Source organism: Phoca vitulina, unplaced genomic scaffold, assembly GCF_004348235.1.
Source record: "Phoca vitulina isolate PV1807 unplaced genomic scaffold, GSC_HSeal_1.0 scaffold76, whole genome shotgun sequence".
Taxonomy (NCBI): domain Eukaryota; kingdom Metazoa; phylum Chordata; class Mammalia; order Carnivora; family Phocidae; genus Phoca; species Phoca vitulina.
Window position 1 is genome coordinate 6248634 of NW_022589779.1, and position 58687 is coordinate 6307320.

General features: G+C 36.7%; 1 protein-coding gene across 6 annotated transcripts; it reads left to right on the top strand.

Moving 5' to 3' along the window:
• The first annotated feature begins 15177 nt into the window (after positions 1–15177).
• On the top strand, positions 15178–49933 carry NAP1L1 (nucleosome assembly protein 1 like 1). Of its 6 annotated transcripts, none has more exons than XM_032393703.1 (16): positions 15178–15329; positions 25673–25709; positions 30193–30278; positions 31754–31856; positions 37971–38112; positions 38377–38457; positions 39188–39316; positions 40271–40342; positions 41148–41287; positions 41921–42066; positions 42161–42180; positions 43770–43892; positions 44625–44654; positions 45164–45214; positions 46703–46746; positions 47499–49933. In XM_032393703.1, exons 2-15 carry the CDS (start codon positions 25693–25695, stop codon positions 46736–46738), a joined length of 1176 nt encoding a protein of 391 aa, XP_032249594.1. In that variant the 5' UTR covers positions 15178–15329; positions 25673–25692; the 3' UTR covers positions 46739–46746; positions 47499–49933. The 6 variants fall into 6 exon arrangements, 5 of the variants coding, with proteins under 5 accessions (XP_032249594.1, XP_032249595.1, XP_032249593.1 ...); XM_032393702.1 differs by having other exon boundaries at positions 15179–15329; positions 46703–46774; XR_004298047.1 differs by lacking the exon at positions 47499–49933 and having other exon boundaries at positions 44887–45214; positions 46703–46774.
• The last annotated feature ends 8754 nt before the right edge of the window (positions 49934–58687 follow it).

Consider the following 58687-nt stretch of genomic DNA (forward strand, 5'->3'; position numbering starts at 1 on the left):
GCACTGTGTATGGTGGGTAATGCTAGCAAAGAGCAAAACTGCCACCCGCCCCCCCGATTACTAGCCACGCTGAGGCCCCTACTATAAAGAATAGAAAAGTTTGCGTTTGAGGTTTTTCTTTTGAACTCTGTCAGCATGGGGTCACTCCCTATCATTTTCAGTTCAAACAGGACTCACACCATCTGGGGACGCGCACACACACACACACACACACACATACACACACACTTTGATCTTGGTCTCCACCTAAAATTCCTTGATAGGGTACAGCTGCCTCTGCACAAATGTCTGCAGAAAGATGAATAGGGGATGGGAATCACGTTTTCTATGGTCTTGACTTTATTTTTTCCCTACATTCCATCGCAGCCTATATAGTTGTTTCAGGTTTTAGTTAAAGTTGGCGTTACTAAAAGAAATTATAGGAGTCAAGAGGAAATAATTTTAAACTGTATGCTAAATAAAACTTTTCCCATAGTCTAGACCAGAGGTTGGAGAACTTTTTCTGTAAATGGCCATAGAGTAAATAGTTTAGGCTTTGAAGAGTTTGCCTCTTTTGCAACAACTCAACCCTGCTATTGCGGGGAAAACAGCCATAAATGTTATGCAAACAAATAGACTTGGCTGTGTTCCAATAAAACTTTATTTACAAAAATAGGGTTTGGGCTAGGTTTGGCCTGTGAACTAAAATTTGCCGACCCACGGTCTAGTGCAGTACTGCCCAAGAGAAACACAATGCAAGCCACAAACGTGATTTTAAAGTTTTTAGTAGTCACATTTTAAAAAGTAAAAAGAAACAGGTAATACAGAATAATACATTTATTCAACCCAATATAGCCAAAATATTATCATTTCAACATGTATTTAGCATTCAAAAATATTAATGAAGCATCTTCAATTCTTTCTTTGTGTTGTCTTTGGAATCTGATGTGTATTTTCACATTTAAAGCACATCTTAATTCAGCCTAGCCACATTTTGGTGCTCAATAGCTACCTGAAGTAGTAGCTGCTGCATTGGATGAGGCAGCTCTAGACTCTATAGGTATCTCTGGTTACTCACCTGGTTTCCCTTTTCTTAGGTTTATCTATCTGCATACTCTTTCTTTATCCACACAACCTGCCCCAGCATCCTTAATCCTTCCCCTGAGTTTGACTTATTTACTATAGAGTAGCATTCAGGCATTGCTTCGGGGCTGCCCATGGTAACCTTTGTCACTCCAAGTCCTACAGAACTGTGTGTATGTCTGCGGGTTGGGTTGGTGGCTGTCTTAGTCTGTTTAGGCTGCTATAACAAAAATGCCATATGCCATGTGGCTTCAACAACAAACATTCATTTCTCACAGTTCTGGAGACTGAGAAGTCCAAGAGAGGGTGCCACCAGATTCAGTGTCTGATGAGAACTAGCTTCCTGCTTCATAGGCTGCCATTTTATTTCTGTGTCCTCACATGACAGAGGGGGTGAGGCATCTCTCTGGAGTCATTTTTATAAGGGCATTAATCTCATTCATGAGAGCTCCATCCTCATGACCTAATCACCTCCCAAAAGCCCCACCTCCAAATACCATCACATGAGGGGTTAGGTTTCAACATATAAATTTCAAAGGGACACAAACATTCAGCCTATAGTGGTGTCCCCAGAGAATCACCCAGCAACCCAAGTTCTAAAGGACAGCCAGAATATGTGTGCACACTCCACATCTGTTACCTTGTGAGGTTTCCCATCAGAATGAATTCTAGATCCTCCTCTTTACATTTTTGTCCAATTAACCAGAAAGTAACTATTGGATCTGGAGTCTCTCTGTCTCTCCTCTCTTTCTCTTTCTCTCTCTCTCTCTCTGTCTTGGTCTTCCTGTGTCTCTTACTATGTCTCATCTTGTGCAGAAGGCTAAGGAATTTAGTCTAGGAGGGCAGCCATGTACCTAGAAAGGAAAGGAGAATGAATTTTAGTGGGTAAATAATAGTCTCCACCAAGGGATATTTTCCTTCCCAGGCTGACTGGGCTGTGAGTGTGGGGATCATTCTTCTAATTTTAGCTTCATTATCTTATATAATGATTTTAACAGTCCTGTGGGATCAAAAGTTTTTATTTCCATTTTACAGATGAGAGAATTAAGGCATTAGGTTATGCAACTTTCACAGATTATTGTTCCTTGTTATAGTATAGTCTTCCTTTTATTATGTTTATTTGGGCTATATCCCCAACTAGATCATAACATCATGTTCTCAACATTACAAAATCCAACATCTAGACATAGCAATTGCTTAATAAAGCTTTGCTAATTGAGTAACTAAATTAATGATGAATGTATATTTATGTGCTGATGCTAGAAACTAATAGAAGCAGACTTCTTGCTACACAGGTAAATTATTTTGATAAGAACTAATATTTTAAAATTCAGATACTCAAGAAAACTACTTAGGAGTATCAAGGATGGCTGCTAATTTCTTCTACAATGCTGAATCATGGAATCATGTTTATTTAATTAGCACATCAATCCAACATTTAAAAAAAAAACTACTCAAAAAGTGAATTTTTTAACAGTTCAGTCAAATGATTTATACACATAAAATTCACTTGATTAAAAGATAAAGCCTGTTGTAGGTAAGGTCCATCTTTAGATTAGAACAAGAAAAAAGGAAGAAAACTAACACTTATCAAGTAAATTGTGTGATAGGCCCTTTATATAGCCCTCACAAAACCCTATTAGGTAAAAAGGATATAAGCATTCATATATGCAGACGAAGAGGCAAAACTTTTGTCAGGGAGGAAAAACTTTACTCTCTTAGGTTCAGTACATGGTGGCCTGTGAATTAAACTAAAAAAAGACAGATTAACAGGTGAAAATGCAGACAATTTTTACTAATATTTACATGCACAGGAGTTTACAGCAAAACTCTCAAAGAAGCAGTTATACTTGGGAACTTTTATACCCTTCTTAACTAAGGGAAGAGAATTTTGGCTTCAAGGGATGATAAATTGTGGGGAAATATGTAGGGAAAATAATGGAAGATAAGGGCTATTTTAGTAAGGTCTGTTTATGCAAACTCATCTTGGTATGAGCTCCCCATCTCTGATGATAGGAGCCATTCTCCTCTCACTGATGCAGGGGGGGCACCTTCCTCAAAGGGAAGTTTATATCCTGGATTGTAGGCAATCAGGGAAGGGCAGGGGACTCTTCCTGCGTCTGTTGGCTTTGCTTTCAATTGCCTTTTACTCAAAATAATCCCTATGTCAAAGTGGAGTATTTGGGGGTAGCATATTCTGATCCCCTTCAAGATTCAGAAAGATTAAATTACTTGTCCAGGTTTACTCAGTTAGTGTATAGAGGACTCTGGGATTTAAATCTACCTCTGCCTGCCTCTACAGCATCTGCTTTTCAAATGCAAACATTCAGAAAAACAGTCTGGTTTTCCTATTCTATGTAATATTATTGAAATAATAACTTTATCCCAAGTAACTACTATATCTTTTAACATAGCATGATGCTTGTTTAAAATATTTTTATGAGATACCTTATTTGATCCTCCAGGTTGGTAGAAAGGCAGGACTTGCTGAACTGGTTTTACAGATGAAGAATCTGAGCTTATAAAGAATGTAGTGACTTGACCATGGCCAAGCAACCAGTTGCTAACATTGTTGCAACCATATTTGAGGTCTTCTGAATCCCCGCACAGTGCCTTTTTGGGCTATTTCATTATTGTCTCTTCCCTAACTGCCCACCCAATGAATTTAAACAGGATTGTTCCTTTTAACCACAGACCTCTGAGGCATAGCCTCCCAGGGTATATGAAGGTCGCTGTTCTGAAATCATATGCTCTGGGTCCAGGTTTAGTCATTTGCTAGCTGTGTGAGGATAACAGGAGATGCTTTGTAGGATGAACTTGAAAGGAGGTAAGGCAGTAGGGAGTATTACGAGTGGCTTCCATTTCTCTGGTCTCAGGCTTCAGTGTGGAAGAACCTCCACCAGAAAAACTTGGTTTGCTCTTTCCTCTGGATTGTTTATCCCCAGGGCAGAAGGAGTGATCTATCTGACTGGGGAGTCTGGGAGGAAGTACTGGGCAAGCCAAGCCCAGTCCCCTCTTGGGCTCCATTTTCTTCAGAACTTGTCATGCCAGGTCTGCATTCTGCCTTGCTAAAGGTATGGAAGGGTCTGTGACTGCCAGGGAGGCCTGTGTTAGTCAGAGGTGAAGTATGAGCAGAGCCAGCCATCTGCTGCAGATATAAAACTATGTTCTCCAGCCTACCTTCTCTGTAAGAAGGGAACTATTTTGATGTCCACTTGCTTGCCTCTTCCATCTCTCTTTCAATTGGTTCTAACTCAGGCAGGGAAAATGGGTTTTATTTACTGGCTCCCTGGAAACCCAAGTAGACAGGTTCCTTTACTTTCTTTGTTCATAGACAAAGGGGTCCTAAATTCACTGTAAAATTATGTCTGAGCAAAGTTATAAATAATTTGTGATGTGTGAACCAAGTTTTAACTTGTAAGTGTGAAAAATGCTTTTATGTAATTGTTAAATCTAAATGGGTATTGCTTTCCCACAAAATCACAGTTTTTGTTATTGGTGGTTCTGCTGAAATCTGGTATTTCCGAAGTTTCAAAATGTCTTAAGAGCATACCGGATACAGAGAAAGAATACCCAAAGAAACAGAACTATAATTAGTATGCTAACAAAATATCACAGAAATTGGGGGAAAAAATGGAAGTAAAATACTCTGCCTTTTAAATTAGAGCCATCGAAGTGGTTCGCAGTAGGAAAGTGCTGGGATGCTCCTCTAGCGCTAATTTTTTTTTTTTTTAAAGATTTTATTTATTTATTTGACAGAGACAGAGATAGCGAGAGCAGGAACATCAGCAGCGGGAGTGGGAGAGGGAGAAGCAGGCTTCCCCTCGAGGAGGGAGCCCGATGTGGGACTCGATCCCAGGACCCTGGGATCATGACCTGAGCCGAAGACAGACGCTTAACGACTGAGCCACCCAGGCGCCCCTCTAGCGCTAATTTTTGATACAAGAAAGTCATAGCCCACTTGGGCCTTAAAAAATTATTCTTTGAACTTAGTAATAGTATCTCTTCTTACTGATGTCTGAGATACCTTCTACCGAAGGAAATCAGTACACTGACTCTTGACAAGATTAGATTGAGAGATATTGCCTGATTGCCCTTCCTCCTTTGGCATCTCAGATACTAGTCTCCTCTGCCATTCCTCCTACTACAGGCCTTTCTTGCTGACCCTTTATCTTCTGCCAACTTTTTAAATGCTGGAGTTCCTGGTCCTCTTATCTACCTTTTCCACGGGCATCCGCATCTGCGTGCTTTGTGTTGAAGATTTCTAAATCCATACTTGCCTCCCACACGATTCTCCTGAACTACCCATTTGAATTCCTAACTGCCGGAGCCATCAGAGCTATCTCAAACACAGAATGTGCAGAACTAAACTCAGTTTGTGCACTCCTGCTCCCACATTGGCAGATTTCATATGAAAGTCGGTTTCTCTGGACCAGTTGGAAAATCTGATAATACCGAAGCCGTGGGGCAACAACTGGCTGGAGCCGAGGAGTAGCTGCCTCTGGGCTCCTGTTGCGCACAGTCCCTTCCACTCCTGGCTGACTTCACACGATCCATCCCTGGCCTGGCAACGGCGGATGTTCGAGTTGGTGACCACTGATCTGGTCATACTAGACCATTTGTTGTATTAAGAAATGGATTCAAGAACCAGATAGCATCCCTCTTTTCTATTCAGGCTGGAATTACCGGATTTTATTGAATCCTGGCTCTACCAGTTACCAGATTAATTGCAACTTTGCCGAAGTTACTCACCCTCTCTGTATCTCAGTGATCTCATCTATAAAATAGTGCTAATAAGTAGCTACCTCACAGGGCTGTTGTGAGAGATAAATGAGCTAAAGCATGAAGGCAACTGAGAACAATGCCCAACACATACGGAGGAGCCATAGTGTCTGCTGCCTCAGCCCTGACTGTTTGTTACTCTCTCTTGGATTTTTGTGACCTATTTTTCAAAACTGCTTTTAAAAGAGATTGTTTTATAAGATTTTGGAAAATAGATTTAATCTGGTTCATGACCTGTAAAGAATACAACCTTGATGCTTGAGACTATGTAAATGCACCTTCTTCATTACTAAGAAGTCTCGTTTCTGGAGTTAAATAGAGGTTCAGTTTGACACCTGAAGTATGTGAGAGTGATAGGCCCAAATTGAATGGACAAATACTTGGTACCAACACATTACATGACTTGGCTGGAGTTTTTCTGTATATGAAATCCATACTCAAAGGTGGAAGTCATTGTTTGAGTGCTTTTGTATTCCATAACTCTATTTCTCAAATGACCTTGAACAACTAGACCAAAACATCTTCGACATGGTTGTTCTCTTGCCAGAAATACTGTCCTGCTCTTATCACACAGCAAATTCTTACCTCCCCTTCAAGATTTGGTTTCAGATGTCACTTCTGTGACATCTTTTCTGGTACCTACTTCTCTATTATTACCACTTACAATTGAATTGTAGCTGCTTGGTTATTTGTCTGTTTCTTTCAGAGTGAATTCCTTGAATTCTGGGACATCTTATGCAATTAAATAGAAAAGAGGTAATTACAGGCTTGGACTCTGGTGCCAGGCTCTGCAGATGTAAATCCAGACCCTGCCACTTAAGGGCTGTGTGGCCTTGGGACAGATCCTGGATGTCTCTGGACCTGAATTTCCTCATCTAGAACATAGGGATAAATAGAGTGGTATCTTATAGGGTTGTTGTGAGGATTAAATGAGCTAAGAGTTGTAAATCTTTACAGGACAGTATGGGGCACATAGAAGACACTCAGCAAAGGTTAGCGATTACTATTATTGTTACTGTTGACTTGATTTTTCCTTAATTTTTTTCCATATTTTATCTCCAGTGTCCCGCAGTTGTTCAAATTTACTCTGCTACAACTGACGAAAATCTAATTTTACTGCTCTTTGCTTCTTCTAGCTTCAAGAACTAACTTTTCAAAATATGAATCACAGTTTGATTCTGCAGAGATAAAATATTGAGAAATGAAAGATATTGAATGTCTAGTATTGGCAAAAGATGCATAGCCACATTCCACGTCTTATTTTTTTGTCTTTTTTTTCTTTTTAAAACTTATCTTGTAACTCCTCCTAACTCCCAGATAAGGCCTTTCTAGGTCAATAAATTGATTCCCTTTTACTTCTATATTACATTTTATTCCCTTCTACCCCCCCATTATAATGTGTTTAATATATATCTATTTAATATTAATTCCTGCTTCATCCTATCAGGGAGTACTTGATATTAACATGACTCATAACTGATGATGTTAACCTTGATCATTTTAGTTAAAGTGATATTTGTCAGGTTTCTCTACTATAAAGCTAATATTTTTCCCTTTCCTTACTCTTCTTTGGAAGTGAATCATTAAATCCAATCCTCAGCCAAGGGGGAGGGAAGTAACCTTCACCTCCTGGAGTGGGGGATATCTACACATATTCTTTGGATTCTTCTATAAGGAGGATTTGTCCCTTCTCCACTATTTATTTTGCATCCAATAATTTTTTTTTGAAGGGAGGGTATGGCAGAAGGGGAGGGAGAGGGAGAATCTTAAGCAGGCCCCACAGCCAGCGCAGAGCCCCATGTAGGGCTCGATCTCACAACCCTGAGATCATGACCTGAGCTGAAATCAAAACTCAGATGCTTAACCCACTGAGCCACCCAGGCGCCTCCACACTCAATAATTTTTATATCAATATGGACTCATGGATATTTATTTTATTCCTTGGGTTATAATCCAATCCTATCATTATTTTGCTACTGAATTATTCCAGCTTTGGCCATTGGGGGCCATTGGGAGCTCTTTCAGATTGACTTCTGTGTCCTTGTGATATGCCCCCATCACTTTTATGTTTATTCAAACTTACAGTAATATAAGATGTTCTAGACTTACCTTGTATTTTCCCTCCTCCAGCCCTAGAATCAGCTATATCTCCTTCTCCTGGAAAAAATGGTAATTAGAAATCAAAATCTGGGTGATGGGCATGCTTATTTTACTAGAATGTCACTACTTCTAGGCCCTCTCAATGGACAGAGCTAGGAAATATATGTATATATACTAAACCTATGTATGCACACATCTATCTATCTATCTATCTATCTATCTATCTATCTATCATCTATATATCTATAAACATGAATTCATATTGATATTTCTAGCCCCAATCCAGTACTGCAGGGCTCATTTTAGCCTTCTCTCCTTGCTTATTTGTGATTTTTTCCCTCTGATAATGAGAGATCTGCTCCCATTATCTACAATTATTTACTTATTTGTTTGACCCTGGTACTGCACGTTAAATTGTGCCCTCCCAAAGTTCATATGTTGAAGTCCTAGCCCCTAGTACCTCATAATGTGACCTTATTTGGAGATAGTCTTTACAGAGGTAAGAGGAAAGCAAGGTAAAATGAGGTCATTAGAATGAGCCCTCATCCAGTTTGACTGGTGTCCTTATAAAAAGGGGGAATTTGGACACGAACACACGCATAGAGAGAAGACAATATGAAGATCTTGGTCGAAGAAGGCCATCTACAAGCCAAAGAGAAAGGCCTGGAACAGATCCTTTCCTCATAGCACTCAGAAGGGACCAACTCTACCAAAATCTTGATTTCAGACTTCTAGTCTCCCAAACTGTGAGACAGTAAATCTCTGTTGCTTAAGCCACCCAGGTTGGTACTTTGTTATGGCAGCCCTGGCAAGTGAATACAAATACCTGGTATACAGACAGATTAGTTTTAGAACTTCTAATACTCACCTCTATGAGAAACAAATTTACCAAATAGAATACAGGGTTTATGTATAGCTGCTTTTGCCTTTAGCCTTATAGTATTTAGTCAAAATACTGTTTTCTAAAATAAGTTCCTTTTTTACCTATACCTCTAATGGGGTTATATTATATATTTGTAATACAATTAGATTAATTTATCAGACTGAATTCCATCCTAGGATCCCTCAACATCCTGGTTGACTTTTTTTTTTTTTTTAAGATTTTATTTATTTATTTGACAGAGAGAAAGAGACAGTGTGAGAGGGAACACAAGCAGGGGGAATGGGAGAGGGAGAAGCAGGCTTCCCTCCAAGCAGGGAGCCCGAAGCAGGGCTCAATCCCAGGATGCTGGGACCATGACCCGAGCCGAAGGCAGACGCTTAACGACTGAGCCACCCAGGCGCCCCTGGTTGACTTTTTAAAATGTGAATACAATAAATGATTTTGAGAAATGTATAAAGTCTGTAAGTATTCACTACTGATAGAGTATAGAACAGTTCTAGTACCCTAAAAAGTCTCTTCCTCTGCAGCACCTTTGGAGTCAAGTCTTCACCCCTCCTGAACCCCTGGCAAGCACTGATGTGTCTTCTATCCCTTTAATGTTGCCTCTCCCATATGTCATAGAAATGAAATTATATAATATATAGCCTTTTGATTATGGTTTCTTTCACTTGGCAAAAATGTATTTGAGATTCATCCATGTTGTTGAGTATATTAGTAGCTTGTTCCTTCTTATTTCTGAGTAGTATTCCATTGTACATTGTTTATTTATCTATTCACCTGTGGACAATATCTTCATTGCTTACAGTTTTTGGCAATTAGGAATAAGTTGTCATAAATGTTCACCTCCAGGTGTGTGTGTTTGTGTGTGTGTGTGTGAACATAAGTTTCCAGTTCACTTGGGTAAATAGCCAGGAGCGACACTGCTGGGTCATACAGTAAGTGTATATTTAACTTTAAAAGGAACTGCCAAACTGTCTTCCAAAATGACTGTACCATTTTGTATTCAGATCAACAATGAATGAGAATTCTTGCTGTTCTACATCTTTACTAGTATATTGTACCATCAGCCAGGTGTTTTGTTTTGTTTTAATTTGAGCAATTCTAATAGGTGTGTAATAATATCTAATTGTGGTTTTATTTTGCAAGCACTGCATTTCACAGATCTATCCCTGTTGCCATATTACATTTGACATTCTGCTGCATAATATTCTGATATGCATCCACCACATTTCACTATTCTCCCAATAATGGACACTGCAATTGTCTCCAAATAATATATAATTTATTTTCCTTATTTCTTATGATCTCAGATTTCAATATTTATTTTTACCAACAAGTTGCTTCACAGATGAGGAAAAATAATATCTAAACAAATATCCAAACAAGATCTAAAGCATATCCAAAAATCTTCTTGCATAGAGTAGATTGTCAAATTTTCTCACATAGACAAATGTAGAATTGATGCAATTGTCTTCAAAAAAGGATCACTTAATAAAGTGTTATGACTTCCAGTTTGTTTTCAATGACTTTTTTCTTTCCTTTCTCCCTCCCTCACTAGCTTTCTTCTTTGCTTCTTTCCTTTCACTTCATTCTATCAAACAAATATTTATTGACTGTCCTTGCCCTGCTAGTCATTATCCAAGCCAGGAGTATACAAAAACAAGGACACTGCCTGTAGTGACTAATAATCCAGTGTAGTGTGTGTTCGGGGAGAAGGAAACATGGGAACACACATGTATACATAAAAAGTTTCAGAAAGCAGACAAGAGTATGCAACCAGATCTGCCTTGGTGAGTTAGGGAAGATTCTCCAGGAAAGATAAAAACTTGGGCTTGATTTTGAAAGAAAAGTTGAAGGGCGGGAGCAGAAGGTATAAAAATACTTGGTGTGTTGTGGGCCTGGTGAGTAGTTCAAAGTCATAATGTATGGGGTTCATGACAGTGGATAGTGGGAGGTATGGCTAGAAAAAAGGATGAATTCAGATTAAGATGGACTTTGTAAGGCGTTATTTTGTCATGTGACATCAAAGAGCCATTGCAGGTTTTAGGACAGTAGATTTGATTGGAATTTATTTATTTATTTATTTAAGACTTTATTTATTTATTTGTCAGAGAGAGAGAGCACAAGCAGGGGGAGTGGCAGGCAGAGGGAGAAGCAGGCTTCTTGCCGAGCAAGGAGCCCAAGGCGGCACTCGATCCCAGGACCCTGAGATCATGACTTGAGACGAAGGCAGATGCTTAACCAACTGAGCCACCCAGGCATCCCTGGACTTGTATTTAGAACCATAACTTTGGCAGTACAGATCAGAGAAGAATAAGAGGTCATTATTAGGGAGACCAATTGCAAAGCTATTATTGCAAATAGTTAAGGTAAGAGCTATTGAAGACCCACACAAAGGAATGGCCTATTTTCTGCCTAAGTTGTCTATTTGTGAAGCAGGAAAAAAGAAGGAAAATCTGGCAAGGCAGAATCATATTTGTCATGCAAATTAGAAAATAAAAACTATCATCAAAGGACAACATAAAAGGGGAGCCTGTGTATCTTGCCTGTGGTGACAGATACACACACACATGCTAACATTGTATAGAACTAAACACACACACACAAGTGGGTCCAAGTGAAACTGGGGGCATTTGAATTAAGATTGTGAATTGTTGTTACCATTGTGGTAAACGGGGTAAAATTTACACAGATCTTTCTGTGTTATTTTGTACAACTGTATGAGTCTATGATCATTTTAACATAAATTTCAATTAAAAATGATAGCAAAATAAAGATATTTTCAGATGAAAATCCATTAATCTGTTTTTGGATGTAGAGAGAAATTTAAGGCAACTTGTCAAAAATTTCCCACTGGAATTTTGATTTTATGTTTCATTTATATAATTTGGGGGAAAAAGGAAAAAATAAAACTATCCAGATTCAAAACTAAGATAACAATTACTTAAATGTATCTTGTGCAGTTTTTACATGATAATTATTATTGGTGCCATTAGACATTTTACATGCTAATTAATTGAGATGGGTGAAAATAAATATTTATTGAGTACTTAAAGTACAAGTCATTGCTCTGGGGACTTACATATATTTCTCTATTTCATGCTAATGAAAAGGCTGACTTTATTAGAATTATTAATGCATTTTACAGATGGAGAAGCATTAAGGGTCAGACTGTGTAAGTACTTTTGCAAGGTCACAGCATGTTGGGATGAATCTATGCCTGTCTGACTTTCAAGCCTATGCACTTTTCCACTACTTAGGGGTTGAAATACAGACATAAACACATTTAAGAAATCATCTCTGTCATCTATTTGTCTGGTTGATTTCTATAGTGTCTGTATCCAATATTTAGAAATGTGGAATGTACTTCTGTGGTAATTGGTGTGGATTATTTCAGCTCAGGAAAACATGATTTAAAATTTGTGACAAGATAACTGTTGATAAAATATTTCACAAAAATAGTGTCAGATACTATTAGAAGACTTCAGGGGAATTCCCTCAACCTTTAAATAAAACAAAAACAAAACAAACCCTCAGTAAGAAGTTTATAATGTTTAACTTTTATTGGGTGTTAATTCTATGTCAGGTATCATGTTAAGCAACTTACATGTTGTTTAAATGTTCACAACAAAATTGGGATGAAAATTGGGCCGTTTGACTCCAAAGCTGCACTTCTTAACCAGTAGGCTACAATGCCTTAAAAATCAACCAAATGAAGATAAGGGGGGGATGAAGAAAAAAGGAACTTTAACTGAATGTTTAGCATGGCTCATGATCAGTGACCAGGACCACCATTTATTGTAATTAAATTAGCTGATTAACTGCATTATGCGTTTTGAGGGTCTAAGAGGAATCAATGTGAAAAACTCAATGGTATCTTCAGGTCAGTCACCCTCTACCCCTTTGTCTCATTTTATTTTCTTCATAGCTCTTTTACTTATTTATATCTAAAATTATTTCAGGGGCACCTGGGTGGCTCAGTCAGTTAAGCGTCTGACTCTTGGTTTCGGCTTGGGTCATGATCTCAGCCCCACATGAGGCTCTGGGCTCAGTGTGGAGTCTGCTTGAGATCCTCTTCCTCTCCCTATGCGCCCCCCCCCCCCACTTGCTCCGGTTCTCTCTAAAATAAATAAATAAAATCTTAAAAAAAAATTATTTCATTACTGTCTGTCACATGACTTACCTCACTAAAACATAAGTTCAGTAATACCAAGAAACTTGTTTTTCTTATTCAATGTTGTATTTCCAGTGTCTTAAGTTGTTCCCAACATGTATTTGGGACTATCCCAAATGAATGTGTAAATGACCTTCCCTTGACTTAAATGGTAGAGTTTTAGATTTACAAACGATGGTTTAAAAGGCTATATTAAATGACATGCATTATTAGCAATTTACTAGTGTTTCATTCCTTAGATTGGCTAAGATACACTGGAAGAAGGGAAGGAGAAAGCTGGAGGAAGGAGCTGGAGGAGGAGGCTGAAGAAAAGGGGAAAGAATATAAACTGGTAATGATAAGCCCTTAAATATGGGGGTGAGGGTTGAAGCATCAGAAATTAGGAGCCTTAGACCAGTGACTCAAATTGATGAGGCTTCCTGGAGTGGGATAGAAATCATCATGAAGGCTAACTTCTCAATTTGATCTCAGAAGTTCTACAACCGCAAAGATTTAAAGAGAGGAGGTGAAAGTAATTTAGGTCACTTCTAGTATGCTAATTACCTCGCATTGTGCATAGCTTTAATTAGAATAAAATAATCTTGAGGTTTCCATTGAAATTAGTGCCAAGTGTATGTACATTTTGGGCACTGGTCTACCTACTTTATGTCTTGTGGATTCTTCATGAGGAGTCATTACTGATATTATTATAATTACTTGTTAACTTCACATCATTGTCAAATACAGACAGTAGGTTAAAAAAAACAAACAAACAAAAGAATCACATATGAAGAACCAAAATGAGTGGGTACACTGAGGCATCTGTAGCTTAGAATGGGAAAGGCAACTAATTTTAATGAGGTTGGGGATGCAAGAAGAAAATCTAGATCCTTTAAAATGGAATACAGTTGTTAAACGTGAGCATTACAATAGATGACTCCAGGCAGTTTGAAATTTAAAGGAATGAGCATGTAGAGAAGAGGTTCTCAAACTTTTTGGTCTCAAGACCCCTTTACACTCTAAAACTTAGGGACACCAGAGAACTATCCTGTGCATTCTAGGTACTGATATTTATCATATCAGAAATTAAGAAATTTTAAAAGTATTCATTATTTCATCTAAAAACAATAAATCAATTAAATATTAACATAAAAGAATCTTTTATATGAAAAGTAACTTTCCAAAACAAAAAAATTAAGTAGAGTGGCATTGTCTTACGTTTTTGCAAATCTCCTTAATGTCTGGTTTAACTGCAGATGACTGGATTTTATTATCTGCTTCCTTTTTCAATGTTTCCGTATCACATGTCATGTAGTCTCCGGAAAACTCCACTGTACACTTGTGAGAGAATGAGAATGCAAAAGGCAAATAACGTTTTAGTATTATTATGGAAATACTTTCGACTTCCCCCTTTAAAGGGTCTGGGGACCACACTTTGAGGACCACTGTTTTAAGAGTTAACATCAGTCGATCCAGCATCAGTTGAAAAATAGCCATGATGTTTCACAGGCCTGAGGATTTACATAAAATTTATTTTTTCAGCAAGATGAAACAACAGTGTCCTCATTATAAAGCATTCAGAGAATAAACAAACATTGCCATTTTCATCCATCAAAAGAACTGAAGTAGAAATGAGGGATCGCACGTTAGGTAAAAGGATGGAGGGGTAGGGATGAGGAGGCAGCCCCGGAAGCCACTGAGACCCACCAAGTTAGGAGACGCAAAACCTGCAGAAGACGCCGCCAAGGTGGTCAGGAGGAAAGAACTGTTGTTCTTAGGGGAAAATATGGGCGGGTAGGGAAAATGGTTACCGGGGACCGGGGAGTTGAAGGAATTAGGCCGGGACAGGGACAAGCGGTAGCTGCCCCACCCCGCCCTCACGCCTCCCTGCACCAGGCCGAGGAGGACGAGGTGGGCCAGGGGCGAGGCGAGCGGGTCAGGGAGCTTCCCGAGAACCTTCATGTGCAGCGGGGAGAAAAGAGATTTCTTTTCATGTGCAGCGGGGAGAAAAGAGATGGCGCGGCGCGTAGCAGGGGGCGAAGGCGGGAACCCTAAGACCCCAAGCACTGCGCAGAGGGTGTGGAGGTCTTCGGGGAAGAAGGACAGTTCTGTTGCTAGGCAACTCGTCCTGGGCCCGCCTCCCGCTCGCGTTGCTAGGAGACGGCGAGGCCTGGGGGGCGGCGGAGCGGGCCCTACGTGCTGACGCTAATTGTATATGAGCGCGAGCGGCGGGCTCTCGGGTCTTTTTTAGCGCCATCTGCTCGCGGCGCCGCCTCCTGCTCCTCCCGCCGCCGCCCTGAGTCACTGCCTGCGCAGCTCCGACCGCCTGGCTCCCCGTGCTAGCCACCGGTAACGGATGGGGGTCTGAAAGGGAAAGGGGAACGTAGAGTCGGTCAGGCGGCCTGCGCGGAGGGAAGGGACGGGGAAATGAGAGTGGGGGCCGCTGGCCTCCGGGGCCTCCCGGGTCGTCCAGTGAGGCCGGAGCCTGAGCCGTCCGCGGAGTTTCGTCCCCGTAGCCTGAGAGGGCCTCCGGGATTGGCTGGCGCTTTACTCGGGAACGGCTGAGGGGACGCGGGGGGTCGGTGCGGCCTGCGAGGCCCGGGGGCCCTGCTGGTATGCGCCGAGGTTCCCTGAGCCCCACCGGCTTCTCCGCGCGGACGGAGCGAGGCCGCGGTTTCGCCTCCCGGGCCATAGCGGCTGTCTCCTTAGGGCGCCCGGGGTGCGGGCCGGGTTCGAGTGCGCAGCCCACCGCTTCCTTTTCGCCCCCGCTTCCTCAAAAATAATCCCCGGAGGGAGGCCGCTGGGGGATGGAGAGAACGGCGGAGGCTGCGAATTCCGATGGGAGGGAGGGGATGTGTAGGGACGAGGCCTGGAGGGGGCGGGGAGGCTGCGAGGCTCCTGGGCTCTCCGCCCACTGGAGGCGGCGACGGGCTGGGAGGGGAAACCCCGGCGGCTTCCCTAGACACGTGGCCGCCGCCTGGGCTTGACGAGACCAAGGTCTGGGTTGTCCTCACTTCACTGAGAGTTGTAGGGATGGTGGGATTTAGAAATTAATAGTGAGTAAATAAGTCTAGCCTTGGCTTTCAAACTCCTACCTGCTTCTCTTTGGTCTTAAATCTTTTTATTGGTACCAGAGGAAAGTATGAATGTTAGGAGATAGGTGATGAAGCATGGCCTCTACTGCTAGGATTTTAAAGCATTAACGCTTGTAAAGGGGTCTTGTTAGCTGTTACTAACACATGATTTTTTTGTGTACCTCCAGTACAGTTAGAATTTAGATGGGTGTCTTGACCAGGATTTCATTATTTGGGGAGAATTGATCCTAATTAATCTAATCCTGTAAACGGTTCGAAGATGAAAATAAACGATTTGGCCTGCAATGTCTTTAATTCTGTTAGGACTTCTTTCACATTCTTAAAAATTAGTTCCTTTATTGAAGTTCCCAGAATAGGTTACTCAACTAGTTGTTTTGTTTTTAAGATGAATGGGGGCTGGGTGGAGGAAGTCTGGGTGGAAATGAGGTATTAATGTACACTTAATGGGCCAAGTTTGTAGCCTGTTGTCTTGTCAATGCCCCTACTACTCACAAAAGGAGGCAGAGAAGGGAGCCGGGGAATGCGGTCCTATTTGGGACATCTAGGCTTTCAGAGTACAGAAGAATGAACCCAGCACTTAACGTCCTCAAGGAGCCCCTATTTTAAATCATCACTGTCTTAAAAATGATGAGTAATTAGTTCTGTAAGGACTGCCCTTTAAAATCTCCTAACACTGCCTGGTTTCAGAAGAGCTGTAAAACGGAATTGGCTGTTTTTGGAAATAGGTAGCCTCAAAATATCTTTTAAAATTAATATTTAAGCCCTATTTTCTTGTCAACCTACATTAACACTTCTGTACTTAGGAAGTAATACACATTACCTTTGGATAAGGGGAAAATCTTCTATATAGGATAACTTGTTTTAAATTGTTGAGGTAAATAAGGTTTACAGTGATCTTCTGGTATAAGTCTCATGCTTTTTGGAAGTTGTTCAAATTAAATAAAAATTAAAAAAAATTAAGAGTTCAAATTAATGGTCCAAATCTAAAATGTGCAATTTACTTCTAAGAAGACTGGTCCTTTGGAGGATAGATAGAATCAAACATTGGTCATGAAACCTTGACTTCATAGATTATCATATCAGGTCAATGTTACGTTAATTTGATAAATACCACTTTTAAAAATTTCATACCAGTTTGAAAAATCTGTAAATTTTATCTGTTGCAAAGTACCTATTTTTGATACTGGGCCTATTGACAAAAATATGAAGCTAATGCTAAATGTGGCATGTGACTCTCCTTGTCCTCTAGAGATTTAAAAAACAACCAAAACCCAGCACTTGTACCAGAATTAATTTAATCCAAAATGCTATTGGTCATTTTATTACTCAGCTTGCCCGTATTGTCTCCAGGTTACTAACTGGATTCTAAACCCCCAAAATTATATTGAAAACAGCCCTTTTGTAGGAAAAGGGGCTAAAAGAGGCAAAATCTGTTTGACTTCAAAGGATGAAGAAATAAAAATCAAATACTACATCTTCGCTCATTTTTTGATTGGTTGTAAATGTGAAATGTTAATGAAAATAAGATTAGAGAGGATGAATCCTGATCAGTTTTCAAAACTGACGATCAGTCCATTCAGATCCTCAAGTCTAATCAAACCTGTAATTATTTGTGTTCTTATTTGATTCTTTGAGTAAATATTTTGGCATCTATTTGACATAACAAGAGCAAAACAAGCATATTGGTTAGCTAGATATAAAATGTTAAATTGTGGTGAATGCTATAAAGAAAAAGCGGGGGACCGAGTAGTATTTATAACATTCTTTACATGAAGGGCCTGTTTAATGGTGATTTTAAGTGCCATTTCATACTGATTTCATCTGAATAAGAAGTCCTTGTTGGGCAGAGTAGGGTTTAGAAAGGTGAGCGTTGTTGCTTTCACCCATCCTTGTAAGTTGTTTAGTACATTGATACCAGACCACTAGATCACATTACTGCACTTGCCATCCAAAGTAGCCTCTGTACTTTCGGTTACCAACTCTGCCTTTTACACTACATGGTTTGATACAGTTTTGTTCAGAAATTTTGTACCTTTTAATTTTTATTGGGAAAGGGGGCTGTAATTTTGAAGAGCCTATTAATTACATTTAATTAACCTATTACATTTAATTAATTACACTTATTTTCTAAGATAAAGAGGGTATAGAAGAACACAACAGGGGTAAATAATGTAAGAGCACAAATTACTCTGTTATTAACTAATTTAATGCTCCTAGAAGTAGGTAGTATCAGCATTTTAATGTGGAAACTGAAATACAGAGCAGTTAAAGGACTTCTCCAGTAACTGAGCAATGATGACTTACGATGAGGCTTTTGTATTTTTTTTTTTAACTATTTGCTAAAAACATTTTTTTAATGTTGGAGATTTGAAAGTCTCTGTACCTCTGGTGAAAGAAATCTGAATTTACATTGTTTAGGTATGTGGCTCTTAAGTCACATTTTGTGGCCCTGGGAAAACTTTTTCATTAACTTTTTTTTTTAATGTTGTTATGTTAATCACCTTACATTACATCATTAGTTTTTGATGTAGTATTCCATGATTCATTGTTTGAGTATAACACCCGGTGCTCCATTCAGTAAGTGCCCACTTTAATACCCATCACCAGGCTAACCCATCCCCCCACCCCCCTCCCCTTTAGAACCCTCGGTTTGTTTCTCGAGTCCATAGTCTCTCATGGTTCGTCTTCCCCTCCGATTCCCCCCCTTCATTTTCCCCTTCCTACTGTCTTCTTTTTTTTTTTTTAAACATATAATGTATTATTTGTTTCAGAGGTACAGGTCTGTGATTCAACAGTTTTACAAAATTCACAGCGCTCACCATAGCACATACCCTCCCCAGTGTCTGTCACCCACCCACCGGTAGTTCCCTTGATTTAAACTGTTAGGCTGTACATCAGCTTGGAATTCAGAAGCACACTTGCTTGGGTTCCACTGTGCTCCAAGGAAAAGCAACAGTATTTCTGGTCAGGGAGTCTTCTTCCGATACGGAATTTGTTTACGTATAGTTGAGTGATGGCTCTTAAGCTTTTTGTCAGGGAGTTTTCTTCCAACATGGATTTTGTTTACATATAGTTGAGTGATGGCTCCTAAGCTTTTTGTCTGGTGTGTGTGTGTGTGTGTGTGTGTGTGTGTAATTCCCCTCCCCCTCATGTGAATAAATTGGTTTTGTTTGTTACTGCTGGGTGAATTTTCACCGGATTTTCACTCCAACCCAGGTATGTTTATGTGCTGTTGGATCAGATGATAATCTAGATAATTAGCTCCCTTGGACTAGAAGGTATGTAGTGTTCTTAAATAGGAGTCCATTTTGCTTGGGACTCTAAGAAGTCAGTTCCAAGTTGGCTATTGACACCCCAGAATTGAAAAAGTGAGCCTAAAGAATAGGATATTCTAACTATGAGGTTGTGTTGGAGCCAAATAAAGCATTGAGCCCCTGGACCACTGAAAACATTATTAATAGAAGAGCAGTGTCTTAAAAATAGATTTGCTTAATTTGGAGGGAGATTTGAGGTCTCAGGTAAAGGGAAATCTTATCTTTGTTATTATTGGTTCCCTTGAACTCTTGCTTTAAAACATTTGTAATTTTTAATGATTGGTTGTTTCCCCATGAAGTAGTCATTTTATGTAAAGGAATATCAACAAGTGTATTATTTTTTTATTTTATTTTTTTTAAAGATTTTATTTATTTATTTGACAGAGAGAACACAAGCAGGGGGAGTAGGAGAGGGAGAAGCAGGCTTCCCGCGGAGCAGGGAGCCCGATGCGGGGCTCGATCCCAGGACCCTGGGATCATGACCCGAGCCGAAGGCGGACGCTTAACGACTGAGCCACCCAGGCGCCCCCAAGTGTATTATTGTATAATCTGTGTAACAGTAGGCTGATAGAGCAGGTACTTTGGTTTTTGGGATGATAGTGGACTCCACATGGGTTTTGGAAGTCAGATTTTAATTACTAGGTTCTTACCTTTTGTGTGTTGCTGAGCAAGTTGCTTAGTATCTTATCTGTAGATAGGAGGAAAGCCTATAATAGTCCTTTACTGAGTAGGCTTCATAAATGTTAGCTTTCTTCTCATTAGTTCTCAGGGGAATTTATTCAGAGTCAGGTTTTCTGGAATGGTAGGAAGCTTTTGATAACACATGTCTGGACATCTAACTACAAGACCACAAAATATAATCAGTTTGTGGTTTAATTCAGTGACTTGTTTCCACTTCTTCAGTGGAAGATTTCTTTTTGTGTACAAGTTCTCAGGTTAAGATTTGCCTTCAGTCACATTATGAATCATGTCTTTGAATTGAGATCTTCTGCACATTACATATACTGGGTAATGAATTCACTCTTTTATTATAGAGTGACCTTTTTATTTCTAGTAATGCTTTTCCTTAAACTTTATTTTTTGATGTTAATACAGTGATACCAGCTTTCTTTTGGTTAGGGCTATCTTTTACTTGGAAACTATATGTCCTTATGTTATAGATATGTTTCTTATAAATGGGATGTAGTTGGATTTTCTTAAATCCTGCCTGACACTTTTTAGTGGGAGCCTTTAGTTGATTTACCTTCACCATTGACTTAATGTTGTGGTAGTTTTAATTTTTTAACACACTACACAGTGGTGATACTTAAAAATGTTTATTTAGATATATGCAGTTACCCTTTTTGCCCCTCATTTCTTCTTGGAAATTAGTTCTTCCATTTGGGATCACTTGCCTTCTGCCTGAAGAATATACTTAATAGAATTTATTAGAGTGCTGGAGGCGTTTTTTCCAGAAAATACCTGTTTCATATTCGTTCTTAGAAGATGTTTTAATTGGGTATAATTTTCTAAGATCCTTGGCTATTTTCAGCACATTGAAGACTCTCTTGTCTTTTGGTGTCTATTGAAGAGAAGATAGCTGTGTGTGTCTTTTATGGCTTTAACCTGAGTCTTTTCTCTGTGATTTTGAGGTGACTTCTTTGTCTTTAATGTCTTGCCTTTTCACTGATACATCTAAGTGTAGGTTTCTTTTTTATTTATTCTGATTGGGATTTGTAGGGCTAACTCCATCAGTTCTGGTGGGATTTGTAGGGATATCTTCCATCAGTTCTGGAAAATTCTTAGCTTTTGATTTTTTTTCAAATATTTTATGCATTCTCTCCTCTAACTCCTAGAACTTGTATTGAATCTTTGTTAGACTATTGTATCCTCAAATATCTTTTAACACTAGTGTTTTCTGTCCTTTAGTCTCTGCCATATTTTGGAAGATTTCTTCTAAGCTTGCATCCCTGGCTTAATTATCTTTCCAGCTGTGTTTAGTCTGCTGATAAACCTGCCCATTTGTTTGATTTACATTATTTTTATTTCTCGAAGTTCTACTTAATTCTTTGCTAAATTTGCTGTATCACCTTTAATAGATGGCTGTTCTTTGCAGATGCTTCTGCAGACACTGTATTTTCAAACTCAGTAAGCATGGTTGTCATTTGTCAATGTTTGTAAGTTTACAGTCCTTTTGACAATATTTAAGTCTTTGGGACAGGTTTTTGTTGTATTCTTTTTTTTCTTTTTAAAGATTTTATTTATTTGACAGAGAGATAGCGAGAGAGGGAACACAAGCAGGGGGAATGGGAGAGGGAAAAGCAGGCCTCCTGCGGAGCAGGGAGTCCGATGCAGGGCTCCATCCCAGGACCCTGGGATCATGACCTGAGCCAAAGGCAGACGCTTAACGACTGAGCCACCCAGGCGCCCCTTTTGTTGTATTTTTTCTGTTGCCCTTATTGCTCTTGAAAACTACTTGTATAAATTATTTGAGGTCTGGGATGAAGGTGCCTTTCACATTTGGATATGTAGGTGCTTAGGAACACTATCAGGCAGACCACTTTAAGCTCATGGCTTGAGGTTTTGGGACGACAGTGATAAGTGATTCTAGTTTATTTGTCTAAGAGAACTGGTTTATCATCCCTGAGACTATAGCACTTGGGGGTTCCTGCTTAATGTGGAGGGTTGCTATAAAGATTTCCCATCTTGGATAGGTCTGGGGCTTTTGATTTTACCTCGGTAGTTAAAACCTTGCTTTTAAGATTTTAGGAAGTATTTATTTTGGACTTGGAATTATTTTATGCAGAGTTGGTTTGCATAATTTAGCTTGTCACTACCAGAAATGGAAATTCTTCATATCTCTTAGAAAGCAATTTCATGTCTGATAAATAAAAATTCTCATTGATTTTATTTAACGTTGAGTGCAGTAAAAAACAAAAACAGAAAACTAATGGAGGTATTAACTGAAACCTGTGTTTTCTCAGTGTGATCTGATTGTCTGAGAACCACCTGCCTCAGGGGCTGGGTTTCTTTTTTTTTTTTTTTTTTTTTTAAGATTTTATTTATTTGCGAGAAAGAGAATGAGAGACAGAGAGCATGAGAGGGAGGAGGGTCAGAGGGAGAAGCAGGCTCCCTGCTGAGCAGGGAGCCCGATGTGGGACTCGATCCAGGGACTCCAGGATCATGACCTGAGCCGAAGGCAGTCGCTTAACCAACTGAGCCACCCAGGCGCCCAGGGGCTGGGTTTCTTGTTTAGAATGGAGATTTTTGGGTCCACTCTCTCAGACCTCTTGTTTCAGAATCTGGGCATGGGAATTAATCTCTTTCTCTTTTAAATGAACTTATTTGTAATTTTAGATTTATAGAAAAGTTGTAGAGATACTCCTGGAGAGTTCCCATGTGCCCCTTACCCAGTTTTCCTTAATGTTAACATCTTAACGTTACCATGGCACGTTTACTGGTTAGTCTATACATTTTAACAGTCATCTCAGCTAATTATTTTGCAGAAATATTGACCCTGTGCTAAGATAATTAAAAACAGACAGAACTAAAAAGCTTGTTTATTAGAATGTTCAGTACTTACCAAACACAAGTTTTTTATGAATTTGCGTCTTAACGAGCAATCCAATGAAGAAACAGTTTTTTTGTATTTTTGTAGATGGTGAATAAGACCAGAAGTTGTTTGTGTGAGCCAGATTTTTACAAAGCTGGTGTCAACCCAAATGATCTGACTACAAAATTAGGCCTGCTTTAAAAAACGGAAGTGTGTATAACCAAGAAATCTAATTTAGCTAGAGTGGGCAGGGCAGATTGGAGAAGGTATCTCTGAAGAAGTAAATGCCATCCTGTTCTGTCTTGAATCATATCATCTTTAATAAAGCATCAAAAGAATTTTATTTTAAGAGTTTGAATTCTAAATGTGACCCCATGAAATGGACAGGGAAGGTAGCAGTGTAGCCATTCTTCTGAGTACATGTTAAAATGTTATAAAAATCTGACTTTAGAAGTTTTGGGGGGGTTGTTTTATATTTTTGATAATTGCTGGACTTACTAGACTGTGTATTCAACCGAGCAACTTCCAAAACGTTAGCAAAATGTACTTGTATATGGGAAAGCCAAATAATGCAGAATGAAATGTAAGTTCTCATTTCTCCCAGTCTTTTCTTAGAGGTGACTACTATTAGGTTTCTGGTATATCTGTACAGAAATGTCTTATTCGTAAAGTATGTGCATGAGCATGCATGTTCATATATGTATATGAAGGATGCAAAGATGTGGCAGAATATATATGTATTCTGTCCAGATTGGATTTTGCCATAAGCCCTGTGCTTTTTCATATCTGCTTCATTTTTGACTGCAAAGCATTTCATTGTATGCACATTCCATGCTAATACTGAATTTATTTTTGATGAGATAAGTAACTGTAGCTGCTCTCTATATAAGCTTTATGTATTATTACCCTGCAGGATGCAATGCAGCAATTGGCAAAAGCATTTATAATCTCTGTAATGTGAATCTTGTGCTGTGATTAGTTGGGAAAGATAGATCTTAGTCAAATAATCACACTAATTTGTAACTACAAACTTGAGACATCTTACGATGGAAAGAAATAGGGCTTTATAGGTGTGTATAACCAAGAAATCTTATTTAGCCAGAATGTACAGGTTGGAGAAGCCTCTCTGAAAAAGTAAAACTTTGAGCTAAGAGCCAAAGGTTATGTTAACTGAATTTTGGAAGAACCTTCTAGGCAAACATGAAAAGCACAGCCTTTAGATTCATAATATTTTTTTTCATGTTAGAGTCTCACAAGTGAATAACTAAAGCTGGAGATACACATATTTAAGGTTTTTGATATTACTATGGCCAAATTACTCTCCAGAGAGAAAATAGTTTATAGGAACACAAGCCATATTTAAGAATGCATGTTCACCACCGTTTTCCCTGCATTAAAAGAAGAGCCTTACTGATTTGATAGACAAACTAGAATTCTACTTGGATTTCTTTGATGATTAAGATTCAGTATTTTTATTTTTGAATTAATATTTCTTCATAATTGTTTAAGTATTTTGTTAATTTTGTAAATTACCCAGCATCACTAGAGAAATTTATCAGCGCTATTAGAAATTATTTAAAGCAAAAAAATATTTAAAGTAGAATAGGCTACATTATTAGGAAGAAATATTTTCTTCACAGTTTGTTGAAAGGATGGATGTTAGATCAGTAATAATACTCCACATATTAGCACTTGACTGCTGAAATCAGTAACTCTTCTTAACTATTTAAGTAATAATCATATAAAACATGTTGATATGAGGAATCACATCTTGTAGCATTCTGAGTGTTATTAAAAGTCTGTGGTTTTAAGTACTAAGAGATAAAAACTTGATTTTAATGTGGGATCCTAAGCTTGATTTAGATTATTTTTTTTGGTAGTCTATGCATTCATTACATGTGGCATTAGTCATTTTCCTGCCTGAATATAACACGTTTTACCTTCAGTTTTCTTTTTCTAAAAGCAGTATTCTCTAAGTCAATACTAATCTATAGCGGGAAAGAATTTAGGATATTCTCCAGATCAGTTCTAACAGTATTGATGTCAGGTAACCAAGAGTTTGTTGACAATATGACAGCATATCCAGGGTAATCTGGGGGTGTGGTCCTTATCAGTGATAAGACATGAGGTACATTTGAAGAGATGGGGAAGGTTTACTTGATATAGATTGGAACCCAGAGCTTTAAAACTGTGACTACGTTGCTTAAAGGACTGGCATTTGGTAGGATTATTAAACTTCTTAGAAAGATCTCCAGGGGCATAATGGTGGCAGATTTTGGCTTTTTAACATGAATTTGGTAAGAATTAATACTGGTAAAAATGAAGTGGGTTCTGTGAGGTACTAAGTAGTCTAAAAATTTAAGCAAAAATTGACCATTTGTAATTGTTAAAGGAGTTTGAATAACTCTTGTATTGTTCCTTTTCTGTGATACTAGCATACATCAGATTCTTTACCAGCAGTGCTATTATGAAAATGTCCTTACGTGGTAGAATCTAACAGCCTAGTAATAACTTGCTTATTTTTAGCAGTATCCTCTGAAAAATTACTTTGGGGGCTAGTATGAAAGTCCATATATATGTGCCACGATTTTTCTTCTTAACACTGATGTGTTTTTAATGGGGGTATACATTCCTCCGTGTGATGATTCTCAATGTGGTACTGATTTAAAGGGTTTGGGCATCAAATATTTTTAATGGTTTTAAATACATTATATATGTATATTTTGTTAACACTGACATTTCTCTCCATAGATATTTGGAGTTCTTACAACATGGCAGACATTGACAAGTAAGTGCTAGATAGTTGGTTTTTTTGTTTGTTTTTTTCTTTTCCCAGAGATTTGGCTTCACTTTGTACTGTGATGTAATTAATAGTAGTAATAATATAAAAATGTATGGTAAAGACTGATGCTTAGTACCTGCTGTTACAATAGTTGGGTAAAGTGTACCCAAGATAAAATACAGTATATATAATCATTGTCTTAAATACAATAAACCATTTGCCAGTGTTTATTCTTAGGAATGTGCTGAGCACAGTAATGAATCAGAAATATTTGCAGAATTCATTTTTACCATACATGTATGGTAATTACTACTTCCATATTACGGCATCATACATACAAGATAAAAAGTATATGAAATTTATATGTAGAGTTTAAAGAGTAATAGGATACTTATAATTTTTGAGTTTTTAAAAGTAAAACATTACTGTTAGAAGCCCAGTGTCCCTCTTCTCAATTGCATCCTCCACCTTTCCTCTCCAGACGTGTAAGCACTGTCTTGGCATTTGTCTAAAGCATTCCTTTTTTTTTTAGAGTTTTAACACCTACACGTTGTTAATCAGTGTTTAATTTTGAAAATCTGAATAGCAGTCACAAACTTAGCTGTGTTTAAAAAGAAAAGTAGTATTACCACTATCAGTTGAAGTCTCCAAGGTAGGAAGAAAAAAAGAAACAAAAAGATTATCTGGGTCACAGTCTAATTTCAACTTTCCTGAAGAATTTATTGGGCAAGGTCATACACTCTAGAAACATCAGTTTAATGAAGTTGACTTCTGGCAGGGTTCTAGTGTGGATGGATGTTTTGCAGAAATAAGGTAAGGGAGAATGGGTGAGCTGCATTGTTCGTTGCTTATGATTTCACACAACTTAGAGGTAGGTTAAAACAACACTTGGACATGGATTTAGGGGTACAATACGACCATCCACAAGTTGTAGGCAGCAGAGCATGGAGGTGGGAAGGCAGGAAAATTTAGCACAAGGGCATCACATTCAAGTACATATAAGAATTTGGCTAATTATTCCATGCTTAAAAAGAATGGCAGCAGGTATTTTAGTGATAATGGCTTTCAAAGTGATTGCCTCCTTTATTACTGCTCCAATCTGGATTGCTTAACCTTGGTTATATAGCTATCATTGTGGTTCTATTTTATTATCTTCCTGGGGTTTCCTTTTTGCTGCTTCTCTTGGGTTTGCTATTTCCTGTATCCCATGTAATTTTCTTTTTTGGTTCTTTAATACTTTCTTGGAAGAGTACAAGGGAAACAAATTATTTTGAGATAAATGACTGAAAATGACAATTCTATCCTTATGTTTGATAGTTTGAGTGTAGAATTCTCATTTGGGAATCCTCTTTCTTCAGAATTTTGAAGGCATTGCTCCATTACCACCTGGCTTCCAATATTGCTGTGTTGAAGTTCAAAGTCATTATAATTCTTGATCATTGTATGTGACACTTTTGTTTTAAACATAAATATTTCTGGAAGCACTCTGGCTTCAGAGTTCTGAAATTTTCACATTGTTTTTATGTATTTTTTAAATTTCTTGTGTTAGGAATTCAGTGGTGGGCCCTTTCAGTCTGGCAACTCGATGGCTTTCAGTTCTGGGGAATATTCTTGACTTATTTTGTTGAGTGTCTTATTTCTGTTTTCTCTTTCTGGACCTCCTGTTATGTTATATGTTGAACTTGTTCTTCTAATTATCTTTTGTCTTATTTTCCATCTTTATCTCTTTGCTCTTCTTTCTGGGCAAAGCTGAAGAAATTTTATCTTTCAGCTCTTGTATTGAGTTTCTAAATTTCTGTTGTATAGTTTTCAGGAGTGTCTTTATTCTCTGTTCCTGTTTTTTATAGCATCTTCTTCCTATTTCATTGATTGTAATGTCTTTTCTCTGGATTGTAATATCTTTTCTCTGGATGTTTTTTCCCCTGTGTGTTTGCTCTTAAATTTTTCTTTCCGCTATTTGTTTTCATTTCCATGTAAAAGCATTTTCTCAAATAGGAGGTAATACTTGGTTGTCTGCTCACTAAGATTGGGGTGGGGGAGAACATGCAGTTGAGAGATGTTTAAGAAAAAAGTTGATTAGAAAATTTGAGTGTTGTGGGGTGGAGGGAGGCTTTTAATTTAGATTGTAATGAAAGGTCATCACAGTGGTTGTTTATTGTGAGAATCCCCATTGTCAGAATGATGTTTTCTTCTGGGCTGGTCAGATACCCCAAGGAAGAGTATCTGGGTGAAGATCTGGCTTTCAGTGTTGTGGAATCCAAATTGGGAAAAGGTGACCAGGGAAGGGTCTCTACATTCAACATTCTAGCATGATACAGTCCTGTATCTGAGAGACTCTTGGCTGTATCTGTGGTCTTACAGTCTGAGCTCTTAGTTTAACCCTTTCCAAAGAAGAAACTGCTGTGCTGCTGGATTGAGGGAGAGAATCTGGGGATTTAACTGCTTTATCAGTTTTTGTTTAGTCCTCCCTATTTTCTCCAATTTCATCCCCCCAGCCCTAATTCCAGAAGTGTCCTTTTTGATTCTGTGTTTGGTCTAGTTTTCAGCTTTTCCGACTGTTAGATTTCAGTTCTCAGTGACGTTGCTGTTGCTGCTCTTGTCTTCCTGTCCTTTAATGTTTGTCTGTTTAAAAAACCCTTTTATTGTAATTTTAGTAAAGATTTTGGAAGGATTAAGATCAGAGGAGTATGTGCAATCTGCCATCTTAACCTTGCAGATAACAAAACTTCATTTTGTTTTAAACTTAAAAAAAAAAAAAAGAATAAATTGGTTGTGACCGCTTGATTCCCCACCATCCCCTTATTTAATTAGATGGCTGTCAGCCCTAGGAGGGTGGGAGGGACGGAGGATTCTTGTTCCTTAAAGCAGGAGTCAGCAGACTTTCTGTATAAATGACCTGATTATAAATATTTTAGGCATTTTGGGCCATATAGTCTCTGTTGCAGTTACTCAACTCTGCTGTTGTAGTGTGAAAGCAGCCATAGACAGTACATAAACTTACGTGGCTGTGTTCCAATAAAGTTTTATTTACAAAAATACTGGGCTGTATTTGACCATGTGACATAGTCTGTGGACCTCTGTTTTAAAGCCTTAAGATGTAGATGTTCATTAAATGATTAAAATCACACTGGACGAATAGCTGTGCTATGTGATCTTTAGTTAATGGCCCTTAAATCTAAGTATGCTTAAGTTTATACGAAATCAAAGATAATTTCAGAAACAATCTATTGTTTCTGACGGGAAGGCTGAGTTTTTTCTCCTTAGTTTACAGGAACATAAATTTTGCTGGCAGAATACAGTTGACCTTTTCTGTATTTGTTCTTATATGAAAATTAGATAGTATTTGTCTCTGTATGAAAGTTAATACTTCAGATGCTGTTTCTAAACATAAATGTGACTAAATCTGTAAACCAAATACTAAAATGTAAAATCACACAAGGAATTATATGAAGACCTATATGTTGACTTAGATAACCTTATTTCCCTTTTTAATTCTCGTAATTTCATGTGCAAAAACTAGATTTTTAAGATGAAATGGGGAGAATGTTATCTTACTACTTTTTTCCTTTCAATGGTGCCATCCTCCTGGCTTTGCTCTAAGTATGAAGTAGGCTCAGGTCTTCTTAACTTTTTGCCCATCTCCACTATGAAGTAAAGAAAAAGGAGGAAAGTCCAAAGATAGTGAGTACAGGCTGATGTGATTGCCCCATAGCCATCAGGGATCCAGGATCCTTGTTCTTCCAAACTCCTTCATTCTGTTGACTTTCATTCTCTAGGATGCCTCCTGGTCCAGCATGGCTTTTGGAACTCTAGTCATCACATCCCTATTCTATGAAGGGAGCAAGATCAAAAAGGCCTCCCAGCTGTCTACTGTCCTATAAAGGAGGCTTACTCAAAATTCTATTCATTTTGGTTTTTTAACTCACCGCCCAGAGTTACATAACCACACCTAGCTAAAAGGTAGGCTGGGAAATGTAGATTTTTAAAAGCTTGGTGTATTGCCATCTCATATAAAATCAGGATGCTGTTACTAAGAAGAGTGAAAGCAGTGGATATTGGGTAGAGAGCACATACTTCCTGACCTCACGTTCCTGGAACCAACACTGTCAAACCACATTTTTAAAGCTTGGAATAGAGGGGCCCCTGCTGGCTCAGTCGGTGGAGCGTGCAACTCTTGATCTTGGGGTTGTTAGTTTGAGCCCCACATTGGGTTTAGAGATTACTTAAAAATAAAATCTTGGGGGAAAAAAGAGCTTAAAATATAAATTTTATATTTGACCATGTACTTTTAAATGAAATTTTACATACTTCCAGTTTGTGCTTGTTTATATATGAAGTTAGAAAACTGAATTACCTTTGGAATTTCCTATTTCATATTTTTGAAAGAGGCATATTAACCTAGAAAATGAATTGAAGTTTTTTATAATTTTTTATTTATTTTTTGGTAATTGGTACATTTGAACCTTGGTGTGATACTATGATATTGTAGCAAAGAACAGTCTGAACTTGATCAAGATTTGGATGATGTTGAAGAAGTAGAAGAAGAAGAAACTGGTGAAGAAACAAAAATCAAAGGTATTACTTTAAATTACTTCAGGAGCCAGTGATTGCTGGCACATGTCTTCTAGAGGGTAGTAACAAATACTGTTCCCTTTTGGATCCTTGTCTAGACACTTTACCCATGCGGCCCATACCTCTAGTTCAGTAACAGTTTGTGTATGTTCGGGGTGGGGGGAAGAAAGGAGGGGAAGAGGGAGATGGAGATAGAGTAGTAATAAGGGAGGAAGGTATGAATATAGTTAGTGACCCAACAGAAGTTACTCTGCCTTCTAATGCTGGAGTGACATGGCATAACTGTCAAACAGCTGCCCATGAGTTTTGTCTGAATTTAGAAATGTTACAGGTGTTGGTGGGAGTTGTTTTTGGTGGTAGTTCTAAACAACTTAGAGTTACTGGAAATATTCAGTATTTCATATGTAGAAAACATTTAGTTGTGTATTTCAACCTTTTTTTAATCCTTCCCAGCCAAATGACAAAAAAGACATTTATTAAGTGTAAACAAAAATCACTCATAGTTTTCTTTAGCAAATAATTATAAAGGGGGAGGTAGCGATGGTAGGGGGGGACTTGTACTGCTTTAGGTTATGCCCTATAGGTATGGGCTAAGAATATTAAAGTACTAGATGACTCAGCTTTCCATTGTTAAGCCAGATGGAGGTTAATTGTGAAAAGACTACTGAACTTCAGCTTCAGCTTTCATCTTGCAGCATTGTCTTAAAAGATACATAGGTCAGTATCCTTAGTGGCCAGTATTGACATTTCTAAAGGCATGTTGGTTATCATAACTATACATCATCCAGTAATCAAATTAATATTAGGAATTGACCTTTAAAAACATAACTGGGAAAATTCATGTCATTTTTGTGTAATGTCTGTTGACGAGGAGATGATAATAGCAAAATAATTTGTTTTGCCTAAATCTAGTTGATTTTTGGATTGAGTATAATTTTTAGACATCATTAACAACCACATTTTGTTTGGCTTTAGTTACAACCTTGATTGTCTCAACTATTAACTTTCTCTATTCTGATAAACAGATGCATACTATACTATAAACATCAAACAAACATTTAGGTTACTCACTCCACAGTCTTTCTCCCAGGGTCGAAACTGTCACTGTACTTCCGATAATGTGTTGTCTGCCTTCAAAGTGTTAGAGTCATAGGTAGGCATCTGGGTGAAGCTTTGAGCCTAAAAATGTAAGGTGGATGAAACACAAGGTAGTAGGAAGAGAAAGGATATTTATTGTTAATAGTAGTTGTGGCAATGGTCTTCAGAAATGGCGTGTGTTAAGATCATTAGGAATCTGAACTTTTCCTGAACGTCAGGTTTTCCTAGAGTGGGTTTTCCTCAGCTTGCTGCCCATCTGTACTCAGACCAATGAATTACGGGCTAGTCAGGAAAACTTCATGATTGGATTGTCCTATTAAAATAGCATAATATATTTTCATAAAATCCTTTCGATGCCCTTTTTTTTTTTTTTTTTTAAGCGCGTCAGCTGACTGTTCAGATGATGCAAAATCCTCAGATTCTTGCAGCCCTTCAAGAAAGACTTGATGGTCTGGTAGAAACACCAACAGGATACATTGAAAGGTACAAGTTCTTCTTTTCTGTAGTCCTTATTTAGCCTTCTATAATCAACATTGCAGGTGTATCTTTTTAAGACCATCTAGGACTTAGATATGTAATAGTGGAAAGCTAATGTCTGTTAGTATCTAGTATAGGATTTTTGGGAGTTTAAAAATTTTGCTGAGTACCACCAATTTAGAGTTGGTCTTTTAAAGTTTGACTCCTCTCCACAGGAAAAGTACACTGATCTTAACCATTTCTGAGATTTGTTTGGAGGTTTGCTAGAAATGCACAGAATTAGAAGAAATACAGATTTCTTATTTATTTCACTGGTCCTATAAATCATTTGCAATAGCCCATATATCTTATTCTGCTTATAATTGTTACGATTTTTAAGATCCATCCATGTTGCTATCTGTATGTAATCTCTCATCAGTAGTTTCTAGCTTCTGAATATTTGTTGTCACTTACGGTGATTTGTGTCCACCATGTTTTATTACGTGCTTTTTTTAATATGCTTTTTCTTTGATGGGTATCTTGATTGCTTCTAAGCTCCATCAACACAAATTCCATTGTAATGGTCCTCTTTTTGCATGCCCTCTTAAAGAACTGTGTAAGAATTTTGGGGGGATATGTACTTACCGGTGGGATTGTTAGTTACAGGGTATGCAAGCTTTAAGTACTTCTCAGCTTGCTTTCTAGAATGACTGTGTCCAGTGCATGAAGGCACCCTTCATCCTTGTATCTCTGCTAGCAGTTGGCATCATTCAGCTTTATGGGTTTTTTGTTTTTACCAATCTTAAGAGGTGCAGGCTTATTTTGTTTTATTTGTACTTTTTGTTGTCTAATGAGTTTTGAGCTTTTCTTCATGATTGTGAGCCTTTTAGGTTGTTCTCATTGTCCATTTTCCTATTGGGGTTTACTGTCTTGTTTTGCAGGAGTTTTTGTATATTCAAGGTGTTAATCTCTTATCAGTTTTAGACTTTGTAAGTAATCTATTGTCATTTTTATTAACTTTATCCATTGCATTCTCCATTAAACAGAAGTCCTTAATTTTTGTGTTTTAAGTTTTTTGACCTGTGGCTTATTCTTTCAAGTTAAGAAGTCCTTCCTAGTTCCTTCTGTATTTCCTGTTGACTAGTTTTACCTTTCATCTTTAGGTCTTTAATAAACCCTCTTGAGGCCACCTTTGTATTTAGCTATGCATCAGGGTTTTTTGTTGTTTTTTTTTTAGTGAGCTTGTTTATATAACATTTAACTAAACAGTTCATTATTTCCTCATCTATTTGTGATACCACCTTTATTGCATATCAGTTTCTTAAAAACACCTATGTTTGTCTTTGAGCAGCACTCTTTTTAATATGGCTTTTTAGTATGTCTTAATATCTAGCAGGGTGATAATTTAATCTTTCTATTAATTTGTTTCTCCCTGTAATAACTTGCTTTCTTCTACCCGTCCCCCATCCCCTATGGAATACACTCTTAAGATTGGCCTAATTATATGTAGACCTTTATCCCACATATGGTTGATAGTAAGTTTAGAGAGGTTTTCACAAAACAAAACAGCTCCCCCGCACTAAAATTTTGATAGGAGTTACATTGAATCTATTGATTAACATGGATAGGGGATTTTTCTTTTAATGTAAAATTGTCTCATCCATATCCTTGTATTTATTGAAATCATACTCTCTTTTATTACGAAGTTTTTCTCATAGTCTATTCTTGGTTAATTCCTGTATACTTTAGTTGTGTTGCTATTGTGGATAGTATCTTATTTTTTATTGTATTTCCAGGTTAGCTGTTGTTGATGTAGAGAAGAGTGCTATTGATTTATTTTTATTTTTTATTTCTTTTGCTGTTGATCTTATATCCAGAAATCTTGCTACACTTACTATAGTAATTTTTTTTTCTCCCAAAGGCAAAAGATCTTGTCTGCAAGTAATGGCAGTTTGAGCTCTAATATTTCACATTACAGCACACCAAGTTTATTTGTATTTCATTATAACATTGGCCAGGACTTTCAGTACTGTGTTAAACAATTAGCATTAAACATGAGCATCTTTATCTTATTTCTAGTCCTAACCAGGAATGGATATAAAATCTTGCCATTAAACTTGGTGTCTACTTAGATTTATTAGGACCTTTTTTTCTGTATGTATTCAGATGGTCTTTTGACTTTTTCTTCGACTCTATTAAGTACATATTAAATATTTTTGGAAACATGATACTAAACTAGCCTTGCATTCCTGGAATAAATTTAATCATATATTATTACACTGTTGAGTCAGGTAGTTAATATCTTATTCAAGGTCCTTATTTGTGAGTGAAATGTACTTGAATATGTGTGCCTGTGTGTGTGTGTGTGTGTATATATATATATATATATATATATACACACACACACACATACCTACATATGCATGTGTGTGTGTGTGTGTGTGTGTGTGTATGCATGTGTGCATGTATGTACAATATAGAAACTTTCATGGGATGGTAATTCCATGCCCTGGTTTTAGAGTCAAGATTTCAGCTGCTTAATGAATAAACAGGGTTGCTTTTACTTTTCACCCTGTGTTTTCAAAGCAATTTGTATAAGATAGGAATTAACTGTTCCTTGAACAGTTGGTAGAACTCTTCTAAAAATGGACTTTGGCCTTTGGAGTTTGAGAACCCTTAATTTGGATTTGCTCCATTCCCCTCCAGTTTCTTGAATTGAGGCTTTGTTCATTTGATTTTTTTTAAAATTATCTTTTATGGTCTTAATATTTGTTTTTCTAAATGTTCTATGAAAGTTAAGTGTGAAGATCTATATGTTGAAATTAGTAGCCTAGATTTATTAATTGTGTTGTTCAGGTTCTCTTATTTCTGCTTATTGATTGAGTGCTTGATCTAACAGTTTCTGGGAAGAATGTGTTAGAAATTTCCACTTAATCTGTTTCTCCCTATAATTCTATTGGTTATAGATTAATATATTTTGAAGCTGTATTATTAGCTATATGTTTGTGATGTATATATCTTGTCCTTTTGTTCCAGTTTACCAGTGTAAAGTGTCCTCCAGTTTACCAGTATAAAGTGTCCTCTTTTGTATTTTGTGGTGGTGGTGGTGTTATAAATTGTTTTGGCTGATATTAAGATAGCTATTGTAGCTTTCTTTTGGTTTTTATTTACCTGGCATGTCTTTTTCCATTCTTGTATCTTACCTCTAGTATGGAAGTTTGCTTCTTTATTAGTAATTTTAAACTCTTTGCATTTCTTTTTTTTTTTTTTTTTTTTTTTAAAGATTTTATTTATTTATTTGTCAGAGAGACAGAACACAAGCAGGGGGAGAGGCAGGCAGAGGGAGAAGCAGGCTCCCCTCCGAGCAAGGAGCCCGATGTGGGACTCGATCCCAGGACCCTGGGATCATGACCTGAGCCGAAGGCAGCCGCTTAACCGACTGAGCCACCCAGGCGTCCCTGAACTCTTTGCATTTCTTGAAAGCAGTATTGTTTTTGGACTTAATTGCTATTATTTTATAATTCATTGTACTTTGTTTCTTTTCTCTTTTTTTGCTTTCCATTAAATAAGTCAAGTTGTCTTCTGCTGGTATCAAAGTTACTGCATTCTGTTGTTTGTTATTATGTTAAATGGGCTCATAACCTAATACCTAAGTTTATTTACCCATATTGATTTCTTAAATTTAGTGATGTCTGTATTATTTATAAATACACGTTCTCTAGTCCGCCTTTTTTTCCATCAAGGCAACAGTAAGATTTACCAAGATATTTGGCCACCTATATTTATATAGTAATTTCTTATTTTTTTAACTTTCTCAGAAATGATCTTTAATGAATGTATTGAGTATCTCTAGCATATTTCCTGAAGCCTGATATGCCTCACACAATTTTTATTTTGTCTTCATATTTGAATAATAGTTTGGCTTCTAAAATTGTAAGTGCAGAGTTCTTAAATAAAAGTTCATTTCTTCTTGTATATGGTGTTTTCTTTTGAAGCCTGATGTCAGATTCCTTTTCCTGTGTAGGTTTTTCATTGAACACATGTAGAATTTTCTTTGGTCTTTGATACTCATGAATCTCATTAACCTAAGGGTTAGAGTAAGGATTTCCATATTACTTTAACTCTGAGAAATTTATTATTCATTTATTCAGATATCCACCTCCTTTCTGTCTTTCAGCTATTGCTACTTTCGTCGTCCAAGTCATAATTTTTCTGTCTTTCCTGCTGCCTTTCTGGAGAGCTTTTGAACGTTAATGGACTTCCTTAAGTTAAACCTATCCTGTTTATCCTATTTGTTGGTTTATTTATTTTAGCTACTTTATTTTTCATATTTAATATTTCTACTTTGTTTTAGGTTTCTTGGTCTTGTTTCTTCTCTCATCTCTTTAAATATATTATTTTGTCTAATAATACGGCTTCCGATGATAAATATTTCATTCTTTCATTAAAATTTATACTCTGTAAGGGTTTAGTTACTCTGGCTGTAGAGCTCAGGCTCACTGATTGATAACAGTTAGTCCCCAATAATGATTATTGAGGGAAGAATAAAGATCAGGCTCTGGTTTGTGACAGTCCCAATGGAATTTAAGAAAAGGGATTGGAATGAACCTAAGGAGAGCTCCAGTTACTTCAGACTCAGTTTGCTGTCAATTCCAGGCAATTGTTTTTGCTGCTTTTGGGGAGGAGGCGGTCTCCTTTGGTTGTAATCCACTGTACCTGGATTGGAGGGGTGGAGGAATGAGTGCTTGTAGGCTCTCAGCCAGACACTGACTGTTGTAGGGCAAGTGCAGAATTTCAGAAGCTTTCTTCGAGCCTGTCTTCACTGCTACCCATTCTGCCCATTCCCTCCCTTTTCCAGGTTGCAGTTCACTCTGTACAGTTGTTAGTCTTACTCAGAAGTTGCTCATAGTATGTGTGTGCTTGTGAGTGTGTGTGAGTCCCTGAAATAGTTGTTTTCTTCTTGGTTCTGAAGTTTCTAGGGTTGAATTTTTCTGAGGTACAGTGTGGGGGTGGGCAGCACCCCATGCTGTTTCATTACCTTGACAAAACAAACTTTTTACTTTTAATTGTAAGAAAAAAAAATTATCTGTAGATAATTTTTTTACTTCTGATTATCTTAACTATAAAGTAGTGGTTAACTAAGAAAATTATTTGATTTACAGCAATCTGCCTATGGCAGGAAATTCTAACCTGGATTCTGTATCTGTTGTACAGATCCCTGAAGTTAGATAAATTTTGAGTGAACATTTTTTGGGTGGTAGGGGGATTCATAAGTTGAATCATAATTTCAGGGGGCCTATATTATACCCTATAGTAAATTGTATGATTTGTGAATTATATCTCAAAGCTGTTATTAAAAATCCCTTCATGAAATACAACATTCTTTTTTTAATATAAATATAAATTCTAAATAGAGACTAAAATAGAAAATAATGGTGTAGGATACCATGCTTTTTTCTCATATAATATCCTTTTCCCTAAAAATAGCTGGTGTGGGTGAGATAATGCCTACTTTTTTTTTTTTTTTTTTTTTTTTTTTTTTTATTAAAGATTTTATTTATTTATTTGACAGAGAGAGACACAGCGAGAGAGGGAACACAAGCAGGGGGAGTGGGAGAGGGAGAAGCAGGCTTCCCGCGGAGCAGGGAGCCCGATGCGGGGCTCGATCCCAGGACCCTGGGATCATGACCTGAGCCGAAGGCAGACGCTTAACGACTGAGCCACCCAGGCGCCCCCTACTTTTTTTTTTTAAATCAAGGTTATTGTCCTTATTCTCAGTTAGGATGGTCAGTCCATGACTTTTTAACTTCCTAAGATAGACTGTTTTACAGCTTAAATGCCAGCACTGACAAGTCTAATGCTGAACTTGATTATAATGAAAGATTTAGGGTTGATAATGATTTACATTTTCTTATCACAACTTACTGTATCTGTTTAAGTGTTCACTTTTGAACTATTTTATAGTCAAGAAGTCCATGTATTTATGTTTCTTGAATTTTAATTACTTTGAATGAGTATACCTTTTGCTTCAAATAGGAAACCTATCATTCACTAACTTTTATGCTTTACTTTTCAATATGATAGAAGTGTGACTTGTGTTTTACTGTGATGCTGTGTAACTGGTGCGTTCCAACCTTTCAGCTTGCCTAGGGTAGTTAAAAGACGAGTGAATGCTCTCAAAAATCTTCAAGTTAAATGTGCACAGATAGAAGCCAAATTCTATGAGGAAGTTCATGATCTTGAAAGAAAGTATGCTGTTCTCTATCAGCCTCTATTTGATAAGGTAATGCTTTCTACTGTTTTATTTTCTTTATCTAAAATTTGAGATTATAATAAAGCTCTGGAAATAAAAACAAACTTGCAGGTGGTTTAGTCTTTAGACCTCTCAGCAAAATGGTTATTAGAGGTAATTGGGAAAACTGTCAATAGCAATTCAAGTTGTGATATGCATTCATTAAATCTATACACATCTTTAATGAGAAACAATTAGTTTCTGGCTTGGATGTCAGTGTTTTTATGCAAGCTTTTTTTATTTTAATCATTTTAGCGATTTGAGATCATTAATGCAATTTATGAACCTACGGAAGAAGAATGTGAATGGAAACCAGACGAGGAGGATGAGATTTCGGTTGGTACCAACTTTAATTTAGTGTGTTTTTATACCTTGGAAATATTTTATTGTAAGATTCATGGTGAGTTAACAATAATCAGAACAGATGAGCCACTGTTAGCCCTGGTACCATGTGTACCCAAATTCATTTTTCCCTTACATTTTTTAGTATTTAAATTTTATAGATTATATAAACTTTTCCTTTGAACTTCATGATGACCTGCAAAGGATTGTTCTTGTTTTTCACATGATGAAATGGAGGCTTCTAATGACTTGCCTACAATTAATAAATGGCAGGGTTGTGACACAAATACAGTGTTCTATTACATGACTCTGTTTCCCCAGCATTGCTATTTTAATGTTGGTTGATAAGGAGAACATAATGTTTTGATCAAGAACACCAAGGGGTGAGGAATTGGGCAAAGTTTATATTTATTTTATTTTTTTTCCCTGAAGCTTTAAAATGTTTTCCTATAAAACTTTCTCTATAGTTCATAGGTTCTCTCTCAGTGGTTCTCTTTTGGAGGGGTATGGTAGTAGCAATATTTATAGAAATACAGTTTGGTATGAGTATAACAGCAGTGTTTACACAATTGGAATAGAACTTCATTGATTGAAAGTTGCAATTGGTGATTGAGGATTTGTTGGTTTCTGTACTTCACTGCTGGGTATAAGTTAGGGGATGGGTAAGATTTTATCAAGTAGTCTGATTTAGGAATTCAGTAACATAATGTTGTCATTTATCAAGGAGGAGCTGAAAGAAAAAGCCAAGATTGAAGATGAGAAAAAGGATGAAGAAAAAGAAGACCCCAAGGGAATTCCTGAATTCTGGTTGACTGTTTTTAAGAACGTTGACTTGCTCAGTGATATGGTTCAGGTAATTTTACTCATAAAAACATCAGTTTATTTTAAAGGGTAAAAACCTTTGAAATTTAAATGGCTGGGATGACTAGTCTCCATCATTGACCTCTATAGAATGATTGCTGTCTTTTGAAACCTGTTACCTGTAGAAGGAAAATTGCATCTTTGATGAATGTAATAAATTTCTAAATCATTTTCAAAAATTAGATAATGAAGTGGCCTTTGACAGTTACATTGAGCGATGTTTTGTCATAGTCTTACGTCTTCTGTGTTTAAGTGCTTGGTATTAGAGATTGGGGGGAGGAAACCTAAAATTTCATTTATCTTACCCAAAAAGACCTTTTCAGTCTGAAACAAATATTCCAAGGGACATTTGCATTTTAAAAGAATAACATAAAGATCTTTAACTCTTAAAGTTGTCACTTTTTCTGGGAATCCAACACAGATGTCACTTTTTCTGGGAAACTTTTTGTGTCCTAATCAGAAGCATTTCTTGAGCCACTACTGTGTGCATTATAGTACGTGTTGCCTTATAGTGTGATTGTTGAAAGTTAACGTCAAGAAAAAGAAATCTCAAAACAATGACTGCTTATTGCATTTCTACTTTGGCAAAGTAGGAAAGGACCTAGCATAATGAAAGGAACAAGCAGCAGCTGGAAAAGGAAATGTTTTCAAAGCAAACATGCCTGAGTTAGACTTGGTTTTATATTCTTCAGCCCATTCAGTCTGATGATGATGTAATTCTCTGTTAAGTCACTTTTTTTCTACCATTGCCAGTAGAAATAAGTAGAGCTTATAAGTAAACTAGCTTTAGTATAAGCCATTATCTGGAGAGTAGGTCTTATGGTTCATAAGTGTTACATAAAGCCTCACTATAAATGTCTCAGCTAAATGTTTATTGTCCGGTAATAGCACACTGATCCTAAAATGCCATGTTAGATACTCATTTTAATATTTTCTTAATTTGCAGGAACATGATGAACCTATTTTGAAGCACTTGAAAGATATTAAAGTGAAGTTCTCAGATGCTGGCCAGCCCATGGTAAAAGAACTTTGAAATATTTTTAGTTTTGTAACATTAGATGTTTATAGATATAGATATATGGAACTTTCTAAAAAGAGGTGATATTCTAAGCCTAGAGATGGGTGAGAAAGAAGTTAAAACTCATACTTGGTACTCTTTAATTGTTGGTAGGCAATAAATGTTTGGATGTTGGTAATTGTGATGTAGAATTTATTCCTTTTCCTCCCTCTGAACATAAAACTGTTTTTGAAATATAGTAAGTCCTTGATAAAAATAGATAAAAAATAATAGCACCCTAAATACTTACTCTGTCTTAAAAGGCATGTGTCTGGGGATTACATAAAACAGAAGATGTTAGAGGGCCCCCGCTTCCCCATGATGAAAGATGAGCTACTAGCTTCTCCCAAAAACCATCAGTATTATGTGAAGTATGGGCAAAGCTACTATAGACTATACATTCTTCTATCGTGTGTAGTAAAGTTCCTCTGTCAAATTCGGGTTAGAAGATGATTTAAATAAGTCCTCTTTGTGAGGATGGAAGGAGGAAAGAGTACTTGGTCAGTTTATTCAGTTGTTCTAACCAATTTTATAAACATGTTACTAAATAGAAATTGTAAGCTGAGCTAAGTTTTACTCAGTTTTATTTTGTGTCTTGTTTTGCCTTTTTAAACATAATTTGGGGTTTATCTGACCCTTTCCCAGAATAGGAAAGGCATTATCACCTAGAAGTTTATGTGTTTATAAAAATCAACAGATTGAATTTTAATATATGTGATGTAGGAATTTCATTAGTGTTTACTTTTTTTTATTTTTATTTTTTAAGAGTTTTGTCTTAGAATTTCACTTTGAACCCAATGAATATTTCACAAATGAAGTGTTGACAAAGACATATAGGATGAGGTCAGAACCAGATGATTCTGATCCCTTTTCTTTCGATGGACCAGAAATTATGGGTTGTACAGGGTGAGTTTAATTTTACTACTTTCACAGAATATTCTTTTTTGTTTTACTTGTGATTTGTGATATTTGGTATTTCCTAGTGTGTACTTGATACATAGTTTATCTCTAAACATTTCAGATTAAGTGTTTTCTTAGATGAGCACACCTATTTTCCTGGAATTCTCTTTGGCTTATAGTATTACACTTCTTCAAAGGAGAACACACTTCAATTTATTATATTGTGAATTTCTGCTAATTGTCAATGTATTTATAGAAAAATGTGTTTAGAAATAAAATTTTCTCTTTATATTGCTATCAAAAGCATGTGAGCCATTTTTTCCCTCTAAAATTTGTAATTAAAAATAGTATTTGGGGCACTTGGGTGGCTCAGTTAAGCTTCCGACTCTTGGTTTAGGCTCAGGTCATAATCTCAGGGTTGTGAGATGGAACTCCGTGTCCCAGCCCAGAGTCTGCTTGAGATTTTTTCCCCTTCTGCTCCTCCCCCTGCTCACGCGCATGTGCTCTTGTTCTTCTTATCTCTCTCTATAAAATAAAATCTTTTTAAAAAATAAATACAGTACTTAATTAGGTAAATCTTCGCTCTTCCAGCAATTAAGCATAGTATGATAATTGTGATTCTTCCCTTTGTTTTGCAAGGTGCCAGATAGATTGGAAAAAAGGAAAGAATGTCACTTTGAAAACCATTAAGAAGAAACAGAAACACAAGGGACGTGGGACAGTTCGTACTGTGACCAAAACAGTTTCCAATGACTCTTTCTTTAATTTTTTTGCCCCTCCTGAAGGTAAATAGTGTTTTAGTTTGGGTATTAATGGTTGTTTTATTATAAGCTTTCTTTAATTTCTTACTCATTTGAATTTCTTCTCTCAATTTTGCAGTTCCTGAAAGTGGAGATCTGGTAAGTTAAATTGTTATCTATTTGTTGAATTGTTCACTATGAAATTAAAGAACTGGTTCTCAAAAGTGGGGAGTTGGATAGTTGCTACTCGAATTTTGTTCTGAGGCTTGCAATGCATGGAGAAGACCTTTATGCATCTGAAATTATTTCATTCAGAATGCCTATAGTGCTTCCATTGAGAAATGCTGAGAGGTTAAAGGCTTTTCTTTTGAGGCTTGGAAGTATTTTTGGGGGGATTCAGGTTCTTAAGATGATAGTTTTCTTACTGAAACTAGTATGTATTAAATATATCATTTGTACTATTTATTTACTAAAACTCCTAACCACATTTTGGTTAGAACTCTCTGTATTTGTTATTCCAGTGGAAACATGGTTTCATATTGTGGCCATGTGTTATGTGACCATATAAGCCAAGAGCTGCAATGGTGCCTGTGCACAGCCTGGAATGCTGTGCAGGCAGGATGTAAGCTACGTAGGTTTTGAATCTGCTCTTCTGTTGGCCAGATTTTTTAACTTTTTAACTCCGATAGTTTAGTAGTTTTATACATACGGAATTAGAAAGTATGTTTGTTTTGAACACTTTTGAATTGGAATAGTTTTGGCTAAGGCTAAGACCAGATCTGTAAAAGGCAAGTATTTCTGCCTGTAAAGAGTGGTAAGTGGCTTGCTTCAAAATGTCGTTTGTGGGACAAAAAAGGGGACTATATAGCAGCACCTGAATTTTAGGTAGAACTACTTAAGAACATTGTAGTAGAGTTTCATGCTATTTTCATGTCAGTGAGTGGGTTGGGAGTTTGTGTTGAAGTGATTTTTTTTTTAATTCTATTGTCAACAAAACAGTCTTGAGTAGTTATAGCTAGAACACCTCCACCTGTGATTACAGGTCTTTCCCTCAAAGTTCACTGCCCCCTTTTGTGTTTTTTTGGCTGTTTATTATAGTGGATTATGTTGATGAATCAAAATAAATACTATGGAATGTTTACTCATTGTTTGGTATCATGGAACTTAAATGGGATTATTTGAATTTTGAATAATGTCAGCACCATTTCTGTGTTGTGCTTTGTCATTAAATAGAAATCCTAGATTGACTTAGTATTAAGTAGGATTCTATCTCATTTGGCATTATGCATACAAAAAACTGCTTCTGTACTATCTTTAAGGAAACGTGAGTGATCCTCCGTGTTCTTTCATTATGTGCCGTATGCCTAATATTATATAAGTCCTGAGATTCCTTCTTAGTATTGTTCCATTTGGTGTTTTCAATAATGAATATTTATAAGAAAATTAAAGTCATGTAACAAAGTTGCTTTTATATTTTAAGTCAAAAAACTAAGCAATAACCAGTTCTGATTTTTATTTTCCCAAATTTCTCTGAGTATGTACACTGACTTGGTAGCTTTCTTTTTATTAAACCTAAGGTATATATCGATGACTGTTTAATCACACACATAAGCTAATTTTAAAATGACAGAAAGTTTGAAGTTGAATGTTGTTTCATAGAATTTAAACCCAAGAGTCTTGCATGTGCCAGATTAACAGTTATTAAATTTTGTGCCTTTTTTTTCTTAAAAAAAAACAAAACAAAACAGGATGATGATGCTGAAGCTATCCTTGCTGCAGACTTTGAAATTGGTCACTTTTTACGTGAGCGTATAATCCCAAGATCAGTGTTATACTTTACTGGAGAAGCTATCGAAGATGATGATGATGATGTGAGTGAATCTGAATCCTGCAGTGAAATCATTTGGTGAGGGTATGATGGTCACAGCTGGTGAGCAGTTAAACGAACAGATGTAATTTTTTAAAAAACAGAATAATTCAAAGGCTAATTATTGATGTTCTATAGATAACTTCCCTGAATTGTTTTAAATATGTCTTCTTAGGATCTTTGGTAGCTTTTATTTTCCTGCTAATAGGAAGACTGCTCTGAATTAGTGCAACTTTACTGTGTTTGGTCAGTGTTGTAGATGTATTATGCTCTTGTCTTTGACCAAACAAAACATGTCTAAGATAATTTTTATTACTTTTAAAAATACTAGGAAGCATAGAATTTTTGTCCAAAGGAATATTAAGCAACAATTAAGGTAAAACTAGGCTGCCCTCAAATATTTTGGCTATCTTTATTGCTAAATGTCAGTCATGCAAATAGATTTAGGGCCTTTTTGTGCTGTGTGTTTGCATAAGTACAGGCAAGTAATATTTATAGTAATAGTTGTATGATCACACGCACAATTGTACTGTATTCTTTATTTTAACTTTTAAAATTGTCAGATTTAGATAACGGCCCTGAATTGATTCCCGCAGCCATTTAATTTATAATTAATTGCCTTAAGGAAAGTATTTTCCTCTTTTTAGATATTAGTGGAGAGAAGATGGCTGTAACTAATGCTATTCTCAAATGTTTGTTAGCTTCATTCAAACTTCATCCTTTTTTCCCTTTTTAGTATGATGAAGAAGGTGAAGAAGCAGATGAGGTAATGTTTACCAAATGAGCAAATAATTCTGTTTAACACATTGAGAAGCAAATTGAGTGACTTATGTATTCCTTTGCTATAATCATTATTCTGTGATATGGGATATAAACCTTTTGGAAAAAAATACGGTTTTAGAATTCTACAGCCAAACAATGTATGTATGAGGTTTCAATAAATAAATTGCAAAACTCAGAACATTTTTTTTATTTCAAATAATTCTGTTCTGCTGCAGGGTTATCAGCTCTTTGAAGAAGTCAAAAGCTGCAGTAAACTTTTTCAACGTTGGCTGCAGTAAATCTTTTCAATAAAAGCTCTCTGGATGTCTCAAGTTGTGTTGGGAAATTTTTCATATTAGAAGCTTTCAATTAAATTGCATTTTCACCATACTCTGTAATCATGAAAATCTTTTGACCCATAGAGTAACTTGTATTAAAATTTCTCCGTACGTTATGAGCCATTTCTTTCTACTGTGTACCTACTTCATGGATGCATTTTGAACTTTAATATAGGAAGGGGAAGAAGAAGGAGATGAGGAAAATGATCCAGACTATGACTCAAAGGTGAGCAAAATTAGTGCTGCTTTCTATTAAATTTAAGGCAGGTTAAGTAAGAGTTGATGTTTCTTAATATAAAGTTTATTTTTGTCCATTAAACTCTTTAATAAATCCTATTGCCTGGAGATGAATGTATAGTCCACTTTAATCCCCACTGGCATTTCAACAGTACATGAAATTTCAATGCACATTTCCTAAGAAGTTTTATTTTTGGTTCTGACTTTGTATTTTACTTAGTTTCAGGCTAAATAAACCCTAAGATTCTATTTTAGTGTACATTATCTTGGGCTTTTTTTTTTTTTTTAGATTTTATTATTTGAGAGGGAGAGCACGCACAAGGTGGGGGTGGTGCAGAGGGAGAGGGAGAAGTGTGCTCCCAACTGAGCAGAGCCCGATGCCTGGCTTTAACCCCTGACCCTGACTTCGGATCATGACCTGAGCCGAAGGCAGACCCTTAACCGACTGGGCCACCAGGGTGCCCTGGGCTTTTTTTTTTTAACAGTTTTTTAGAAGCATTTTATTTTTCAAAGATGTATGGGGGGGGGGGCTGGTGGGGTGGGGGAGGGGGCTCATGGGGGGGAGGGGCAGAGGGAAAGGGAGAGAGAGTGAGCGAGCAGGGAGTCCTCAAGCAGATTCCCTGCCCTAGACTGCCTGAGGGGGAGGGGGGCAGGGTGGGGCGGAACTCTGGGCTTGATCCCAGGACCCTGAGATCATGACCTGAGCCTAAGTCAAGAGTTGGCATTGAACTGACTGAGTCACCCAGGCATCCCTTAGAAGCATTTGAAATTACTCAACTGCTTGTGTTCTTAGGTTTTCCTTCCAAAGGATAGCTTTATAAACAAAGGTCAGTTTTTAAATAATCTGATTGCAGGAGTGTTTGGGAATAGGGAAGCAGTACTGTTTGTTACGTTCTCCCAACCACCTCTGTTCCTTGAGACTCCTAATCTGTCGTTCTTGGGTATTTGTCATTATCAGGGTTAGTAAAGCCCTTTATCTCCCCGAAAATACATAGTACATTATCAGGATTCATTTGAAACTTTTGGTTTCTGTTAAATGCATTCGTTCATTTGCTAATTACTGTAAAAGATCCGGAAGATACTTTAGTGAGCAGGTAAGAGAGGAGTAGTTAAAAATCAAATTAATTATTCTAAAGGGTATGAATTAGTATGTTTGAATAATTGTAATTGATCTATAAAAAGGCAAAAATAATTGGTAATATGACATAAATTGCTTTGTTATTTTATTTTTTAAGATTATGGTTTAGTGTGTTATTTTACGGAGTTCATTCCACAATGTAAAATTTGGGCCTTATTTTAGCATTTTTGTGACTTGCTAATATTTTAATAAATAATTTGCCATCCTTGCTATATACTACATTTCTTTAATTTGGCAAAAATTTTGGTAGAACATTGAGATAATATACGATAATTACTGTTGAAAATTAACTGAAGCAGGTAGAAAAAGATAGATTGACTTGTTGTTTTCCTTTAACAGAAGGATCAAAACCCAGCAGAGTGCAAGCAGCAGTGAAGCAGGATGTATGTGGCCTTGAGGATAACCTGCACTGTAATAGCCTAAACACAACTATTATTTACTTAGAGCCTTATGTTTTTGTATTTTCTTGGTAGACTCAGTAATTTTTTTTAAAGGAAAGGAACTGATAATTTTAAAGACCAATTTGTTCTACTTATCATTTCAACTCTAGTTTTTCTGCCAGATCTATTGATTGCACAAATTCTTTCACGCATGTTCATTCATCACTACATGGTTTGGTTCTTCTGGAGTAATTTTTATCATGTAACAAAGATTTTAGATTACAGCTATGAAAATGAACAGAACTGTTAAACTTTTTTTTTTTTTTTTTTTTTTTTGCTTTGCCAGTTTTTTTCCTGAAGAACCAAAGTATTTTTTTCAGCTGGTAGTTGAATTGGGTTTATATTTGCTTGCACTAGCTGTGCCTTTCATTACTTTGTTGTAGAAATGCAGTGACTTAGACTAAGACAATTCCTCATTTAAAAAACAAAAACAAAACTTGTTGAGACAAATATATGGTTAAGAATTTCCAGTAAGACCACAACTGATAACTTAGATTATTAATGGATTTTTGTATTTTAGGTGACGTAGTTAGAAACCTAGTAAGGAAACCATAGTAAAGAAACCTAACTCATAGTGTGGTTATTGGTTATTGTAGGGAAGTGAATAAAACCTATTTTCAGAAGTTAAGCCTCATTATTTTAACTGTACTTTTAAATTTAACTTCCATTAACTAAGCATCTTTTCTTTATGGTAGGGTCTACCTTCTGCTTCCCTGGAAAGGATGAATTTACATCATTTGACAAGCCTATTTCAAGTTTATTTGTTATTGTTTGTTTGCTTGTTTTTGTTTTTGCAGCCTAAAATAAAAATGTCAAATATAATTTTAGTTCTCACAAGATAATGTCTTAATTTTGTACTAATTCAGGTAGTAGCAGAGGCCTAGCTTGAATTAAGCATTGTACCCAGTTGACCATATTATGGAAGAGAAGTGTGTCAACTTTGGGAGAGGTACTACATCTGCTAATTAAGAAAGTATAAAAAAGAAAGACAAAATCTTAAATGATGTAATGTTTTTTTAAAAGATTAAAAGGTTAAAATTTTATTTCCTTTGATTAGAGCTAGAGAGAAGGCCCCAAGCTTCTGTGGTTAATACCGATTCTTACTGCTTTTAAAGTATGAGTATGTCATTTACCCATGCTTCTGTTTACTGTGTATTAAAATGGGTAGTACTGTTTACCTAACTACCTCACAGATCTGTTAAGGCATATTAAGTTAGATTTTATGAAATGTTTCTCGATCTCATTAAAAGCTCAAAAATTTGGACCTATTTGTACCACAAGTATGATATTCAGCATTTTATTCACACCAGGGTTTGATAATTCAACTGGAAAACAAAGGTTTAAGTACCTCTATTCTGGATCTGGTCAGGCAACATTCTTGCAGATCTTTGTGTGGCTCCTATCTTAATAGAAGCTGTTAGAAGAGCAACTCTTTGAAAAGGTCCAAGGATTGTTTTTAGATATTTTAGTTATGACCATATTGTAGTAAAATACTACAGAGATCATGGAACTAACATAGGAAGAAGACCATTTTTAGTTGGGGGGAAATGCCATTAAATTTGAGTCTGTAGAGCCACATTTAAAATACCTCAGGCTAATTACTGTTAATTTTTTGTGATGAGCTTAAAAGCTTTGACAGTGAGGGTGGACTAAATGGATTATAATTAGAGGATGGCCCAGAGTTACTGCTCTTAATAAAATTACATTGTTTTTAGAAGTGATAGAGCTTCCTTTTTGAAAATTTAGTATTTAAAGATCTTGGAATGTGAACACATCTTGTTATTTGTGTAATACTATTCATTCTTCTTCTGAGATTTTAATTAACTACTGGAAATCCTTAACCAGTTGCAGTAGTGTGTAGGAAAAAAATGCCATGAAAACACCTTATGTTTTTCCTCTTTATTTTGAAAAATACTTTTGGTTGCTTTGATTAGACATTCTTTGCTGATTTTTGTTTTTGTACCCATAGCTCATTTGATCACAGCCTTTTCTGAACTTAAAAAAATTTAATCTAAAGATAGAATCCCATTTTTAATGAACTTAAGTAGCAGAACCACTATTTTTTTTTTTCATTCCTTTAGGTAATAGCTATTGCCAAAGTGAAGGGGCAGATACTATTTCATCTTGTTATATAAAGGGATGTGGTTTGTAGAGGAATTGTTTTCTTAATAAATTTGGCATTGCAAGGGATATCAGTGTTTATCTATGCCATCTCTCCAGTTCCAAAATGGTTCTATTCCATTTTAGAAATTTGAAATATGTAATTTGAAATCCTTAATAAAATTTGCATTTAATTTTATAAAATGTACTGGTGATATTTTGGGTGTTTTTTTAAAAAATGTGAATATATTTCTATATACTTTTTTTTTTTGAAGAGTAGAGATGTTTAGAGTAGGCTATTCTGTGCTTAGGCCAGGATGGCCTGTAAATTTGTATAATTTTAAAAGGAACCTCCCAAGCCCTGCTAAATGGAGTTTGTTATTGGAAGACTAGAAAGGTTTTTACTCTGAGTTAACTATAGACATTTTTGAGACACTTTGAATTTTGTCTTTACATTTTCAGTTTATAGTTTCCCTTAACTCAGGCACAGATTACCAAGAAGTTCTATTTTTTCTCTCTAGAAATGGCAGAATCTCCTATAATCACCCCTATATAAACTAATACTTCGAAAATTTTTTACTATCATTTTATGGTCATTCAAATATGGTAAGTAAACAGAACAATAGTTTCATAAATCACATAGTTTATTTAGTTTAACACAGATGCCTGAAAGTTTATGTAATTTTTCAGAATTCTTTTATCTAGTTCCCTGAAGCAGTATTAATATTTCTGTGACATAAAAATGTGTGGAACTGGCTTATAGAGTAATAAGAAAAATGGGATTCTACCTCTGTTTCCTTTTTAGCTCATATAATAAAAACAAACCTGAAAGGGAGACATTAGCTTTGATAGAAATATTTTCATTATAATGTGAATAGGTTAATGATACTGATTGGTGTATAATAAGGCCCCTAAGATAACTGAATTAATTGTTCATATTACTGCTGTTTGTAAGACAGTATGAATTTGTGGGTTTATCTGAGTTGTACGCCATTACCATTATTAAAAATAAAAATAAAACTTTAAATTATTGTTTGTGAAAACCTTATCGTACAATGCAGAAATATTAAACTAATATTCAGATATTCTTTAAATGCTTGGTTTCAGGGCTTGGTTTAGAATTTGAGTCCATTAAGGGTTAGTCTTACAAAAATTTTAGTCTTTATATTTTTTGACTATTTAAGTCAAGCCAAATGTTATTTTAAATGTACAGAATAAAGGTAGCTTAGAAGTATATGTTCTTAATAGGAACCTTAGGAAAGAGAAATCCTATGCTACTTTAGGTTTTTTTTTTTTTTTTAATCTTCTGCACTGTATATACTTGGTAATTGTGAACTGGATTTTGTTTTGAAAATACGTGTTCATAATTTAGGTAATTTGCTACTTAAAGCACTAAGTCTAATAGCTGAAAAGTAAATGTAAATGATAATGGTGAAATTAACTTACAGACGTGTAGTGGTGATTTTGTATACTGGTTTAAAAATCCAGGTGTCAGAATATAACTTGGATTAAAAAACCAAGTTCTTAGGGATCACTTATGTGACTTATGAGAAATGGAAACATCTTTGTTGGAGTATGAAATTACTTAAAGGATGAGTATTTATCCATGAGAAATTTTTAATTGATGTATTAATTATATTTTCAAAAAATACAATATACTTTGTATCTTGTGTTTCTTCCATTTGACATCATTATGTACTTTTAGGTTTTTCAGTTAAAAAAAAATTAAGGCATTGACTAATTATCTTAAGTGTAAAATAGATGAGAAATGGAGCATAACAATTTAGAAATAATAAATTGCCAGCAGGAAATAAGTCATTAATCCAGTTGCTTAATTTTCATATTGGAAATTGACACTTTGTAGCTTTTGTAGATCTCTTAATTACTTGTTTTGAGTTTTTTTATTTTGAAACTCAGGAGAAAATGTTGCTTAAGATAAAAGTAGTTTTTAGTTCTTGTGTGGTTTAAACTTAAAAACCAAGGAGGAACTTCGGGATGAGTGATCAAAAGTGCCAGAGGTTGACAGACCTCATTTCAAGAGTTAACGCTATTGATAGTCATAATTTTGATCTTCATAATGAGGTTAGGCAGTTGTGGCTCTGATAAATTTTTCATGAATTGGTGAAGTAGTTTCTACCAGAAGACTAAAAACTTACATGACAGCTTTTAGCTGGGATTTCAAGGATGAGTAGGAATTTGTTTAGTGAAGGATGGATCATTTGAGCAGAGAGCAGTTCAGGTGAAGGTACTGGAGGAAACACACTGAAAGGCCTGAAGTAGGACAATCTGGGGCACATTCAAGGTGTTTAAAGAATGGATGGAGATAGAAGAGGCCAAGCCATGGAGGTCCTTTTAAAGGGTTTAAAACACTAAAAACCACCTGTTGAAGAGTATTTCAAGTGAGGATGACCCTTCCATGAAGGCAATTTTTAAACTAAGACATGATAGTGTAACTCTGATTCTGAAAATACAGTTATTGATTATGCTACATAGCCCTATATTCTTATGCATACATATACACATTGTTTCTAAACTATTTGACAAAGATGCAGGCATCATACCCTTTTACCCTCTAAGTGTTGTTTTTTTCTCATTATGAAGACGTTCTCACAGAATTACAGTACAAGTAATGTTAAATGTGCAGTCAAATTTGTTTTGACCAGTGAAAATAGATTAAAAACAATACACAGTGAATGCTTCAGAGTTAATCCAACACAGGATTTTTTTCCTAGCCTTCCTCCAGTCCATATTTGTAACTACCTTCATCAAATAGGTGGACTTAGGAATGAGAATTGTGGGTGAGGTTGCTTTATAGGAATAAAAAACCATGAATAAAAATGGAAAAGATCTAATTTTAGATTAAAGCCATATAGCCCCTAAACAAGTGACGAACTATCATTTTTTAAATAAATGTGAGAATAAAATAGTTACTACCATTGGGTGGTAGAGGTAGAATTGTTAAATATAGGCTTTGGGGTTCATCTATCACTGTTCATTGTTTTGTGAAGATTGTGGTGAGCACTAATGAGAACACATTAATCTTCTAGTACTTAGAACCTCATATAAATAATGAGCATTTAGTAAATGTGCTTCCGTAACCTAATAAAATCTAGAACTTGTAGTTGGAATCACATTTTAAATTGATTTTGGCAGTTAATTTTAGAACTAGTTGGGGTTTTGTTGTGTTTCTAAAGGCAAAATGGCTCTTGGCTAAGAGGTGCCCTACTTGGTGTACAAAAGAACAGACTTAAGACTGGATGAGAAATACAAACCTATCCCATTTTGAAAGTTTTTTATGTAAAATTAAAATAGAAAATAATTTGTTCTCTAAAGTCAGCTAGTTTTAAAAAGATCTCTACCTATTTTTTATACATGTTTTCATATGCTAATTTTTTGGCCTTGGCTTTCATCCAGAAATAATCTAGAGTAAAATTAAGTCTGAAGTATTTGGATATTAATGCTCCAGAACACCCAAGTTGTCACTATTCAGCCCATCTTCTCCATCCCTAACGTTTACCTGGAGCTCTGGACATTGTGACAGGTAACCTAGAGGTGGACAATGAGATAGGTGTCTGTTTTGAAATAAGATGTTATTTTAGACTTGGATTAGGCTAGTTGATAGAAGTTTTAAAACTAGAAGCTGGATCTGATCTCTTTCCTGTTCAGTTGGCTTGGTGAGTGGGCGTACAACCTTTAGAGCAGCTTCGGTATCAGCAACCCAGCCTGTCTTGCATTTGCACTGTTTCAGCTCTGCTTGGCTGCTTTTTCTTTCACCTTTTCCTGCCCACTAGTCTTCTGTGCATGGCTTACTCAACATAGTCTCTTTTTCTTTGATTTAATACGTATTCTGGTTCTTCAGTTCTGAACTGGCTGTACCAGTTTAAGAGGTAGTTTAGGGATGCATGCTTGCTGTTGGATTTCCTAACTTAACAGTACTGGGATGGTAGGTATACAGCAGACTTTTGTATGTGTAGATCAGTTAGGATTTATCTGGGCTCTTTCTTTCTGTTTTACCAAATCATTCTTACGGGTCTTGTAACAAGATAAATGATGGATTCTCGTTGGTTCAAGATAGTCTAAGGTCCTTTGTAGTTGTCAAATCCTACATACTGGTTGGCTTATATTGAGGAAAATGGTAAAACAATGCTGGGTTGTGTATATTGTTCTGTAAATTCAGTGGTTCTATGAGATCATGGAAAGTATCAATAGTTGCAGTTACCTAGTACTGGATAACAAAACCACTCTCAAAACTTAAGACATTGACAAGATTTATTTTGTTGACCCTGCTTGGTTATAGTTCATTTCTGCTGTACTGAGCATCGTTAGGGGCAGTTTTTGAAGGACAGGGACTGGAATCATCTGAAGGCTTTTCATGCACAGGTGGTTGATGTTGGATGAGACCTCAGCTGGGATGTAGCCAGATCTCTACCTAGATACTGCCTTATAGTAGCGTAGCTGGGTTCCAAGAGGTAAAAGTTGCATCCTTTTTATGACCTAATCTGGGAAGTCCTCACTCTATTGATTATAGTCAGTCACAAACCCACCCAGGTTTAATTACAGAAGGGGACTACATCTTCCTGGAGGGATAATAAGATTTTGGATGAGAGGAACTGAAATCTCACAATGGCCACAATTTTTTTATTTTTATGAAAACAGTTGGCTACAACAGTTTTTCAAAATGACCAGAAACATAGAAAGTTTAAATTATATATTGTATGCCTGTTATTGGAGAAAGAATGTTTTACTCTATCATATTAGAATCTTTTATCATTTGACTATTCTGGACAATTGAGATTCCTAAACATACATAATTAGCTCATTCTTAATCATAAAAATCTCAAGATTGATTAGTAAAGGAACCTTAAATGGTAAGTATAAGGTGACCCTTAAGTATAGATTTATTTTCATTTTTTTTTTAAAGATTTTATTTATTTCTTTGTCAGCGCACGAGAGCACAAGCAGGGGGAGCAGCAGGCAGAGGGAGAAGCAGGCTCCCCGCTGAGCAGGGAGCCTGATGCGGGACTCGATCCCAGGACCTTGGGAGCATGACCTGAGCCGAAGGCAGATGCTTAACCGACTGAGCCACCCAGGCGTCCCAGTATAGATTCAGTTTTAAAGGTCAGGTGTAATATATTGTGAGGAGTTCAGAGAAAAACATTGCTCTACTGTTTCTATTTTAAACGAGGTGGGACTTTGCTTTTATAGCGTTATAGATCTTAATCATTTTTGAAAGATCCAAATGTGTACCCATTTAAGATAGTATAAATAATGCTTTATTTAATCTTTATACTGAGGATGGTAATTACTCTCTTTATACGTAAAGATAGAAGTTGAATAACTTTAACACGTCCTCAACATTGGTCTCTGTTGGAGCCAGTGTGATGTCCACTTGTTTGGTCTTTGCGTATGCTCGTACCCACTCTAAGAGAAGTCTTCACTGGCTTCCTGGAGATACTCCTATGTGCACTAGTGGTTAAATAGGCACTTTCATTAAGCTAGGGATTTCAGAATATCACATATTTTAGAGTACACAAGAGTTTATCTGGATCAATTTTAAACAGCCTTCAGATAGCCTGCCCCCTGCCGCGCACCTGGTTTGCGTGCACATGTTGGCTGAACAACAAATCAAATGCAATGTGGGTTAAAAGGAGTTTTCTTCTAGGTGTAAATTAGACTCGGGGGCTCGTTTGGGAGCTTCATAGTTCTCAAAGAGGCTTTTGCTTTGCTGCCCATGGCATATGGCTTCCATCTTTTCTTTCTTTCTTTCTTTCTTTTTGTTTAATCGCTTTATGGGCTGAAATGGCTGCTGCAGCTCCTGCCCATCGTGTCCGGGCTTTTAGGAAGCAGTGGGACTGAAGGAGGCAAAAGACTGTTGGCATCCAGTCCTCTTGAAAGAAGAGCCTGTGATTCCTGGTTACAGCACCAAATGGCTGAAGCTGAGTTTGGTAGGAGTTGGGAGGAGGGAGGTTACTATGACTGCCACATTGGTCACATATACTGAGGATCTTCAGGTTTAGAAAAAGATTGATCAAGGATAGCCTGGAACATAAGAGGCAAATAACTACATTTCAGAAATAGGTAAACAGTCCCCAGTAAGGTTTAGGAATATAGCCCAAAGACTTATTGCGAGCTGACCAGAGTCCTTCATCTGAGGCTTTTCACTTGATCGTGCATGATGCTTTCCTTGGAAACGGGGTACGCAGATGAGGTTGAGACAATGACTGAAATGAAAGTGTAAATGGGATCTCATTAGGAATAACAACTGCTGAATGTTCTAGTTTCTGACCTATTAAGAGATGGTCATTGTTACTCGATTTACTTAAATCAGGTAGTCTGTAGTTAGGAGTTGTGTGGCAAAGTTGTTCCTTTTAATGTGATATTTGATTTTCTTAGTAAGTTTACTGGCAATGTGGAAACTTGCCATAAAAAGATTCCTGGGAAGGGGCGCCTGGGTGGCTCAGTCGTTAGGTGTCTGCCTTCGGCTCAGGTCATGATCCCAGGGTCCTGGGATCGAGCCCCACATCGGGCTCCCTGCTTGGCAGGAAGCCTGCTTCTCCCTCCCCCACTCCCCCTGCTTGTGTTCCCTCTCTCGCTGTGTCTCTCTCTGTCAAATAAATAAATAAAATCTTTAAAAAAAAAAAAAAGATTTCCTGGGTTCTATCTTTGGTAAGAGCATCTCCCCCTTTTTGGGCATGGCTACCCCACAGAGTTCTTTCATTTTGTCCCTTTCAGTCTTCTGTCTTGCATCCATTATCCTGTCAATCCTGTCCTCTGTGCCACAACCTCTACCCTCCAGTTCTTGGTCTACAGCCTGAATTCCTCTTGTAAAGTAACCTTGCCATTTACAGCACCCAAGCAAGTTTATCATACCATCTGTTTTCCTTCCTCCTTGTATTTTTGGAAAGCATTATCTACACTGCTTCTACTTTCCTCTAATGCTTAACAAAGGCCTTTGCTCATTTGCTGAATGTGTTTTTTTTTTTTTAAATGAGTAATAATCAAATTGAATAGTCTCTATTCTCTCAGACTATGTGTTGTGTATAGAAGACTGAAAAAGGGTAGTCGTCCTTGCAATCTAGTCCCTTAAATGAAGAGATTTGCCCAAGTGGCTATCATATATCTGAGTTGTGAACAACCACAGCATTTACTTAGTTTGAAGTGCACTTAGGAAAGGATATTAGGTGTTCATGGGCTCTTTAGTGGGGGGGTGGAGGGTGTTATTCAGCCAGGGCAGTGCTCAAATTTAAAACAGGTTCACCGGTGCTCCCACTGTGGGTCACTGGAGTACCTGATGCTTCTCTGCTACTGCCCCAAAGGCTTCTAGAGTATCAGTACTTTCGAGTAGTAGCAATTTTGTGAGACTATTTACAACACCCAAGCAAGTTTATCATACCCTCTTAACCTGCCTTCATTGGGCTACTTCCCTCTGCTTAAATGTGCCGCCTACATTCTAGATTTAGGACAAAAGAGAACTGGACCCCAGCTTCATTTCATCCACTCATATTTTCATTTGTCTCTTCAAAGCTACTATTACCTTAATGCGTTACCTTAATGCTCCTGAACTCAGTTACTTGCTGGACATCCTCAGTAAAGTGTCTTCAACCTGTTCTCTCTATTTTGAATAATATATTTTCAACCAAAACTAACATTTAGACTCCTTCAGTGTAAGTGCTGTCAGCACCATCACCAACCTCTAGCATGATCCACTGTGCTACTAAGTACAATGATAAAAACATTCATCTAAGATGTTAACTAAGGAGGTGGAATGTTCTATACAGTAAGAAGTAATTAAGTTTTATATTGTTCTAGGAGTAAAACTGGCAGCAGTGTAACTTATGGAATGGTATAGATTCAAGTGGTTAGCCTATTAGAAGAGTAGATGAGAGAAAAAACCTGAGTTAGGCTATTGGCAGAAAGGACAGAGACGTAGCTGATTGGCAGCTACAAATGGGTTGTAATTGTTTTAACCCATGAATAGAGACTAGAGAGCAGCAAACAGCCTATACTATTCTGACTTGTTCTAAGCTGTGTTATACAAATTGATCACTAGGAGGCATTACTTCATCAACTAGTGCTGTGAAAAAGGCAGCTAGGCAGATGAACCTAAGAACTCTGGATAGTTCTGTATCTAATTGAGTTAGTATTTAACCTTTTCAACCAGGCATTTTGGAGATTAGAATCTTCATAAAGTATTTCTGCTGAATAGTATTTTAAAATGAACTGAATGACTGAAAAATCTAAATTGCCGAGTGAATGTGGACCTTTGTGTGCTCGTGAGAGTGACCAAACATTTTCGTAGATCACTGGGGTTTTAGCTATTTTTTGAAATATATTTGAACGTTGCTGTATCCCAATGTTTAATAATACATTGCTGTGAGAGTCTTCTGTGTATTGCAGATTAGGGAGTTCATAGATTTTTAAATCTTATAATCAAGTTATAAATGAAAGTAAACAGTTCTTAATAAATTACCAACTTCTTTTAAGTAAAATGTCTTTAGGCCAGTATTGATTAGTGGACTTTTTAAACAAGTATTTGGCTATTTGCCAAGTAGGAGAAACTGCTATCAACTGTTCCATTATTGTTTCTCCATTCTTTTGATTACTCTTAACTAAAAACCAATAGGATGATAGTTTATATAAATACCTCTCATAATATTAGATTGCATGTTGCTCAGAAGAGTTTATAGGACTTATTTTAGATAGCATCTGTAGGATATAGCATTTAAGATCTAGAGAGAGGCCTGGCATGTGTAGTATTCCTAAAAGATTATACCAAATACATATTGGTATGGCAAGTTTGGGGAGTTTTTTCATAAAGTCCCTTACATTTTGAAAGTTTTTGAAAGGATGCGTTGTGAAAAATCTGTCAAAAGCCTTTGAACACATTGATTTTCTTTTTATGACAGATACGGGCTTCTGATTCAGTTTAAGTTTCTACATATATTGAGTTACTCCTATGTGCCAAGAATTGTGCAAAGTGATTGGGACACATCAAAATAATGGTCCTTGCCCTCCCTCTTGAAGAGGAACTGAAATTACAGGCATAATAAATTACTCAGTAGCTGCTAGGAGATAATACATACTATGGGGAAAATTAAAGGGAATGGGGTGGTTGCAATTTTAGAGTGATTAGGATAGGCCTCATTGAGATGACTTTTGAGCAGACTTGGAGAAAGTGGGATGACCCTGACTGCTGTATTGAAAATAGATTGTAAGACAAGGGTAGAATTAGGCAAGTTAGGAAGGAGTCCATTGCAGTAATTCATGTGATTTGGATCAGGATGGTAATGAAAGAATTGGAGAGAGAATATATAGTTTGAAGACTTAATTGATGGAATTTCCTGGCTCAATTTGTGGATTGGGTATCAAGAGAAAGGAGTAAAGGATATACTACAGGGCAGGTATGCTTCTAAGTATTTGCAGTCCTGGGGCAAGAATGCAATGGAGACGCAAATGGTTAAATATTTTAAAGCTTTGTTCAATGGAAATATGTTCGGTGCCCCTGTCTTGACAAATAACATCTTCATAGGCACCTGAAAAGCCAGATTTAAAGTCCAGTGCCAGATCATTACTTACGAGGAGAGCTGATCCTCAGCCTGTCCTTCTCTTCCTATCCCTGTCTCTGAATTGTATGGCAAGGGGGACCTCCTGCCCATCTATATGGATATCGTAGCTTGCATGTTCAAAATCTGTCCACCACCCCTCCCTTATACACTAGTGCACACACTGATGTAATGCATTCCTTGAACAGTTGAACACATTTAGGCAGGGTATTTGGAATCCT

Excerpts from the sequence above, each read along its gene's own strand:
- NAP1L1 (XM_032393703.1), top strand. Across the intron at positions 31,857-37,970 it reads CCAACAGGATACATTGAAAG|CTTGCCTAGGGTAGTTAAAA; the intron begins GTACAAGTTCTT and ends CCAACCTTTCAG. Across the intron at positions 38,458-39,187 it reads ACGAGGAGGATGAGATTTCG|GAGGAGCTGAAAGAAAAAGC; the intron begins GTTGGTACCAAC and ends TCATTTATCAAG.